Here is a 72089-nt window from a genome sequence, read left to right on the forward strand (position 1 = left end):
ATGCTTGCGCTTGCAGAACAAACCTGAACCCATCAGTCCCCCATTTTGGTGGTGAGCCAACCCTTACATCACATCCACACAACAGATCAGAAAACGGACACTACTGATCTTAAACACATTACCTAATTTGGTGAACGTTCTTACATTTTTCACCTCCCTAATCAACCTCTGAATGATGTGATGCACTATAGTGACCATTGCAAAATGATTATATTCAATCCCACAGAAAGCTCTCGTGTGTATTGTCAGGATCCGTTTCTCAGTGGACATGGCTGGGCATGATGATGTGGTGACATCAGGAGCTAATAAGACGATAGAAACAAATGCCAGAATGCAGTGTGAAATGTTAAGCATCATGCAAAGTTTCTGTGAAGCATGTAAAGCACTCGCCCACCCCAAGTGGTGGAGTTTGCTCGCACTGCTGTAGCCCAATTTACTTTTGATAATACTTTTACATCACATCGTATCAAATATCTTAATTACACTTAATAAACTCTTATTAATAAAGAGCTTACTTGTGAGCAGATTAAAGTGGTAATTGTAGTTTTAATGTTCGGCTAAGCAAAACTGATACAAAACTAAATGTTAAATGGTATAATGTTGTATCCCGGGTTCATCAGGCAATCTCATATAAGAAACTTCTATAAAAGTACCTGTACATATGAATGCGTTTTTCCACAATTTTCTTTTTTACAGTCACTTTACATAATTCTGAAAGTACATCAAGTATGTCATTCTCAATAATAATGCACAGCTTACTGAAAAACAAAGATTCAAGGCTTCACCATAATCTAGTCTTATTTGCTTTCCAGTTCTTTAGTCCTTTTAAAGTATCAATATAGTATCCAATTTCTATTTTGAATTGTACAAACTTTGGTTTCTCTAACCATTTACTGAACATTTATGAATATGGAATTTTCCGTAGTTGATAAATAAATCCACAAAATACCAAATGTTATGTTCCATTTTTTCATAAAAAAAATATTTCTCTTTCACATGAATTTCTACATCTATAGTCCTTTTTTTAAGTCACGCAGAAATACTTTATGTATTCATAAAAACAAAATGTGTAATGTGGCTGATTGTTGTAATCTTGTTTATTCCAAATTAAATGTGAGTGAAAATGTTTTGTATGATTAACTGGGGTAGCGCTTCCATCCATCCATCATCACCCGCTTATCCGGAGTCGGGTCGCGGGGGCAGTAGGCAAAGCCGGGTATTCCAGGCGTCCCTCTCCCCAGCAACGCATTCTAGCTCCTCCTGGGGGATCCCGAGGCATTCCTTGGCCAGGAGAGATATATAATCTCTCCAGCGGGCTCTGGGTCTCCCTCGGGGTCTCCGCCCAGTTGGACGAGCCCGGAAAACCTCCAAAGGGAGGCGCCCGGGAGGCATCCTGATCAGATGCCCGAACCACCTCAATTGGCTCCTTTCGACGCGAAGGAGCAGCGGCTCTACTCCGAGCTCCCTCCGGATGTCCGAGCTCCTCACCCTATCTCTAAGGCTGAGCCCGGCCACCCTACGGAGGAAGCTCATTTCGGCCGCTTGTATACGCGATCTCGTTCTTTCGGTCACTACCCAAAGCTTGTGACCATAGGTGAGGGTTGGGACGTAGATCGACCAGTAAATCGAGAGCTTCGCCTTCCGGCTCAGCTCCCTCTTCACCACAACGGTCCGGTGCAACGCCCGCATTACTGCTGACGCTGCACCGATCCGCCTGTCGATCTCACGCTCCCTTCTACCCTCACTCGTGAACAAGACCCCGAGATACTTGAACTCCTTCACTTGGGGCAAAGACTCGTTCCCAACCCGGTGGGAGCAATCCACCGTTTTCCGGCAGAGAACCATGGCCTCAGACTTGGAGGTGCTGACTCTCATCCCGGCCGCTTCACACTCGGCTGCAAACCGCTCCAGTGCGTGCTGAAGGTCACGGTCCGATGAAGCCAGCAGAACCACATCATCCGCAAAAAGCAGAGATGCGATTCTGAGGTCACCAAACCGGACACTCTCCTCACCTCGGCTGCGCCTTGAGATCCTGTCCATGAATACCACAAACAGGACCGGTGACAAGGGGCAACCTTGGCGGAGTCCAACACCCACCGGAAACGTGCTTGACTTTGTGCCGAGAATGCGGACACAGCTCTCACTTTGGTTATACAGGGACCTGATGGCTCGTAACAACGGCCCCGGTATCCCATACTCCCGCAGTACACCCCACAGGGTTCCCCGGGGGACACGGTCGAAAGCCTTCTCCAAGTCCACAAAGCACATGTGGACTGGATGGGCAAACTCCCATGACCCCGCCAACAAACCCTGCCAAGGTAAAGAGCTGGTCCACTGTTCCACGGCCAGGACGGAAGCCACACTGCTCCTCCTGAATCCGAGGTTCGACCGTCGGTCGGAGCCTCCTTTCCAGTACCCTAGAGTAAGCTTTCCCAGGGAGGCTGAGGAGTGTGATACCCCGGTAATTGGAGCACACCCTCCGGTCCCCCTTCTTGAAAATGGGAACCACCACCCCGGTCTGCCACTCTACAGGTACTGTCCCCGACCTCCACGCAACACTGAAAAGGCGTGTCAGCCAAGACAGCCCGACAATGTCCAGAGCCTTCAGCATCTCAGGGCGAATCTCATCTACACCCAGCGACTTGCCACTGAGGAGCTTTTTGACTACCTCAGCAACTTCCGCCAGGGATATAGGTGCAGATTCCCCCGAGTCTTCAGGCTCTGCCTCTTCCACAGAGGACGTGTTGTTCGGGTTCAGGAGCTCCTCGAAGTGCTCTTTCCACCGCCCGACAATATCCCCAGTCCGGGTCAGCAGTTCTCCTCCCCTGCTGAAAACAGCCTGAGACAAGCCCTGCTTTCCCTTTCTGAGTCGTCGGATGGTTTGCCAGAACTTCCTCGAGGCCAACCGAAAGTCCTTCTCCATAGCCTCCCCGAACTCCTCCCATACCCGGGTTTTTGCTTCAGCGACTGCCGAAGCCGCAGCCCTTCTGGCGACCTGGTACCTGTCTGCTGCTTCAGGGGACCCCCGGGCCAGCCAAGCCCGAAAGGCCTCCTTCTTCAGCTTGACGGCCTCTCTCACCGCTGGTGTCCACCAGCGGGTTCTTGGGTTGCCGCCCCGACAGGCACCGATGACCTTCTGGCCACAGCTCCTGCTTGCCGCCTCTGCAATGGAGGCTTTGAACATGTCCCACTCGGACTCCATGTCCCCGGCTTCCCCCGGGATCCGTGAGAAGTTCTTCCGGAGGTGGGAGATGTTCCCAGTTCACCCTCACTACACGTTTGGGTTTACCAGGTCTGTCCGGCAGCCTCCCCGGCCACTTGATCCAACTCACCACCAGGTGGTGATCAGTTGACAGCTCTGCTCCTCTCTTCACCCGAGTGTCCAAGACATACGGCCGCAGGTCTGATGATACGACCACAAAGTCGATCATCGATCTTTGGCCTAAGGTGCTCTGGTACCAAGTACACTTATGAGCTACCCTATGCTCGAACATGGTGTTTATCGACAATCCATGACCAGCACAGAAGTCCAATAACAAAACACCGGTTCAAAACTTGGGTTCAGATCAGGCAGACTGTTTCTCCCAATCACCCCCCTCCAGGTTTCTCCGTCATTGCCCACGTGAGCGTTGAAGTCGCCCAGCAGAACTATGGAGTCTCCGGGTGGCACCCTTTCCAGGATGCCGCCCAGTGACTCCAAGAAGGCCGGATACTCTGAACTGCTATTTGGTGCATAAGCACAAATGACAGTCAGAGCCTTCCCCCCAGCGACACGTAGTCGCAGAGAGGTGACCCTCTCGTTCCCCAGGTGGAACTCCAACACAGTGGCGCTCAGCCGGTGGCTTGTGAGTATCCCCACACCCGCCTAGCGCCTCTCACCTTGAGCAACTCCAGAAAAGAACAGAGTCCAGCCCCTCTCCAGGAGTTTGGTTCCGGAACCAGTACTGTGCGTGGAGGTGAGCCCAACTATATCTAGTTGGTACCACTCCGCCTCCCGCACTAGCTCCGGTTCCTTCCCCACCAGAGAGGTGACGTTCCACGTCCCCAGAACCAGTTTGCGACGCCGAGGATCAGCACGCCCGGATCCCCGCCTTTGCCTACTGCCCGTTGGACAAAGCACCCGACTCCGATGCCGACCCCTGCAGGTGGTGAGCCCACAGGGCGGCGACCCCACGTGACCAGTTCGGGCTTGTGAAAAAAGTTGTGAAAAAAAAAAATAATAATTTTGCTTGCTCTTCCATTTCATTACATGTCATTTGGCTGACGCTTTTATCCAAAGCAACTTAATGCAGGGTTAAGGGCCTTGCGGAAGGGCCCAACGGCTGTGCGGATCTTACTGTGGCTACACCGGGGAACGAACCACTGTCCTTGCGGATCCCAGTAATGTACCTTAACCACTACGCTACAATGTTTTCCTGTACTGCTGCCTTTATCTCTCCCTCTGTAGTTGCTCATTTTGCCCATTCATCCACCCTCATATTCCCTTCTGAGTGAGGGTTCTGTTTCTTTGGTGCATGCCTTTTTTTAAGTGTATTTTTTTTAAAGCCTACCTCATAGGGGGTGGCTTATACCAGTCATCGGGTTGCTTTCTACATTGATTTCGCACAGTAAATATATGCGTCATCAGACCCACTAGTCCAAAACTATTTATATATTTTTTTCCCCCCTCTGGTCGGTTAATTTTGTGGCGGCAGAATCTCAGAAACCGCCACGAAACATCGATTTGTTTTGTGACCACTTTTCCAAGATGGCCGCCCTACCGGACAAAAATATGTTTTTGCTGATAACTCGAAAACTATATCAGATTAGGACAAAATATCAACTTGAAGCTTGACTCAAATGACAAATGACAACTATATAGGTTAGAAGTCAAAGTTAAGGTCATATAGCTAATTTAAAAATAGGTCTGACAAAAATTGGCACTCAAATTTTGTGGAGGCAGAATCTCAGAAATTCAAAGACCCTGGAACTAGTCCTTGTACATTAGAGATGCAGGGACGTGTACACCTTCGTGCTGTCGTTGCCCAGGCAACAGTCCATTTGCCATCATTTTGCCTCGCTGCCCCTCTGAAGGATTTTGATTGCTGGGATTTGCCAGTAGTAGCACTAGTGCATCATTGCTGTTAACCCAAATTAAATCGGCATATTATTTTACTTAAAGCTATTAGTTATGTGCACACATGACCAGCGGTACATGCGTGCGTTTCATCATAGTTGTTGACAAGAGTGATATATTAGTGACATAGTTGCTGATTGGCCGGGAGGGACTTTGTGGCTTACGTGCATTACATAACTTTCTTAGTTCAGTGTATCGGCAGTAACGTAAACTCACCAAGTTCCAAACAGTGAACTTTCATGACGAATAACTCAAAAATGACTTCCAGATCAGCTTTGGTTTTTGTGTGTGTGTGAAGTAGAATTCCTTCCATTTTCATAAAACCTGGGTACGAGTCACATTCGAGAGCCATTTCAGCATACAGTGACATGGTAATAGTGCTCCACTGTGACATTGTGGTGGGGAAGCTGTTACTAACGAAATCCGGGGCACTTTTTCTGAATGTGGCTATCCTTCCTGCCGAGACCCTCGGTGTGCAACTGCATCGAACTGGTGCCCACATCAAGGTCCGATGCCTTAACCTTGCGCCTTCACAGTGTGTTAATTGATAAATTCTGTGTGGATTTTCCAGCAGGACAATCTACCTACAACCAAGTCTCAGCTTCCTAGCAGAGGCAACCACATTTTCTTGGTACTTTGTTGAATTCATTGTGCTTAGATCTTAGATCGCTGGACCACTGGCAGCAAAACTTTTCCAAAACATCAATGACCCAACGCCAAAATAACTACATACTTATCTTTTTTTTTTTTTTCTCCCACTATTTATTTCACTTCTTTCTTCAAATATAATGATTTATTCCCAATGTTCAGCCTCCCTAACTGCAGTCCCCTCCAAAAGTATTGGTACAGTGAGGCGAATTCCTTTGTTTTTGCAATACACTGAATATATTTGAGCTTGAGATAAAAAGATGAACACGAGGACACGAGTTGAGAATTTCTGCTTTTATTTCTTGGTATTTACACCTAGATGTGTTAAACTACTTATTGCACCCCTTTGGTATCAGACCTCTCAATCTTTAGGTGAGCTAAAGTATTGGAACATAGAATATTTGGTAATACTAAATATTTGGTAGCATATCCCTTGCTTGTGATAACTGCATCAAGCCTGAAACCCACTGAAAAACTGTAGGAAATGTTTAGTAAGTTATGTATGTATATTGATTGTGATTTGTTTATGTGATTACAGATATATGTTATATAGTAAGCCATGTGAACGGTTTCGGTTGGGCTAAATGAGGACAAGGAATGGTTAATAATTGTATCACTTACCTGTGTTCAGGAGAGACACCTGCGGGATTGGTATAACTTAGATTGTCTGGGTTTGGGGTTGATTGAAGGCCTATTTAAAGAGTTGCTGTTTAGCTGCTGGGAAGGTGGGTTGTCAGTATGTAGCTGGGTACACGTGACGTTAAGTTCTGTTATTATGATTTGAAGTTTGTTCAGTTAAGCCAAGTTACTTGTTAATTTCTTTTTTTTGTTTTATATATATATTTTTGGTTGCACATGTAGCGGTGTCACTTGTTTTTGTAAATAAAACACCTTTTGTGATGCCGGGACAAGTCTCTGTCGTCTGCCTCCTACCAAACTTCTTGCCACTCTGGTCAGGCTTCCTAACAGTCTGATACAAAAGGTGATATGTTCTAAGTTGTTTAACAAATCTAGATAAAAATACCAGGAAATAAAAGCTGAAATTCGGATGTCATCTTATGTTCATCTTTTGACCTCAAACTCAATTGCCTTCAGTGTGTAGCAAAACCTTGACCTTGCTGTTCCAATACTTTTGCAGGGGACTCTTGGGACACTCAACTGTACTATAATACTTGACAAAGTTCTAGAATCTCTCAATTCTTAGAGCCTCTACAGATGTCAACCTGAAAATAAGTACCTTTGCCAGATATGTAATTGTTACATATTGTCTGAGTTTATTTTGTTACATCACCTAGTAACACTTTAAACAAGTCTTGAACCTTGAAATAAGGCTACAATAGGACAGTACCAAAATAAATTGTCTTCAGACTCCATGTCTCCCTGGCAGAATCAGCATAAGGAGGATGACTCTATTCTCCAGATATTTGCCATCTTTCTAGTTGCTAGAAACATATCTAAATGTTGTATGGTGTAGCAACCAAGTTCTTTATTCTTAACTTAAGTAAAATTTACACATATCTTTATTGATCTTTGTTCCCTTTAACCAATTTACCATTTTCATATGCGGCCTAACTGCCATCCAGTTCCTTTTTTAATTTTTGATTTCCAAGTATGTGGTAAACTATGTGAGTTTGCTTTCCTCATTGACTATGCCCTTTATAAAAATGATACCTTTGACAAACATGAATTTCCAAAAAAGAATCGTTCTATTGGAGTTTAAGCATATTATTTGTCGGACTTGTTCTGCATTTTCCGGTGTATGAAACTGGACTTGTAACCAACTTTGTAGAGCTTCTCCAAAAATGTAGGGTTAACTTGCAGAAATGGAAAAAGCCTTCATCAAACATAGGATGAACACAAGTAATTTACTAGGAAACCAGTTTAAATTGAAATAAATTGCAATTCTTAAACTGCGATCCTTGGGTTAGTTATGGCCTCCCTCATTTCTGACCCAGAAATCGATCAAGGTCCACCATCTTTAAAGACATTTCAACCTGTTAAAAGTCCCTTCTAGGAGCTAGAAGTAGAAACATTTACTTTGAGCAGAAAGCCTGACATATAAATGATCATTCTGTTGGTCCACCTCTCCCTATCTGCCATGAATCTGCCATGTCTGAAATTGGTGTAGCTTTGAATTGAGTAAGGACATTCCATTAGAGAAATCAAGAAAATGTGAATTAGGCTATCTCCATACTTCTTATACTAGTGGTGATAATCCTGTATGAAAAACCATCAACAAATATGCAGGTTACAATTTGGGATTTTATTCTCATTTTGTTACAGGGGCTTTTTATCGAGTGTTCTTCCAGATCTTTCATATTGTTCTCATAAAACTTTTTTTATAACACTCGTATAGAAATGATTAGTTAAAGTGGCAATCTACGATGTCCTCGGTTTTGGTGGATATACAGTGGATAGAAAATGAATACACCCCCTGAACATTTTTTCAGATTTACTTGACATATAGCCTGTAATTAAAGTGCAATTAATCTATGTGTTTTTTCTACAAATCTACATGCAGTACTTAACCTTTTCAAAGTGATAAACCAATTAAAGAATTGTTTTAACATTAATTAAAAATGAACAATTGCAATAAATTGGTTTGATAAGTATCCACCCCCTTTACTGAATCATCCCATAAACTATCTCTGGAAATGGCAAAATAAAACAGCTGTTACGGTAATTTTACAACAATGGATACAAGTAAAAGTAGTAAAATTACTGCAAACAAAGACAACTGTGCTCAAACACTTCCACCTCTTCACTTCCACTCAAACTCTCCCGCTTTTCTACTGCAAGTACTTGTCATGCAAACTATGCATATCTGCACACGCAACACTCTTTTCTTCCATATGCTTCTGTGTACATGTCCAAACTGTCCCTCCACAAACTTAAAAAACAATCAAGTAAAGTGAAAAGTAATAAATGAGTAGCACAGAGCAAGTGTCCTAATGCCCAATGAGGTCCTGTTCCTTCCTCTCTGGATCCCGGCAGTCTCTAGCCTTATCAAAGCACTCTTCACTGTTCTGGGCAGAGGCAGCCTGGGTTGCTGGCTCACCGTGCAGTGGCAGACTCTTGGTCAAACAGTCAAAGACCAGATCGGCAGTCCAGCTCAGACTGTGCTGTGGAGAGAGGGAAGACCACATTATATGGTCTGAATTAACAGCACCAGTATGTCTGACACGAAGACAAGCTCATGTTAATGAAATGTATTATCATATGGGAACATAGATGTGTCTGATTCTAAGCTAATGCTGAAATGTCAGACCATGAGACAAGACATTTGCCAGTATGTTTTAACCCCTATTGACCATTTCTTTTTTTGCTGTTTCAAAGTCAAATGAGCATACATTTAAATGGAATGTCTGACTGAGAGTAGTTAGTGCTACCTATAATCTCTACTAAAGTATTTACTTAAACTAAAGACTATTGAAAATAGAAATTAGAAAATGCCTTAATTGATAATCCACCCATGTTCAATATAAACTGCAATATAAACTGTGGACCCCGTGGAGTTACAAGTGGTTAGGAAGTGAATGTAGGATTCACTAACTTTTGACTTGTATTAAAACAAAGCATTTTTACAGTCCGTTTTCTGACATTTCGGACGCTGTTTAAACATGCCCCAGAGCTGTTTAAACTGCTGTTTAAACAGTTTCACTCTGCTACTTTCAACTGAACTGTAAATGGCAGGAATACTGATGTACTGATGATGGCATATGGTCATAGCATATGCATCTTCTTTCTGGATTAAAAATATTTGTTCTAATTTGTGTATATTACATTACATTAATGGCATTTGGCAGACGCTCTTATCCAGAGCGACGTACAACAAAGTGCATACCCATAACCAGGGATAAGTGCGCTGAAAGACCCTAGAGGGAAGTACAGTTTTATTATTTTTTTAAACAAACAAATAAACAAACAAACAACAAAGCAAAAGTGACCAAACTTAACTAGCCAAACACTGCTTACCTAGCCAACTAAAAATACCGAAACACAAAAAAGTAAATCACAGAAAGACAACAATTAAGGTTCACAGGGAGGTAGGGAGGGACGGGGAGAGGTGCTGCATGAAGAGGTGCGTCTTCAGTTTGCGCTTGAAGGTGGGGAGAGATTCTACAGTTCTGACCTCAACGGGGAGTTCATTCCACCACCGTGGAGCCAGAACAGACAGTAGTCGTGAGCGTGAGGTGGAAGTTCGGAGAGGGGGAGGTGCCAAGCGGCCTGTGGAGGCTGAACGAAGAGGTCTGGCAGGGGTGTAGGGTCTGATGAAAATATATATATATTTTTTAATTAAGTGAAAACCTAAAAGTGTTAGGTTGTTCCCCGGTCTTCCCTACTGTACAAAACCAATTTATGAAATGGCAAAGTTATCAAAGCGGAGAACCAACAATTTTTCACTTCTTACTCAATTACTGCAAAGTATGCAATTAAAAGCTGTGAAATGTCACTTCAGAGAGCATACATTTGTGTGCAGTAAGTCACATTATTTTTGAGATGATCACAAATGGTTTGTGTACAATTTAGCTGAACAAACATTGTTGTTACATTATTATTAGTATTTAATTTTTTTGCAGCACTCTCTGTAAACTAGAGACTGTTGCGTGTGACAATCCCAGTAGATCAGCTGTTTCTGACATACTCAAACCACACTCTGGCACCAACTATCATTCCATGGTCAATGTCACTCCCCCCCCCCCCCATTTCTTCCCCAGGTTTATGTTTAGCCTAAACAATGACCATGTCTACATGCATTGAGTTGCTGCCACATGATTGGCTGATTAGATATTTGCATTAACGAGCTGGTGTGCAGGTTTACCTAATAAAGTGGTCACTGAGTGTATACCCTATATATAATGTTTCTGCAGTGGAAGTGGTCAGTGATCTGGCTATAGTTATGGCGGGTGTTTTACCTGTAGTATATGCAGCCCCTTGAGTGTGAGAATTGCCAGCTCTCGTAGTCCATCTCCAGTGAGGTCCAGGTAGGTGATTGACAGCAGAGGACTCTTGAAGCTCCGTCTCCACAGAAGCTGGAAGTGTCCCTCTGACCATAAGCCCTGCCCTCTGTCTGACTGCTGGAATTTATAGCACAGCAACTCCTAAAAAGTACAAAACAACATAATTCAGAGCTTCATATTCATGACAGTATAACAAAGCTTCATAATCATTACAACATAATACAAAGCTCAATGGTTATTTCAACATAAGAGGGCTCCCTAGTAATTAAAACTAATAACACGTTTGTATGAACCCCTTTATACAACACATTTGTTCAACTCAGGCATTCAGTGCTCCTGCAACCATACTATGAGAGGAAGCAAAACACCATTTTTCCAGTTTCATTACGAAGTGAAAACATGAAATGTACAGTTGGAAGCTATTAAACTAGCAAAATAGCACTCAAGATCAACAAAAATGACATTAATGTATTATGTCTCATTTTCAAATTACAATACAGAAGAACATATGTTCAGTTAATTCATTTAGTTTTCAACTTAGAAGAGACGATGGTTGTTGAACCAAACGCGTAACAGAAAAAACAAATACACTTGAAAATACCACTAAGCACACACAACCAGGACAAAAAGTTTCAGAATTCAGTTGCATATTTGCCAGGAAGTGGTTGCATATATGCATACAGACTCCACGCACTGCCTCTTAATTTAAAGGATAGCTAACACCGGTCACTAGAACATTAACTAGAACATGGTATTTTCTTAGGGTACAATGACGTTTGAGAAAATTAGCCGAGGACGAGGCAGCCAAAGCCAACACATGCCTACCGAGACGGAGAGCCTTTGCAGCCGTGAATAAGATCAAGAGCAATGGCTGTTGGTAGAAACCGTACACGGAGTTTGCATCAATGCCAATACAAACTTTGAACCCTTGTTACATCTTGCAGTACTTACCAACATCTTCTGCAGCAATAGGAGGATTGAATGCACAGTGTCCACAACCAAGATTTTGATACAGCTTGTTAGCTAGATATTTACTTACTTGTTGCTTAGTTGCCCTCCTGGACCCCTTGGTTGTGGATACTTTTTCCAATTAATCCTCTTATTGCTGCAGAATAAGTAGGTAATTACTGCAGGATTTAGCAAGGTTCAAAGTTATTATTGGCAGTGATGCAACTCTGTCTCGGTAGGCATCCGTTAGCTGTGGCTGCCTCATCCAATGCTGTCTGTCTCTCGGGCTCACACAATTCTTTCTCTGTAAATTCAAAACTGTAAGGTTGTATTTCTTTGTCAAATTCGAAAAGCTTGTCCTCTAACTCGGCAAAGTGAGAGCTGCCCGTCAGGTTAGCCAAGTTAGGTTACGTGATATTTCTATGCTAACGTTAGCGTATTTTCATGGGATCACATACATGTGATCGCCTGGATGGGTGGCTGCTGAGCTAACTGCCATCTTGAAAGCGGTCAGAAATAGCCTGTCATGACAACGGGTGCGTCCCATTAGCCGCAAAGGGCATACTCCTTAACTCCACTACCACCCTCCTCCACTCCGTGCCCCAGAAACCAATCTTTGTAGACTTACTCCCTCAACTGTCCCATTTTCGGAGTGTACAAACAAGACGGCAACAACTCCACCATCATAGTGTACAAAAATGTATGTTTCAGTCTTTTCACATTTCTGACTTCATCATGCTCAAACCCACATACAATGACAAGCCTTTTTGTGTCGTTATTATCAAGCATATCATCCTACCCAGAATACAAAATGGCAGTTTGTTTTTGTGGCTCATATCCGACAAACAAATTCAACACTTTAAGACAGGGAAGCAGGTTCATGCATTTGTTTGTACATAAAACCAGCATGACTGTTAATAAGCATGGCAGCAACAATTATTTTAGTAGCCTACGTAAACATGCATGGATGAATTTATTCAACCATTTCCAAATGGCATATTTATTACCAATGAATTTATTACAGATGTTACAGTGGGAAATAATTGTTTTTCAATGTGAACATTCAGCATAACTCATATGAAGCGCCATATAGGCTAGGCTATGTTTCACTAATCTACAGAAATGTTTCTGAATTAGTGAGATGCAACTGACAATAGCCAAGAACATAAACTGTTACAGTAAACGGTATTACCATAAGCCATTTTTAATTCCCCATTAAACCTGCAGCTCACTGGTTTAAACATGCTATTCTAAAACAAGGAAATACTGAACACAGTATCTTAGTTTTACAAAACAAAATAAAACCAGAGAAAATCACAGGCTACCAAGCCATTTGCAGCAGTGAATGATTCGGTATTTAACTGCTGCTCAAACAAGATACAATGTTTTAATGTACGATTAAATCATGAATTGATGATCAAATGAATGATACAGCTTACTAAACTATACCTATGGATGTAGCCTGCCCTCCAGAGAAAAAATCATAACAAATCTTGTTGTTTATCGGTCTCTTTGGATTTGAAGTTTCAGGCCTGGTATTTTTCTTTTTTGGCCCATCTGTTACATTTTACTGTGTAAGTGTCTCTGTGACGGTTTTCTGTAAAAAGTGCTAAAATTACAAATGAATTCAACTGAAAAACACAGTTTTTCATATTTAGTTATCTATTCACTAATTTCACAGGGAATTTTAGTTAAAGGTTATCTCTCAAACTGGCAAAAATAGTGCTGAGACAGTGTGCATTCTGCTATGATCTCTCCTGCTTACCTGTCCGTAGGTGCCCAACAGAATCTCTCTGTGTCCATCAAAGTCCAGGTCAGTGACGAGCGCACACAGCACAGAATCATACTGATCACTTTCATGGAAGCAGACTGGCTGGCTCATCCCACATGCCAACACATCCCTGTGAACAAACCCTTATCATCACACATATCTGCACATCCCTGTGAATACACCTGAATCATCCCACACTACTGCACATCCCTGTCAATATGAAACAGCCTTGAAACTTGAAACAGCCAACCAGGTACATGCTCAATAAGGAAAGTAAAACCAAGACAAATACGCAAAAAGCAGTATGCTGCAATGTGGCAATGGTATTCTGCATTGTCTTTACAGTATTGCTTGCAAGCTAGCTACATTAGCAGTGTCTATCATGCATTTTAGTTGATTTTAGCCAATCCTGTTTAGTTAAATATAGGGGAGTGAAGGGCAAGACCAATTACGAAAACACAAAAACAATATAACCACTTTTATTTTTCTTTAAACAGTGTCCTACTGAGACCAGGGGTTTATTTTGCAGAGAATCCCTGCAGACTGCAAAATTTCAGATCAATCTTGTACAAAGGCCGTATACATATGGCTGAACAGGGTAATAGTTTATTTTTATCAATTAACAAACTGCAAAGTGAGTGAACAGAAGAAAAATCTAAATCAAATCAATATTTGGTGTGACCACCCTTTGCCTTCAAACCAGCATCAATTCTTCTAGGTACACTCGCACAAAGTCAGGGATTTTGTAGGCATATAGTCAGGTGTGTGATTAACCAATTATACAAAACAGGAGCCAATGATCATCAATGTAATATGTAGGTTGAAACACAATCATTAACTGAAACAGAAACAGCAGTGTAGGAGGGTTAAAACTGGGTGAGGAACAGCCAAACTCTGCTTCCAAGGTGAGGTTGCTGAAGACAGGTTAATGTCAGAAGTCATACACCATGGCAAGACTGAGCACAGCAACAACACACAAGGTAGTTATACTGCATCAGCAAGGTCTCTTCCAGGCAGAAATTTCAAGGTAGACAGGGGTTTCCAGATGTGCTGTCTAAGCTCGGTTGAAGAAGCACAAAGAAACGTGTAACGTTGAGGACCACAGACGCAGTGGTCGACCATGGAAACTTAGTGCAGCAGATGAAAGACACATCATGCTTACTTCCCTTCACAATCAGAAGATGTCCAGCAGTGGCATCAGCTCAGAATTGGCAGACACCTGTGGGCCCCAGGTACACCCATCTACTGTGTGGTGAAGTCTGGTCAGAAGTGGTCTTCATGGAAGAATTGCGGCCAAAAAGCCATACCTCCGACGTGGAAACAAGGCCAAGCGACTCAACTATGCACAAAAACACAGGAACTGAGGTGCAGAAAAATGGCAGCAGGTTGTCTGGACTGATGAGTCAAAATTTGAAATATTCAGATGCAGAAGGCTGTTTGTTCCCCGAAGGGCTGCATTTCTGCAAATGGAGTTGGGGATTTGGTCAGAGTTAATGGTCTCCTCAATGCTGAGAAGTACAGGCAGATACTTATCCATCATGCAATACCATCAGGGAGGCATCCAAATGTATTCTGTAGCAGGACAACAACCGCAAACATACAAACAATGTCATTAAGAACAATCTTCAGCGTAAAGAAGAACAAGGAGTCCTGGAAGTGATGGTATGGCCCCCACAGAGCCCTGATCTCAACATCATCGAGTCTGTCAGGGATTACATGAAGAGACAGAAGCATTTGAGGCTGCCTAAATCCACAGAAGAACTGAGGCTAGTTCTCCAAGATGTTTGGAACAACCTACCTGTCGAGTTCCTTCAAAAACTGTGAGCAAGTATACCTAGAAGAATTGATGCTGTTTTGATGGCAAAAGGTGGTCACACCAAATATCGATTTGATTTAGATTTCTTCTGTTCGTTCACTTCTTCCGTTCATGCACTTTGTTAATTGTTAAAAATAAACTATTAACATTTCTATTTTTCAAAGCATTCTTATTTTTTTCACACCTGCCTAAAACTTTTGCACAGTACTGTACATAAGATAATTATATATAGCAATAGCATACATTTAAAACATAAAAGTTTATACACATTAACAAACAAAAATACAAGTACACACAATACAATATAGTTGTCATAATTATAATTATTATGTGAAAAAAAAGTGAAACATGGATATGTCTATTGCTGACTCAGAATTTGTCTTGAGGAATTGTAGTCCGTTTTACCGTTCTATACGTCGTTTGAGGCAGCAGGGGCGCAGTCGGTGAAGAACTAACTAGGCCATTAGCTTATTAGCTATCACTGATGGCTATGACTGCCCTTGTCTTTGTTACTGTTCGAATGATTAACCGTTGAGTCTCTATTGTAATAATTACCTAGCATATTGTGCACATGGCAGGCAATTTTTATTTGTTTAATTTTTGTTTATTGCCTGCTTTTAGGATTAGGATGTCTGCCCGAACACCTTTGGAGACACCCGAGTGTCTTGGTTCTTCTGCTCACGGACGACTTTAATGTTTCTTTTCTGTCAGCATGTGGGGATAAGCGGTAATATTCATGTCTCCTCAGCCACTGGCAATTACTTTTATTTTAATTTGTTTGTTCAACTTACATTACATTGCATTATTGGCATTTGGCAGTTTTTTTTTAAACAAACAAATAAACAAACAAACAACAAAGCAAAAGTGACCAAACTTAACTATCCAAATACTGCTTACCTAGCCAACTAAAAATACCGAAACACAAAGTAAATCACAAAGACAACAATTAAGGTTCACAGGGAGGGATGGGGAGAGGTGCTGCTTGAAGAGGTGCGTCTTCAGTTTGCGCTTGAAGGTGGGGAGAGATTCTACAGTTCTGAGCCAGAACAGACAGTAACTTATGTACATAGTTTGGTTTTATCGTAGTGTTAGAATACTGGGAATAATTGTGGAATCGCTATTTTCGAAATTTCCACTAGGTGGATTTAGCTCATACACGCACATAACTTGCACTTCTTACATAGTCCTATTATTTGCAAAGGTAACAGGGAGAGGAAGGAGGACTATGGACGAATTTGATCCTCCATAATTTAAGTGTTGATGTCATGGAATTTGCAGGGCCTTAACATTCCGTCAAAGATAATTAAATGCACAGATCATCTTTAAGGTGTGGACATAGCCTTGTTACAAGAGACGCATTGCAGAGCCTCTGATGTAAACCAAATTCAGAACAAACATTATAGTGTAATTAGGTACTCCTGTGCGCCAAATAAATGCAAAGGTGTCTTGATTCTAGCTAGAAGAAATGTATCTATAGATGCTCACAAAAAGGGGTCTGATGAGGATGGGCGTTTAACATGGAGTTTATGTGAGATTGATAATATCAAATTATGTATTGTTTCGATTTACAGCCGTAATGTTTATGACCGAAGATTTCTAAGTAATGTTATAGCTAAACTGCTGGAATGCACAGGTTATACACAGGGGGACTTTAACGCTGTGGTGAATGGTGAGATCGATAACCCCAGCTCTGTTGCCCTTAGTTTTTGGAGAATATGAATATAATGGACGTTTGGCGAGTTAGAAATCCAAGGGTGAAAAGACTATACTTTTATTCTAATAGACATAAAGTTTCTACGCGAATTGACTATGTGTTCCTGTCCCTGGATATTTTGTATTCTGTGACTAAAACCGACATTCTCCCCATTGCCATTTCAGATCATTCACCTGTAATATGCTCTTTTATTCTTCAACCCATAATGATGAGGGCAAAAAGGTGGCGTTTTAGTTCTTATCTTCTTCAGAATGAAGATTTCATTCAGCAATTAAATTCAAGCACAGCAAATAACCCACAGGTTCTCTGGGAAGTTAATAAATGTTTATTGAGGGGTAATAGTATGCCATTTGCTTCACATAGTAATTCCACTTATAATAAGCAAATATTGGAATTAGAGACTGAGATTTCTAGTATTAAAAAGGAGCAGAAGAAGATCTAACCGGATAAGAGGGCAAAGCAACTACCGATTGTCAAAGCCAAATTTAATGAATGGCATAGGGGCTTGATACATAAAAGAAAACATTCATATTATGAACACTCTGAGCATCCCAGTAGGCTTCTGGCCTTGAGACTAAAACGAAATGAATGTATGGCATCCATTAATGCTATTAAAAGTAATAAAGGCCACGTCAGCACTGATGCAAATCAAATTAACAAGATCTTTAAAGATTTTTATGTCAAACTGAAGAATTTCTAAACACATTAAATCATCCTAAATTATCCACTGCACAGATGGATATTTTAGAGACCCCAATTTCTCTAGATGAAATGCACTCTGCTGCTAAATCTATGCATAAAAGGAAAGCTCCTGGCCTAGATAGGCTACCTCAAGAACTGATGCTGCCGATTTGGGATGTAGTGGGCCCTCTGATATTAGACTCTACAATTGCGCCATTATAACGGGTTCTTTCCACAGAGATCAAAGTGTTTCACTTATTTCATTATTATTAAAAAAGACAAAAGATTCCTCTGAATGCTCAAGCTATCGGCTTATCAGCTTAGTAAATTCCGATCTTAAGCTTTATGCAAAGGTTTTGGTCTCAAGGCTAGAGACATATGTTGGGTCACTTATTAATCATGACCAAACAGGCTTTATGAAGACTTGCATCAGACAATATGCTTAGAATTTTTAGTTTTAGATAATGAAAAAAACATTATGTGCTATCTTAGCATCTATAGTTGCAGAAAAAGCCTTCAATCGTGTTGATTGGAACTTTATCTGGATGGTACTAAAGAAACTTGGGTTCGGTCCATTATTCATTAAAATTATTTGATTTCCCTTGATTTGTAAGCAAGGTAACATCGGTACCACCTTACACATGTTCAGGGAATGCCCAGTAATCTCAAAATTCTGGTCAAAAATTATAGAAAAGGTGTCCTAAATCATGAGGACTCCAGTTCCCATGTCACATTCACTCTGTCTTTTAAATTATGATAAAAGTATGCCCTTTACTGCCAGTAACTGTAGACTATTGTTGGCAGCATTCAGTGCGGCTAAGAAGACTATTCTTCGGGCATGGTTTTCTCCACATACTTGTAATATAAACACGTGGGCGTCATATCTCCAAACCATCGCTACATTTGAAAGATCCTCTGCAAGATGAAATGGTGCTTCTGTGAAGACAGTCAAGTCATGGACCACAATTATCGGATCCATTCCGCAGCAGTCTATTTATGTTTTGTGTGTGTGCAGACTACGATTTTGATCACATTTTGCCTATGTATAGTATGTATGTACGTATGAATAGATGTATCCTGAGCTGTATTCCCAGTCCTGATGTCATTTTAATTTTTGTACTGTGTTTTATGTTTGTCAATAAAACATTGTTCACAAAAAAATAATAATAATTAAATAGTTGCAGTTACAGTAATTGTCCAGAAGCATTGCGATGGCTGATTGTGAAACCTAGCTGTTGGAAATTTAGCTAGCTAATTAGAACAATAACTACTAGCAAAGATTTTAGCTAAGCTTATACGTTAGCTCTGGTTAGCTGGTCTATGAGCTGGTCAATAGCTAGCCACCAAATTAGTCCTACCTTGTTGCATAACTAGCTAACATTTCATTAGCAAGCTAGCTGGCTAGCTGCCTTGCCATGTCCACAAACTATACACACACACACACACACACACACACACACACACACACACACACACACACACACACATAGTAGTGCAGGGTTTTTACTCTCTATGAAAACGGGGCACCAAGTATGTGGGTGATATGCTCCTACACGGTATGTGTAGAGTTGCGAGAATTGATAATTAAGACGTTTCCGTTTTAATAATCCTCATGTATGGCGCCAATTATGTGAGTGGTTATACCATCCTTCTACAAATATTTTATAATAACTATAAATTGCCTATTTCAATTAATAATTAAATGAATAATTAAAATTACGCATTTATAGTTAGTTAATCTTAACTAAATCAAATACTACCCATTCAGTTGATACCAAATTAATATAAATGATTCAGCTAAGAAGGTGAAGGCATTTTGGAGTTCTTTGAATTAGCAGAGGCTGACTTCATTCAACACAGGAGTAATATCAATACGAACAACCTTGGAATATATAACAGTTTATATATTCTTATATAAACTTGCATATGTTTTTTTATCCACAAAGTAACGGACAGGGCAAAGCACAATTCACTACAGTGTACAACAAACTATGTATGTGTGGAAGAGTGTGTGTGTGTGTGTGTTTCTGGGTGACTTCATCCATGTATCCAATCTTTTGGAATGTGCAGTGTCATTGTTCCGTTCACGAAGCCTATGGTTAAAAGAAAGGACAACGCTTAAACTAAAATAAAAGATTTATTTAGGAAAACTGCATTATTATAAGCCGTTTCCACCCGTTTTTTAAAATAAAAAATAGAACCCGAATAATTTAAAGCAGTTGGCACACACAAGTCGGTAGAGATATTTTTGGAAAGATCACAGTGGATACGAGAAAATGCCCAAAATTCCCAGCTGATAAGCTGGCACAATAACTCATGTCCCATGAGCTCCAAAGATAATGTGCATGTATGGAGTCCTCTAAGAGACAAGACAAGCAGCCTGTAGCATAGCAGTTAAGGTACATGACTAGGACCTGCAAGGTTGGTGGTTTGATCCCCTTGAGCAAGGCCCTTACATTGCTCCAGAGCAATTGTCTCCTGCTTAGTCTAATGAACTGTCAGCTAAATAACATGTAAAAGAGACAGTACTTAGCAAACTCACCAGCACAGCACGGCCACCTGAACAGTCACCTATATACCATAACCACCTCCACACTACTCACCTGTATACCACAGCCACCTCAAGAGTGCTGGTCACCAGCAGATTGTAGCTCTCACTCTCTGTAAATGAGACAGACGAAATACAATTATCAGACATATCTGAGGCACCACATGAGCCTTTTAAAAATAATTAATTAATTTAAAATATTGACACACAACATGGGGCTGTACATGTCAGCTTCCCACCCAAATGTCCATTTGCAACAGCAGCCACGTTCAGTGGTCTCTACTGCCAAATCGAGACACATATGGAGTAACCAGCTTGCTTGTTTTCACACCACAGATCACAGCTAAGTGTGCATGATAGAATGGAGTAGGAGGAAGACCCATCATATGTGGCTTTGGCACGTAGTCCACGGGCACCTGATCGACCAGCAGGGGTCACTAGAAAGCAAAGAAACTAAGACCCTAACCAATTGAGCTCTCATACATACTCTCATACATTAAGGGATGCAGCCCCACTGGCTAACAAAAAAGATGCTGCAGCCCCCTTTAATAACTAGTTTGGCCCAGTAAAGGAGAACAACTACAAAATTACAAGAGAAGTCGGATACAATGCCAACCATACAGCAGTGGTCACATAGCATAACTACTATCGATCTGTCCATTCTACCACCAAAGTAGAGTCCAGCATTGTCATTATTCAATCAAAAATAGCCTAAGCAATCTTCCCATTTCCCAGAATGAAGAATAGCCACATTTTTAAATAACGATACAATGTGCATGATTTTGCGATACAGATACAAAATATTTTATTTTTTAGCCTAATTGAACAGAATATTATTCTATTCATTTGATAATAATTAGGATATTATAAATAGGCTAGTTTACAGTGGCTTTCGAAAGTATTCAGACCCCTTCACCTTTTGCACACTTTATTGTGCTACAGATTACATTTCATTTTAAATTCCAATTTTGCCCATCAATCTGCACTTAATAACCCATAATGACAAAGTGAAAACATATTTAGAAAATATATAAAAAAATAAATAATCTCTCATTCAAGTATGGCAGCTGGGCTCGGTTTGCGTGAAGAAATCAGGGCAATCTGAGGACCACACCTACTGGTTAAGTAGACACACACCTGAACGGCATTTTGAATCAGTCCATGAATTAGTTGTGCTTCTTTCCACAGTCAGTGGCTGAGACCGGGAGCACACAGGAGAGAGAGAGACGAGGTGCAGGAAAGCCAAAAAGCTGAAAGGCTACTCGAGACTCAAGCCAGCTGAATATTTATGCGAGTCTGGCTATTTTCTTTACACAACGGTGAAAACCAACATTTTTCGTATCTCCCTGTGTCCAGCTCTTCTGTCCTCCCAGGGGTGTGTCACGGTGGGTGACATTTTGGTGTCAAAACCCAGGACAGAAGATTCCTCTGAAGATGTAAACAACTCCACTGCAGATGGTGAAGCAAGCTCTGCACAGCCTGCAGGAAAGCTAACATCAGGTAATGCAGGCTATGTCAGCATCACTGGCTGTGGATTTTGCTGTCCTGAAGGAGCTGCTGAAGGAGCGAGCATTGGGGTCTATTCAATTCTGTGTGGAAACGCAGTCTCGATATTTGATGCCTATCCTATGCCTTGGGTGGACAAGCTGCTGGATTGGTTGGGCACTGCTAGTTTGTTTTGACACTGAATTTAACCTAGGGCTACTGGCAGATTCTCTTGTCTCCAAGTAAACATAGCCTTTCTCGACTCTGTTTGGTTTACACCAATTCCTACAATTACGAGACTTCAATATGTTGTACATCTATGCCTCTTCTCTCAATCATGGCATTCCCGGGCAGTTTAGTGTGCAATTGTATGAACTATATTAATTGATATCACATTCTACGATAACAAGAATGGGCTAATTTCCCTATGGGCTAATTTCACATCCGCGATTTGTCTCCACAACTATTTCATCTTAATTTTTTCACTTCATTGGCTTATAGTCAAGTCCTACAATGTTTTTTTTACAAAAACGACTCCCCTGATAGCTCGACACACACACCACCGTGAGGAAATGCAGTTTGCTCTCCTCTCTGAATTTGGATGTGGAGGTTCAGGTCCAGATCGGACAGGACTATTGGCCTGTACTCGCTGGAGCCTATAGTTCTTTCTCTCCATAGGGAGCTAGACACGCTACAGGCCAAATGCAGAGATCTGGAATGCCGTTTGCGCATAAGTAATCTTCGGCTTGTGGGAATAGAGGAGGGTTTGGAAGGCCCACGTCCAATGCAATTTGTTGCAGAAACACTGGCAGAAATATTTGACCTCCCTGAGCCTCCACTACTATCTTGAGCCCAAAAATCTTTAATCAAGAAACTGGCAGAGGGAGAATGTCCTCAAGCTTTTGTCATCTGCTTCCATCGGTATGAAATGCATAGCCTATTACGAGGAGAAATAAATCCTGAGGTCAGTGCCTGATCAAGTCAAGAATTATTAACCTTTAATGCATGTGTGCTCTTTTGCAGCAACACCCTGTTACACCCCCCCAAGTGGCCTAACTACATATCTTTGTATGATGGGAGGAAACCGGAGTACCCGGAGGAACCCGGGGAGAACACAAACAGCTGCGGGGTGAACCCTGCCCACTTACGGGTCATGTCACACATACTTATGAGTATGGATATAGCTACAGATATACAGTCCCCTCAAAAAGTATTGGAACAGAAGGTATTATATGAGGTAATATAATGAAAGTAAATAACACTTAATATTAGGTAGCATATCCCTTGCTTGCAATAACTGCATCAAGCCAGCAGCCGATTGACATTGACCAAACTGTTGCATTCTTCTTTTATGATGCTTTTCCAGGTTTTTACTGCAGCCTCTTTCAGTTGTTTGTTTCAGGGGTTTTTTCCCTTCAGTCTCCTCTTCAGGACATGCATGCTCAACTGGGTTAAGGTCCAGCCAGTCTAAAACCTTCCACTCAAAAATCTTTACCGACCTTAATCAAGCCTTGATTTCATTGCTCCTTAAAAAGGACAAGAATCCACTGGATTGCAAATCCTTCAAGGCAGTTCAGGGTATAACCCAAAGTGGCCTTAAGCAGAAACAGTCTTTAAATGCCAACGATCTACTTCTCTTTTTACCAAAAACCCTGGTCTCTCTTCCTCAAGTCCTGTCTATATTGGACTCCTTCAGAACTTTTTCAGGGTAAAAGCTTAACCTTAAAAGTGAATTGTTCCCTGTGAATTTGGCGACTTTAAACTTCCAATATTCTAAGGTGGTCCGTACCCAATTCAAATATTTAGGTGCTAATGAAAAGGAAGGTTTGTTTGACAGTGGTGCCAAGAGCATGGCGTTAAAGAGTGATCAGCTTTGGGATTTAATGATCCTTGAAGAATTTAAGAACCGTGTCCCTTATCATCACATAGCTCAATGAAAAAAAAAAAGTGGTCATAGTACCACAGGCTGGTGTGGCCGTTTTAATTAAGTATGTTAAGTATGTTTAACGCACAAGAAAGCGTTTTCTGAGAAACCCACTGTGCGTAATAAGGACATGGTTTATAAAGAAACGACTAAAAAGGATGTGTGTCCAAAGTCTATTACAGGTATTGTTGCAGGTACTGGTGATTTGGAAGGAAACACACCTGTGTTTTTATTGCAAAAAACAGGTAATTGTTAGGCTAGCTAAGCTTTCCTTAAATGATGCCCCTGTGCAGTAACATGCCTAATTAATGTGCTTATATTGAATATAATTATTTTGGCTGTAGTCCAACCTATTGGAGCATATACTCGTAGCTATTATGGGGCAGCATATCGCCTAGTGACTAGGACATGGAAGGTTGGTGGTTCAAGCCCCAGTATAGCAACAATATGATCCGTGCAGTAGTTGGGCCCATTGCTCCAGGGGAATTGGCCCCTGCTTAGTCTAATCAACTGTAAGTCACGTTGGATAAATAACTGTACTGTACTATGTAACAAATGTGAAGACATAACCCATCACAACGAAAAAGAAATTTTGTTTTGTATATTTTTCACATTCGCGAATTTACACAATGTGTCAAGCGTATAGATTTAATCTATAATTTAAACACTTCAATTAACATGAACACATTAGGCTACATTGCAGAATAATCAAGAGCAGACCAAGGAACTATTAAAGTTACAAAAAATATTACAGCACATACTGTATTTATTTTACCTCATCTACAGCCAGCTATTAGCCGTGATTAAATCTCATGTACGTGTTTGCAAAACCTGCTGCATGAAATGAGGGGTTATAGGCAGTGTGTGTGTAAAGAGAGAATTTTGCCCCAAATGTAACATGGGGCAAAATGTGACAGAGTTTTAGGAGGTGACATCGAAGCTTGAGCGACTTAGCTATTTCAGGTTAAACACACGCAAGAGCTGCTTTGTTCAGGCAGGAACGTTTCCCTTTACATCAATCGCTGAGTTTTATTTTATTGTAACAAGGTGGTCGGCTTTTACAGTCTGTACCTTACCCTCATATTTGTTACATCATTTCAAATTCAATGTGCTGGAGTACAGGGAATTTTTGCTTTCAATGACTAATGTATAAATAATAATAATGTATAAATAACCTAATGATAATGTATTGCTTTATTTGTTTTTATGTAGATACCGCATAGTGGAAAGCTATGTTCTGTTTGCCGGTAGTTTGAATTTGCGTGTCAACAAATAAACACAGATGAAAAATGTTTGCATTCCTAACCCCCTGAAATGGCCACAGATTGATTGCTAGTTTAGAATCTAAACAGTGTATTGCAATAATATAGCTGGTGGTGAATGTGCATTTATTTTAAACTGAGCTTACCTTTACAGCTTCAGAAAAAATGGATCGGTTAGCAATTTTTTGTAAATGTTTACAACTCAGTTTGGTTAACCGTATAAACATTTAAACGAGGACAAATTTGCTATTGGGAATCAATTCCTTTAATGTCCATATTATCTTTCTTATTTATCTCACTAAATTTCTCAGCTTTGCCCTCTGACAGGAAATTTCTATGCTTATCAATCTTAATTAAGGGGGTTTCTTTAAACATGTATAAGTAATTGTGGGCGTGTTCTAACCAGTGTGTTGGGCTTGTGCACATACAGACAATTGCAAGATGATTTGGGATTTATAAAAGGAAATTGAGCACTTGCAGGTGTACGCTAGGTTTTATAAATCAGAATATTTTTTAGCGTACATACATTTCCTCATTTGTATGTAAGCATTCCACAGAGTTTTATAAATGAGGCCCCTGGTCATGAAGCCATGACTGTGTCAACAGTAGCAGTAACAGCAGCTCTGACAGTTTTCTGATGAACATTGAAGTTTATTTTGTAATCCGTACTTTATTATTTTTGTTTGGACGACACCTAAGTGAATGTCGCCTTGAATTGTTTCTTGCTGTTGCCAGGTCATTTCAGTACCAAGCTAATGTAAAACACGTTAAGCATCTTGTATTGGGTTTCCTAGCATTTCCAATTCAGGTGCTGGACAGTTTAGGAATATCGCTGCATTTACAAAGCAGAATGACTATGCAGACATGTAAACATCCAATGAGCGATTGCATTGCAAGCAAATCTTTTTCCGACAAATCTGTGCAAAATACAATAACTTTCATCACAGGGATAGGCTATGTCACTGTAAAACTGTTAGTTTAACTGTTTAACTTATGCTGGTGGTATTTATCTGGCTGTTGTGCATACATGACTGTAAAATACGTCAATATCAGATTTAGTATGCGTGTGAGTTTGAAGTTTAGTGGTACAGCAGACATCATATTGCTTTCGGCCTGTGTATATTCCGATATTGTACCTTTGTAAATAGTTTAATGTTCATCTGCCTCCTAAAATCCAATCCCTTGTCCATGTCATGTGAGGTGGTAAACAGACAATTACAGAAGTACACAAGCCCTGGTCCATATCATTGTTTTCTTGTTGCTTGTAACGTTACATTCCTGTCCAGCATCGCAAGTGAATAGCAACCCCTGCTGAAAAAAAACAGCTGGTTGACCAGTTAGACCAGCTCCATAGGTTAATCCAAGAATCCGGGTCCAATCTGAACACCGTGTAACAGTTTTATGTTCTTGGCTATTGTCGGTTGCATGTAACATATGATAATTCAGAAACATTTCTGTAGATTAGTGAAACATAGCCTATGCTATATGGTGCTTCATATGTCAGTTATCGCGAGTGTTCGCATTGAAAATTATTTCCCAAATGTATTGGTAATAAATATGCCATTTGGAAACGGCTGGTTCAATAAACTCATCCATACATGTTATGTATGCTACTGAAATAACTGTAGCTGACCTGATTTTTAACAGTCACGCTGGTTTTATGTAGGCTACAATCAGTGGCATAGCACAATACTGCTGGGCTTCCCCGCAATGTTAACACAAGGCCCTTACGATCTTGACTTACAATTAAACACATTTATCCCGTATAATGATAACATGCTGCAATAACGGCCATAGCTTTAGATGGAATATTGGGAAAATAGAATATTGCTGGAGAATGGCTGGCGTCTAGGGGGGTGGGGGGGCATGCTCCCCGGAAGGTCATTTTTAAAAGAATGTACATTTCTGGTTAATTTTAAGGGGAAAATGACAGATTACGGAGTTACTGATCATTATTGCTGGGTGTTATATATAGCAGATATATAGCAAATACTCGTTGAAGTGGCAGAGCAGTCACGCCAATAAAAAAATATAATAAAAGGATCAGATCTCATGCGCGTAATTAACAATAACACAACTGTAGCAACAGTAGGCTAACAAGTGCTAGAATTTTCAAATTGACCCGTTTTCAGTTCCCCTTGCAAAAGACATTTCGACCTCAATTGGGTATTCCTGGTTAAATAAAGGTAGATTTTTTTTTTTTTATTGCCTAAATACAGAAAACCAAGGGGAAGTCATCTATAGGAACAGCTTTTGAGTGAATTACATTGAGGCTTTCTAATCGTTTAATTCTACATTACAGAATGAAAAAACATGCTTGTTTGCTATCAATTTAAGAGAAAATTGCTAGAGCTAAAATGGCAAATTCCATTATTAAAATAAAACACAATTATTGTGTATACCGTTTTTATTTCAAAGTTTGTTTTTGTAGGCATACACTATGTTGTAGCCTATGTTTACGACGTTTATGAGCAACTGACCGTAACAGGGGAAGGTGCACTGGTTATCAGCATACTGTTGACACAGGACGTCAAAAACCATCTCCAGAACTGACAAGGATGAGAAATTTGATCCCAGCGTGTTCCAAAATCTCTATTATTGCATGTATACATTGTCTCCTAACATTTGCCAATTGGATATTGATAAAATGCGTAGGCCTATATTCAGCAATCACATAGCCTAAACCATGTAGCTGCTTAATAGTAGCCTAATGAGCAACAATGAACCAAAATGTGGTATCACATCATTTGAATCCAGATTGCATGCACGTTGGCTTACTACAGGGATAAGCAATGCTAAAAGCAGTTTAGTGCTGCAGCAACGTTGGGGACACTAGGTGAGATGGACTGGTGATTGACGAACGGAGATTTGATAGGCAGCGTTTAATTAGCTGAATTGCAGGTCTTTCTGTGCAACACTATTTGGTAACTCAGCTGATAAGTCGTCTTCGTACTGAACTGGCAATGCATAGGCTACGGAGTGGGACTGATCCGTTACATTACATTAATGGCATTTGGCAGATGCTCTTATCCAGAGCCACATACAGTTGATTAGTCTAAGCAGGAGACAATCCTCCCCTGGAGCAATGCAGGGTTAAGGGCCTTGCTCAAGGGCCCCACGACTGTGCGGATCTCATTGTGGCTACACCGGGGATTGAACCACCGACCACCTGGGTCCCAGTCATGTACCTTAGCCACTACATTACAGGCTACCTCTGATAATAGCACTTCTTTAATAGCATGAAACTTGCATGTGATTTTGAAAATGGCAGTGAATGTTCGCGGAAAATATATTGCCTCTAAAATTATCCTCGTCATTTTATATTTGCTGCTGAGGACCTATTAGCTGTTAGACAGGATGCATATAAAGCACATATTTTGTAACAGGTGAGCGAGGGGCCCCCTGCTATATGCAGGGCTATGCCAGTGGATTCAACCAAATACATAAACCCACTTCCCTGTTTTAAATTGCCGAATTTGTTTGTCGGCTATGACCCAGAAAAACAAACAGACATTTCGCAATCTGGCTGGGATGATATGCATGATAATAACGGCACAGAAATTTGGCTAAATATTTTTGCATGACCTAATTGGGGGAATTCAAGTTCCCTGCCATCCCCCCTTTCTGGATCTGGACAGTGCCTGATTTCGTGGTTTGGGTTTTCATAGTCACGTGATGAAGCGTGATGTGAGCGTGATGAAGTCACACAGGAATGTGAAAATACTTCCACTGAACTATACATCATTGTACACTACGCTGGGGGAGTGGAGGAGAACAGAGTTTTAGCCGTTTTTGTTCCAATATTTCGAGAAATGGGACAGTGGAGGGAGGGAGTCCACAAAGATCGATGTTTCCCTCCTCAGGTGGTAGTGGATTTAAGGAGTATGCACTTTCTGGCTAATGGGACACACCCGTTGTCATGACAGGTTATTTCTTACCTCTTTCAAGATCGCAGTTAGCTCAGCTAACATTAGCTATTGATACTTAAGTTACTTCTAGTAAGTAGTAGCTACTAGTAGCTAGCGATACAACAGTTACAAGGCTATAATCAAGCTATTCAACCTAAATAAATATATGTGTTACCCAACTAATGTATTACTTACCTAGCTAGCTATCTTCAGGCTTTAGTCCATACTAAGGCCAAAATAACTCTGTAATATTATGCGTTTACATACTAGCCATCGAATATGCCTATTGGCGTGTCTTGTTGGGAGAGCTAGCTAGCTCTATGCTTAGCTAGGTAGTCTATATCGGTTTGGTGGTAAAGGAATGATAACATTACTAGCTAATTGCATTAGCTAGCTAGCTATGTAATGTTAAATAGAACAATTTAGCTACGATGGCAACTTCTAGCTAGCTAGCTAGCTATGTTATTAAGTCATGTAAAGCATATACATTACTCCAACAACAACAGTTGCCTTAATGTAACATTACCTACGGACTTGCAGCCATCATCAGCTAGCTCATCCTGGCATGAGGCTTATGACATCTTCTCTGTTCACTCTCACTGCCCACCGCTACATTAATTACATTGAGTTATCATAGCTACCAAGATGGGCAGAGCTAGCTAGTAACTGGCTTTGATCATGCTGTAACGTTAGCTAGTTTGAACAATATAGTTAGCTAAACTTCGTCTCCTATGGTTGGGTGGTTACATAGCTAGCTAGCAAACATATATCTAGCTAACCTGTGCAGTCAGCAGCTATTGAAATGATCTTGTGATGGAGCTGTCATGTTGTTGTGCTCTGGGGTGATGTTGCCCCATTGGATCTAGGATCAGATTTCCCTCCCCAAATCCTTAACTTAACCATAAGTAAATGAAAAAAAAAAAAAAAAACAGACCCCCAATCACAATTACGTTCTTGTTATTATCCTTGTTTTTGTTTTGTTTTTCAACTTCGGGCAATGTTGCTACGGCAAGCTGGAAAGGAAAAATTTAATATGCTCACACAACCATACAGAAGTTTCACCACATGCAGTGCCATGTAATTCCAATGGAGGGAAGAATGGATGCATTTTTAAACATGGCGGATGGTCTTTATTATTATTATTCTTTAATTCTACATGTCCTGGAGCACCTGTTAAGACATGATCATGAACACCAGTACATACCAAGATATGTAAATAACACAGGCCCAATGAGCTTACAAGATTTCTATTTTCATTTAAAAATTTAATTTTGAATGCAATTCACTTCTGATTATCTGCTTATAAGTACACATATCATATAATGAAATATTAAGTGTTTATAGACAAGTTTATACAGTCTAAAGCATTTTTAGTTTAGTTTTGTTGTGGCTGATTAGTGTGTATATAACACATTAAATTTACTGATTACAGACATCTTTATATCCATGGCCACACTAATGCAGTATTCTGTATTATATATGCAGGGGGGAAAATGCAGATTAAAATTTATCTTGCATTCCAAACAAGCAGATATTTTGAGGTTAACTTTGTCATATTAAAAGGTGCTGATTTGAGAAGCTGCACCAACTGCGACTGGCCCTGTGGAAATAATTGCTGCTACAGACACTCACACTCACACTCACACTCATTATGTATTTGATAGGTAACAGTCTTAAAATACTTATTTTAGAGAGCAAAGTTCTCCTGGCTGATTCCAGGTCTCATAAAGTAACAGGAAGTTGAGCTTTTTATCCAGAATTAATTTAAACGGTAAAGGAGATTTATTATTGAGAGATCAAGTATGTATTGTGAGGAATTTGCCCTTTGTCACCAGAAGAAGAGAGCACAAGCAATTTTAATAATCATCATAAGGCCACTTCAGTTCTAAAATACTGTACGGCAGTGACAAGGAGTATAGTCTTAAAGTAGCAGCTGCATGGTTTATTTGAATTGGATATTAGTTTTTGTGGACCTTCCTGCACGTTCCTGCATCTTCACAACATGCATGCTTCCTGCAGGGGCTTTAAACATACACACAAACACTGACCCATGATTTGCTTGGCAAATTATATGTGTACTGTACTCAAGAGCACAGCTGTGGCGGTTTATACATGAAGGACTCATTTCAAAATGCTGCTCACTCACTTTGCTGATCCTGGTGCTAAACACAGTTTTGTGTGGGTACAGGGGTAAACGGGTGCAAGAGAGCAGGGGTAATGCGGTATGGGCAGACTGGATGACAGGGGTATGGGTATATTGGGGACAGAGGAGCAGGGAGAGATGGGGATAACATACAGGTGTATGGGGGGTATAGGGTCAGACTCACTCCTGTTTCTATCTGCGCTGGGGTGTGGTTCTGGTTCCAGTCGAATGTCAAGTGGAAAGAGGAGCACAGTGGAGATTGGACTGTCCTGCTGCAGTCGCCAAGTCTGCAAAATCTCTGATTCACCCACGTATACATGCATGCATACACAATTACACACACATACAAAGGCAGACACATAGACACAAATCAATAATGGTCACTCAATGAAAATATGAACAGTACAATTATTCTTTTTCTTTGTTTTTTATTCTTTTTTTCCCCGGATGAACCACCTCTAAGGTAGGCTACAATAGTCACAATTTCCATTTCACTACAGAAATGGTAATGGAGTCTAGGGATGTTGATACCAATACCAGTGAATCACCCGATTCCATAACAAACTTAACTGAGAGCACAGACTTGAGGCAAGCGCAGAACTGAAAAGCAAATTCTAGTGCAGTTCTATTTCAAATTGGTCAACATGCCACCATAAGGGACTAGCCTAGTCAATGTTGAGCTGTTTGGAGACAGAATAACAAATTAACCACTCCCCCCCACCTGCGTAAAATCATAGTCCAAGTCCACAAGTCCACAGGCTCATTCTCTTTTAGCCTCCTGATGTGGCTTGTGAGACAGAAAATGAGTACTGAGCAACAGACATCAAACAGGTTGACCAAAAAAGCAACAGCAGTTGATGACATTGAGAGAGCTGTGAAGAACCCCAAAACATCAGACAGAAGAATCCGAATGCGAGATTACAAATTATTTGCAAAGTAATACAGATATGAGCCACAAAATGTTCTGGAACAAAGGGTCATGGCTTGGGCTTGCATGGCTGCTTCTGGAGTGGGCTCACTAATCTTTATTGATGATGTAACTCTTGATGGTATCAGCAGGATGAATTCAGAAATCAACAACTTCTATGGAGGAAGTTTGTGTGGCAGTTGTTAGCGCTTAATGCTACATTCAGGCTCTATTGCCTATAGCCCAGTCTGTGGCAACTTCTGTTTTCCAAGTAGCAGAGCCCTCTTGATTAGTCCCAGTCGCAACTTTTTTTGTGTGTGTCAGGGTGTTCTTGCCCAGTGGTATGTCAATTTGTGACATTTTTCCCTCAGTTCAGGGTATGACTTGTTGGTTTCCCTGAGAAATGGTACACCAGGACTTCCATGGGTTCCCCCCCACTGCTACATTCCCCTCAAGACTAATTTGGGACTTCAGTTGACCCATATAGTAGCGTGTTGACTGATATTAAATAGAACAGAGGGTTATGTAGGTCAGTGTTTCTTAACTCCGGACTCAGGAACCACTTGCAGAAGGATTTTGTTGTCACCAGGAAGTTGAGTTGAGAAACACTCATATAGGTAACCCAGCTTCTATGACTGGAGGTCAGCATGTCATGCAGTGCAGTCACATGGGGAACTGCAGTGTAGTTACACAGGGAACAGGTGAAGTGGAAAATTGTATAGCCATTTATATAAGACATGGAATGTTAAATATAGAGTTTATTGAGGTTTAGTAAACCAACTAACCCAATTATTAATGGAAGTAATAATTAACAAATTCATTCTTAAATTTGAATACATATTATACATGTTTTGATCTGTTGTTATTTTACAAGGTTTCGTTTAAGAAGTATGTATGTAATCCTGTGATTTCTGAGACGTAGTGGTGATCGACGCCGCATAGCTGAAGGCCTCTGGTTGGCTGTGGTAACTCAGTGATTTGAGACCTTGAGCCATCACTGCCCTCCCTTCATACCAGCCCATATGAGATAATGTGTTGCTTACTACATAGAAAAGGGAGTGTGGCCCTTTGCGCCACAGAGACAACTTATAGAACATAACTAGCACTGCACTTCTCATGAGAATACAACCTTTATTAGAGCTTTAATGAAACTTATTGAAACTTAATTTACATTTTAGTCATTTGGCAGATGCTTTTAATCCAAAGCGATTTACAAGTGCATAGGTTCTTCCACAAGCATCACATCCATAACTAGTAAAATACACATGAAGGGATGTTCTAAACAAAAATACAGTCATTGTAAGTGCAATTTTTATTTTATTTTATTTTTTGGGTTAGACAAAACCCAAGGGTTTACTAAGGTAGTTTGAAAAGGTGTGTTTTTAGTCTGCATCAAAATAGGGGGAGGGGCTGAACTGAAAACAGGCGTGAACTTGCAGAAAACAGGCGTGAACATGCAAACGATGTAGCACTCATTATACTCTATGAAATACCCATTTTGATCATGAAGTGATTCTTCATGTAATCTTGTTTAATGAGAGCATTTAATGAGAAACTCTACCACTAGTCACTACACAAGTATTTCTGGCTTACTACTGGATTAGTTTGCACCAGAACTGCAGTTGGCAAAATAGAATGAGCCAGCGAACTCGCACCTGTATTTGTAAGGTTAGGTTCTATGCTGGTGGAGGGGGTGGATAATTTGGTATTCTGTCAAACAGCTCAACCTCAGCAAGACTTGACGTATATATGGTGGCATGTTGACCTTTATTCATAGAACCTGGCTTACCTACGTAGCCCTCTGTTCTTGTCTCCGTTCTACTTTCTTTGGTGCTTTGGTAGAAAATGATGGACTCTCCACAGAAAATTGGCAGTGGGTATTAGGCATGGACATGGCAGCTGTTGCAATAGTTTATTTGACCTTCCAAATTCAGGTGAGAATTGGACATGTTCAGCCCCTGTGACATCTCTCTTGCTCAGCTAGCCTGCTTTTGTAGGGTGCTCTTGAGTTCCTGAAAAGAAGACTGGGAAGAGCAATCACCTGTGTTGTGACCTATTTAAATTTATCTCCCATTCTTCTTTTTTTTGCCTTCCCTCACTCATGGTATGTTTTATAACATTTTCCAAAATCATTTTCACTCATCCCTGTCCGTGTGTGCGCACAACTTATATCTAACAGACTTCTCATGTTATTTTTGTACATGTTTTGTTGAATTAAATAAGTATTTGCCCTGTAATTTCCTTGTGTGGTCTCCCATTTTGTCATGGCCTTATGAGCCCGGCGACACCCCAGTTTTGGTGCTAATATTTATTTTAAAAATGTAAAACCATAAGAAACCAAACCATAAAAAGGACATATCTTTAAATGTATAATAACTTTAAGCCTGTTGCGTGTATGTGTGTGTGTAGCAGGTCTTACCTGGTCCAGTTTGCTCCACCAGTGCAAGGCCCACACAGCCATTCTGACAGCCAAACGCAGAGAACCGCCGGCCCCCAGGTAAACCCAATACATCCAGCCACAGCACACTGCAAAAAAAAGAAATGAAATAAACTGCATTATATTTTAGAAAGTTGTTTGTCTTAATATTATGCATTGATTAAATCGGCCCAAATCTAAGGAATCCAAATGCCTTCACTTTGTTGAATCATTAGTGTTATTAATTTGTAACAGAATGTAGAATGTTATGATTTGATCACAGTTAACTATTAATCTTGTAATTTCAGTTATAATTGTTCCTTTAGTCAGTTGCTTATTTCTGTCCTATCATTTTGATTTGAAATAGCGGTATTTACAGCCGGGTTGGTCCCCTGTATCACAGAAACATTTTTATATTTTTAATGGTGGAAACATAGTTTCATGGTCCCTACAGTTACTTTGTTAATCTTTAAACATTCAATTATGAAAACAATCAAAATAATAACTTTGAATACTTGGGTCATTTGGTTCAATGCATGGCGATTTTTGAAATTCCATAAAAAGGTATACATGCCTTTGATTCAGTGTTTTTACTGTGAATATTTGGAAAAGAATGCTATAAATCAGCATTCAATTCAATACATGGCACTATTTAAAGGTACAAAAGGTTTTTGTCTTAAAACATTATTACAAGACGATTGTAAATCCCTTCCTATCATGAAAAAGGCTCACTCACCCTCTCACTCTGAGCGAAAACATCATATAGCTGCACAATAATTCAAGCTCATTTGTTGAAAATTGGTTCTAATTGCCACAGCCAATGGCATTTCAATATCAGCGTGTTAACAGAGAAGGGGTGGGATAAAAAGTGTTGTGGTTTGAGCGTTTTGTTGCTGCAATTGTACCTTTAAAAATCCCTATAGGGATTCAATTTATTTTTCTTTTCACAGAAGACTGTCACAAAGACACAATACAGAGTAACACAGGAGAGAATTAAACACATCAATCCTAAGCCCCCAGTAGCATATGAAGTAAATGACTCCCTGAGGGGAGAAAACCCCTCAGTGGCAAGAAAAAAAACACCCCGATAGGAAGAAATCTTGGGAGAAACCCGGCCATACATATTACCTCCATTTTAGGGTAATTGAACCGCTGGCCTCTCCACTGCTTCGGATTAGTCTGGTGTATTCAATTGCTGCCAAGTGCAAAGTTGCTATAAGAAAGCTTTCAGTATCTAGTCCTGATTCTAGGCTTTTGATTGTCTTTGGAGTCTGTTATTGACAATTGAGTTGCACCAATGACAAATCAAGGAAGCTATTATGAGAAAGATCAATAAGAAAAAGAAACAGTCAGAAATACAGTATATGCCGAACAATATACTTACCAAAATTAACTCATAGTATGTAATGAATGTGTATGGAATGAATATGTGTGTGTGGAACAAGTCAGACAGAAAATGACGAAAATACCTTTTTATATATATCAAATCTACCAAGGTTCGTATAAATGTATATTTTTTTATTTAGTGGTTAACCATGACAATCTAAGACCTGAAAGACATATACTACAAAGTGACTTAGACTGGCTGATAGGGTAAAAGTCATATTTTTGTATTTGCTCTGAACTCCACAATTTTAGAATTGTAATCGGGCATATTCTCAGAAAGGGTATTTTCCACCATTTTGGTTTCACCTTAGAGAATTTCACCAATTCTTGGGAAAGATATTTTATTTCTGTACTACACAATTTTATATTTGTAACCAAACAATTCCATAAGATCAATTTCTGGTGTAGCCTACTGTATTCCCACATTGGACTGAAATAATGTGTTGTTCTTTAATAGTATTCTTTACGTGTAAAGCCCTGGATATTAAAAAAGTTGCTCTGGAAATAAACTCCGGTATGTTGATGAAACAAACTATCGGGGCAAATCATATTCACATGATTTGTTGTCTTTCCAGTTTCCCTAATAGAAATATCCTAAAGACTTATTTCAGTCCAAATGTAGCCTTCTTTTACATTCGATTCATTTTGTTTTATTTATCGCTCAATTTCATAACGAAACACTAGGGGGCAGATGTAAAAACAAGTTCAGTGAGCTCTTTCAAAAGGTCATTAAAAGGTAGTTGACTGAAAATACCTATTTTTGTGACAATGCATACTGCAGTCTAATCATAATAACATGCCCTGCCATTAATACAATGGCCCTTTACTTTACTTGTGCAGTAATTATGAAATTATAAACATTTGGGCAATTGATCAGATAAAGCAAATGTCTATCAGATAGCACTGCACACACACACAAGAAAAAAAAGCACATGCTTTCAGTAGCACACAGACACACAAGAATGCACTGACTTGCTGGGCAGTTCCTGCAGCTCTGGGAAAAGTCTCTCCACAGGATGCTCCTCAAATTGGTGCAGTGAAGCATTCTCGATAGATTAGATAAGAGTTTACATTAGAAAGTGTTGCCATTAAGCAAAAGCTAAATTATAAAGTGCTAGAACATGAGAAAGTTTTCCCTCTCTAATTTCTCCTGCTGTAGGCATATAGTCAGGTGTGTGATTAACCAATTATACCAAACAGGAGCTAATGATCATCAATTTAATATGTAGGTTGAAACACAATCATTAACTGAAACAGAAACAGCTGTGTAGGAGGGTTATAACTGGGTGAGGAACAGCCAAACTCTAAGGTGAGGTTGAAGACAGTTTAATGTCAGAAGTCATACACCATGGCAAGACTGAGCACAGCAACAAGACACAAGGTAGTTATACTGTATCAGCAAGGTCTCTCCCAGACAGACCTTTCAAGGCAGACGTTGAGGACTGTAGACGCAGTGGCCGGCCAAGTTAACTTAGTGCATCAGATGAGACATCATGCTTACTTCCCTTCGCAATCGGAAGATTTGAAGGCAAAAGATGGTCACACCAAATACTGATTTGATTTAGATTTTTCTTCTGTTCATTCACTTCTTCTGTTCATGCATTTTGTTAATTGATAAAAATAAATTATTAACATTTCTATTTTTTGAAAGCATTCTTATTTTACAGGATTTTTTCACACCTGCCTAAAACTTTTCCACAGTACTTATACACACACACACACACACACACACATACATACATACATACACACTCGCCAAGCACTTTATTAGGTATTTATTAGTACTAAGGATGTGACAATTCATCAGTTTTAGTAATCGGTTACCATGCCATTTTTTAACCGGTTAACCGACACTGCTTAGGGGTTGTATCTTTCTTTCTTTTTTTACTGGATTACTGAGGAATTTAATTGTATTTTCAAACTTAATTTTTGGCCATCTCAATAGTTAAATGTCAACATTGTAAGTCAGATAATAGTAAGTCAGCCTAATTGCCCAATGAAATATTTACATTTACATTGACATTGTGCAGTGTAACCTCACAGTTGCAGAAATCTGTAGTAAATCCCCGTAGTAGGCAAAGATGGTCGATCGTGTGTCATTGTTTAAAAATGCATCTTGATTGGCATGAAACCTGTGAATATGCTGATGTTAACAACTTTGTTACAGATGGGGGTTTTTACTCAAAATTCCGTGGTAACGCAATATTTGCCTGATATATTATAACACAGGGTCTGTTTTACCATAGGTCTAATGATTTTACTTTCTCATGTCAATGCAGGTTGCTGTACAATTTGATATATTCTTATGTAACGGTAAACTTGCATTTTATATGCCAATGTATTTTATATGGCGTGGGACAATCGTGGTGGTGAGATTAACATGTCCATTTTTCCTGAAAGCAGGGAATTTTTGCTTTCAATATCCGATGGATAAATAGCCTAATGATAATGTTTCGCTTTATTTATTTTTATGTAGACAGTGCATAGTGGAAGTTCGGTTTGCCGGTAGTGTCAACTCACGTCAACAAATAAACACGGATGAAGAAACGCCATAGATTAAGCCATAAGTGAACTAACAGCTACAGATTTAAAAACACACAGAAATTATTTGACAATAGTACTGTAGCATTAAATTCCATGCGGTCTTTGCATTCTTAACCCTCTGAAATGGCCGCATTATACGACTGTAGCTTGTGGATTGAATGTAAACAGTGTATTGTAATATTTTGTACAACATTTGTGCAATGATGTATTGCTTTGTTTATTTTTATGTAGATACAGCATTGTGGAAAGCTACGTTTAGTTTGCTGGTAGTTTGAATTTGTGTGTCAACAAATAAACATGGATCTTCTGTAAACCTTAAGAAACGACACAACGTTACAATAAGCCACAAGTCAACCAACAGCTACAGAAATTATTTGATAACTCTAATACTGTAGCATTCAATTCCCTATGGTGTTTGCATTTTAAACCCCTTGATTGCTTGCTCGAACTACTGAAGCTAGTTGATTGATAGTTTAGAACCGCAATAATACGTGTGGTGAAGAACATGCATTTATTTTAAACTGAGCTAACAATTTCACCTTCATAAAAAAATATATATATTACATTACATTGCATTATTGGCATTTGGCAGACGCTCTTATCCAAAGCGACTTAAAGTTGATTAGACTAAGCAGGAGACAATCCTCCCCAGGAGCAATGCAGGGTTAAGGGCCTTGCTCAAGGGCCCAATGGCTGTGCGGATCTAATTGTGGCTACACCGGGATTAGAACCACCTACCTTGCGGGTCCCAGTCATGCACTTTAACCACTACACTACAGGCCGCCCTGTTATTCAACACTCTGTGGAGTTCTGCGCAGCTGATCTCACCTCTTTGTATAGGTGTATGCGCTGGTCATGGCCGCTGAGCAGAAACACAGTCTCAATGTAGCCATCAGCACACTGTACCCTGCGCAGAAGAAAATACACTCTCATTCCAGGGTACCCTGTGTTGGCACCACCCACTCCTAATCAGAAACAGGCCTCTATATGCACTCACTCAGTGTGGTAGAGCTGGAAGGGGGTAAACTGTAGCTCCAGGTTCAAACAGCTTTCTGCAAGAAATAGGGAAAAATACCAGGAAAATACAGTAATTACTCATTTGAAATTGCTGTGTACTATGGGGGTGCATTCTTTGTGAGGGAGTCTTCAAGGGGTTACCGCCATTGTTGGTACCAGAACCATTCTGTCTGCAGGACAGACATGGCATTGGCATCACAGAACAAGCCACACACCCTAATGGATCCATCTGTAGGCTATGTATCCATGGTTACCAGTTTTACTTGCTGGTCTGGTCTGTCACTATTGCTCACATTAACAGTGAACTTTGGGTGCACTTACGTCTCTTCCTGCTGTAAGGAAAATTATCTTCTAAATGTGTGTGTATGTGTGTATGTGTGTGTGTGTGTGTGTGTGTGTGTGTGTGTGTGTGTGTGTGCGTTTCACAGCTCACGTGCAATGGACTCCAGGTTGAACTCTGACCCCGGTTCATAGTCACAGTAGATGTTGAGGAATGGGCTAGCCTTATCACCAGAGTCCTGCAAAAAAAAAACAGCAAAAATGGTTCACATTAGTGTTGGATCAATTCCAAAACTTTGATTATGGTCCCGATACCAACTTTGGTACCTCAGTATCGATAACAAATAGAAACTTCAGGGGAGAAACTTAATCCAGAATGACTCATAAAATGAATGGGTAATTGACAATCTATTAATAAAATAGCATAAAGAAAATTACATGCCAAATACGGATATAGTAATTATTGTGAAATATGCATTCATTAATTAAACCACTAATGTAATATTTACACTCAGGGGGGGTTCAAAGTTCAAATATTAACCCACTAGTGGAATATGCATTGATGAATGAAACACTTTATGCGGTGTACAAATTAAAAGAACACTGAAAAAAGGGATTAAAAGCAAATAATACATTTTGCCCCACACATGAGATTAAATGCTACGATTAGTGGGATTAAATAAAATGCCAACTGTTTTCAAACCACTTTTTACCACAGGCTAATAATATATACAAAAAAAACCTAGGAGTGATTCCTAATTAATTTACTAATGTTGAGAACACTACCTAGAGCGTGACACCTCGTTTTCAACACTGCATTCAAATTCAAATTCAAATTCAAATTCAAATTTATTAATGGATAACCCCTAGAGATGAGCCATCTCATTTTCGAGGGGGTCCAACACAGAACATACAATACAATACAATACAATAGTACAGTACAACAAACACAGTCACGTACACCATACATACACAGAGGCTCTCATTTACCGATCCAGCCCGCACATCGTTCCCATAAACCCGCAGTACCACACAAGATAAGTAGGAGGTAGGTACAGCAGAATTTGTCGATAACAATGATAGTAGTAGTAATAATAATAATGGTAATAATGATGATAATAAGAATAGTAACAAAATAACCAACAAGCAAATACAGTGATGCAATGGTAAAGGAGCAGGAAGACAGTAGCATTAAAAGCAGCAACATGACGTTTTAAGAAAGGGTAATAGTGAGTTCTTAAATATACTTAGTGAGATAATTGTTCTGATGTTGACGGGTAGATTGTTCCAGTCGGAGGGAGCTTTGAATTTGAAGGCGCGTCTGCCAATTTCTTTCTTGGTTTTGGGAACAGAGAAGAAAGGTTGCTGTATATGTCTAAGAGAGTATGAGGATATGTGTGGTACTAGATAATGCTTTAGGTAAGAGGGATAGTTAAAGTGGATGCATTTGAAAATGCATTGAAGCCAATGGTAATGTCTTCGAGCATTGAGGGGTAACCAGTTCAGAGTTTCATACATAGAGCAATGATGAGTTTGATAGGGACACCTTCGAATAAATCGACAGAGACTATTTTAAATAACATTGAGGGATTGAAGATGTAAACACGTTGTTTGTAAATTTTAGAGCTGTTGTTGTTGAGAAGTTAGGCCTGAAACCAGACTGGCATGGGGACAAGATGTTCAGATCAGTAACATAGCGTGATAATTGATTGAAGATTAGTTTCTCAAAGATTTTGGCTATGGAGTTTATGATAGAAATAAGACGGTAGTTATTAATGTCATGGGGGTCACCTCCCTTATGAAGTGGAGTAACTATGGCACATTTCCAGGTGGAAGGGAGGGCACAGGTTGATAATGAGAGGTTAAATAAGTCACAGAGTGGATACATCAAGATATGAGCCGCTAACTTGATGAATTTAGTCTCAATGCCATCTGGTCCAGTTCCACAGTCATCTTTTAGTGCATTGATTGCACATTGGACTTCGACAGGTAGAATCTTTCGAAAGGAAAATGAACTTGTACAGGTAGAGCTACTAGAAGAATCACATGCCATGGGTGGGTCAAATACACAAGAGCTACCTATAGAGGAAAAATGCTGATTAAAAACATTTGAGATAGTGGAGGGATCGTGGATAATGTTGTTGTTGAATCGAATCTGGGTGCTGGTATTTTTGTTTGATTTATTGAGAATATTGTTCATAGTTTTCCAGAACCGTTTAGGATTATGCATATCATCAGATAGTTGTTTTTTATAGAAGTCTGATTTAGCATTGTGTGTTTTTGTTGTACATATCTATATTAGAGATCTATATTTGTCCCAGTCAGCAGGATCCTTGGTTTCTCTGGAGATCCTCCAAGCTTTATCCCGTTGTTTAAAGAGACTAATCAGGTCAGAGCTGATCCAGGGTAAGTGTTTACCCTTGACCCTGATTTCCCTCCAGGGGGCATGTTTATCAATGACTCTAGCGAGTTCAGAATGTAAATAATTCCAGGCATCTTCAACATAAGGTATAAGTGAAAACCTGTCCCAGTTTATTGAAATCAAATCATGTGTGAAATTATCAAAGTGAATGTTCTTGCATTGCCTAACTCTAATGCATTTTGGAGGAAGACTGAGAGATTTAATCTTCCATACACAGAAGATAGCTGAGTGATCACTAAAGCAGTCAGATAAAACACCAGAGTTTTTAATTCTGTCAGGATGCGTAACAAGGATCCAGTCTAGTAAAGACTTAGATCTGGTGTGGACTCTGGTAGGCTCATTGATCAACTGGGTCAGGTTTACACTTTTAAAAAGGGTTTTATCATTTGATGAAGAGCGGTCAAGCCAGTTGCTGTTGAAGTCGCCCATGATAATCGTTTCACCTGGATGTTCGAGTGAAGTGAGGGTAGATAATATACATTTAGTTGAGTCGGGATGGACAGGTGGAGGTCTATAGATGCTACCAATGGTGAGATGTTTATTTTCATGCAGTTTTAACTAAACAAAAAGACATTCAAAAAATGACGGGATTACTTTAGGAATGGTAAGTTCAGATACAAAGTGCAGGGAAACATATATAGCCACATCTCCTCCTCTTGTACCCCTGTCTGTTCTGAATAGCATATAATTGTCAAGTTTGATCTCATTGTCACATATCTTGCTGTGCAACCATGTTTCTGAAAAAGTAAGTACACCAGGTTTGTGCTGAGCAACCCAGACTCGAATTAAGTCAATTTTTGGGAGAAGGCTCCTTATATTCAAGTGCATAATTTTTAGACCTTTAGCTGTATCAATTATCGATCAAGGGGGTTGAGTGATAGTGGATGGGGAAAGGGAAGGGTCTGAGAGAGGAAGGCAGGAGAGCGATAGCACGCACCACGCACACACACGCACACACACGCACACACACGCACACACACGCACGCACACACACAACAAAAAAGGATAGAACAAAAAAGGATAGAACAAATCAAGTGGCAACATAAAAACAAACAAACAGCTCAGTCTGCATAGCTCATGAACAAGAAAATAAATGAAGGGCCCAAGACCTTTGAGAGATAATATAGGCCAAAGGAAATAGATAAATTATGAATTAAATAAGATAATAATGATGATAATAATAATAATAATAATAATAATAATAATAAAATAATAATAAAAATAATAATAAAAATAATAATAATAGAACATGGCCTGTGCATCCATCATCCAGAACATTCCAGGATAAACTTCGGATGCCTTCTTATTTTTATATTATTCTGACAAGTTTTAATATGAGTCTTCATAACTAAGATAAATTAACAGCTACTCATTATTTTTCTTCACTTCCCCATTTGTTTTTACTTCAGTCCTTTTACATTAGGCCTACGTTTTGCGGCAGCTGCAACTGCTTTACGGCAAACAAACAGGCTCGGTATAGCTACTATGGCAGCGAAAGTTAACCGGCCTGTGATCAAGTTGTTTGTAGTTGTAGTTGTAGTTCATTCAAATTAAGTCTGGATCATCAAACTGTTATCTTTTCTTAAATATCTTTTTGCTCTTTTTCTGAGTAAAAAAGCAGAATTTTTACTCATAACATTTTGTAATGTTACAGCCTTATTCCATAATGAAATAAATTCTTTTTTTTTCCTCAAAATTCTACACACAACACCCCATAAAAACAACATGAAAGAAGTTTTTTTTTTAAATTTATTAACAATAAAAAATTAAGAAGTCACATGTATATAAGTATTTACAGCCTTTGCCATGAAGCTCAAAATTGAGCTCAGGTGCATCCTGTTTCCACTGATCAACCTTGAGATGTTTCTACAGCTTAATTGGAGTCCACCTGTGGTAAATTCAGTTGATTGGACATGATTTGGAAAGGCACACACCTGTCTATATAAGGTCCCACAGTTGACAGTGCATGTCAGAGCACAAGCCAAGCATGAAGTCAAAGGAATTGTCTGTAGACCTCCAAGACAGGATTGTCTCGAGGCACAAATCTGGGGAAGGGTACAGAAAAATTTCTGCTGCTTTGAAGGTCCCAATGAGCACAGTGGCCTCCATCATCCGTAAATGGAAGAAGTTTGGAACCACCAGGACTCTTCCTAGAGCTGGCTGCCTGTCTAAACTGAACAATCGGGGGAGAAGGGTCTTAGTCAGGGAGGTGACCAAGAACCCGATGGTCACTGTCAGAGCTCCAGCGTTCCTCTGTGGAGAGAGGAGAACCTTCCAGAAGGACAACCATCTCTGCAGCAATCCACCAATCAGGCCTGTATGGTAGAGTGGCCAGACGGAAGCCACTCCTTAGTAAAAGGTACATGGCAGCCCGCCTGGAGTTTGCCAAAAGGCACCTGAAGGACTCTCAGACCATGAGAAACAAAATTCTCTGGTCTGATGAGACAAAGTTGAACTCTTTGGCGTGAATGCCAGGCGTCATGTTTGGAGGAGCACCAGGCACCGCTCATCACCTGGCCAATACCATCCCTACAGTGAAGCATGGTAGTGGCAGTATCATGCTGTGGGGATGTTTTTCAGTGGCAGGAACTGGGAGACTAGTCAGGATTGAGGGAAAGATGAATGCAGCAATGTAGAGACATCCTGGATGAAAACCTGCTCCACAGCGCTCTTGACCTCAGACTGGGGCGACGGTTCATCTTTCAGCAGGACAACGACCCTAAGCACACAGCCAAGATATCAAAGGAGTGGCTTCAGGACAACTCTGTGAATGTCCTTAAGTGGCCCAGCCAGAGCCCGATTGAACAGAGAGAGAGATCTGATAATGGCTGTGCACCGACACTCCCCATCCAACCTGATGGAGCTTGAGAGGTGCTGCAAAGAGGAATGGCGAAACTGCCCAAAGATAGGTGTGCCAAGCTTTTGCCATCATATTCAAATAGACTTGAGGCTGTAATTGCTGCCAAAGGTGCATCAACAAAGTATTGAGCAAAGGCTGTGAATACTTATGTACATGTGATTTCTTAGTTTTTTATTTTTAATAAATTTGCAAAAATTTCAAAAAACTTCTTTCATGTTGTCATTATGGGGTGTTGTGTGTAGAATTTTGAGGAAAAAATGAATTTATTCCATTTTGGAATAAGGCTAACATCACAAAATGTGGGAAAAGTGAAGCCCTGTGAATACTTTCCCGATGCACTGTATATGTCATAACCACCTTTTTCTCCCAGCCAGACAAAATTCAGCCTTTTCTCTTTGGTAGCACTTAAAAAGCACTTAAAGTATCTGTGCAACCTCAGTTCAAGCCGGTTTCGTTATTTTCAAGTTCGGCAATTCATCCAAAGCCATTGCTCAACTTTTCGTGCCGCGCTACCAAGATCATAATTGAATTGTATGTATAATATGAACAAAACTTAATGGCAGATGTCACAGCCTTCTTTTGAGCACTTGACCTCCTGTTTCTGTTGGCCCTGTAATCCCTCCTGACCAGCATTGCATAAAATAAATTGCCAAATTGATAAATTGTAAGCACGGACCGATTTAGCCTCGAGGCTGGACCTCTTCTCTGCTGTTAAGGTGAACAGTGGTTAAAGAATTTCTAGTGGCAGGGAAGACATTTATTTTTGAACTGATGCTGAGGGTTACATGTTTCAATCAGAATATACAGATAAGGAGCTTGTAGAGATTGAGAGGGCATGGACAGAAAGAGAGCAAGCGAAACTTGCTGAAGCTGTATCAGCTGAGAGAGAAACAAGGGAAAGGGTAAATAAAACTGGTGCACCAGATGCCACAGGTAACCCTGAAAAGTTGTATGGCAGTAAGTGCATTGAGCGAGAGAAGCTGAGCAGTCTTTTAAGTTGGTAAGGCAAGTGGTCCAAAATGAATTACAAATAGCTTTTTGGCTATAGTGGCACATTTTTATTACAGGATACGTATTCATGCTAATAAAACATGTTTATTTGAGTTTATTTTGATAGTTTAATGATAGTGCCTTTTTTTAAAGAGCTGGCAGGAGGTGTTTTTTAGCCCCCTTTAAATCTATGTTGATTAGCTAGTTTTTGGCTAACAAAGAGTGATCTACATAATCTCAATGTAGGAGTGCTTTGGGCCTGATAGTCCCCAATTAGTTACATAATTCATGATGAGAAACTCAGTGGCCATGGGTCTGAAAAATGCAAACTATTAAGCTAAAGTTAGCTGACTAAAAGTATGTGGAAGTATGCGTTATGAAAAGAAACCATTGAGGTCACATTTTTTATGGATCCCAGGAGTCACCAAGCAAAACACTCCAAACGCAGATGGCTTAATATTTATGCTAAATATATTCTTCCTTAACTCCATATTGCTCCAGGGGGGATTGGCCCCTGCTTTGTATAAAAGCGTCAGTTAAATAACATGTAATGCAATAATGTAAAAAAATGTGCGCGATATAGAGTTGCTGCTTCAAGGATAAGAAGTTCAAGTCTCTGTGATGCTCACGTCTGTACTTACAAAGCAGTACAATTTTATTTTATTTTTTTGTCCAGCTGAAGTGAAAATGAGTGGAGGAAGAGACAAACCTTGATAAATGTGATCCCAACAACCAGGCCTCTATTGGGTGGAGACTTGTTGAATGAGTCAATAGACACAATCTCTGCATCAACTGTGTGGTACAATGGCAGAGATATGGCAATTAGAAATGCTGCTATGGACCTGTAGCTACCTACTAACGTTTCAAAATAAACAAGACTGGACAAAATCGTTTTTAAAAATCCAAAATAATATTACATATTGGCTCCCGTTTCATGCAAGGCAATACTATATCCAATTGAAATTGGGTTAAATCAAGCGATTTCAGCAAGGATTAGCTAATTTACGTGCTTAGATCTCGAATTGTGCTAATATTTTCACACAATCCTTTCATCCAAATGAAAAAAAAAAAAACATTTGATCATGATATCATAAGGGGATCAATAGGCTAAAAATGAATACCATCATGGGTGGTTGAAGCCTTTAGGTGAGTGTACTTCAGGCAATAAAATAACTAAAAATCTGATTTATTTATTTTTTGTAATTACACAGAACTCAATTACACAGAGCACAAAATCAAAGTATTAATGCAACAGTGGATATGGAGCTTATAAAAATATTAAAGTAATTTGGTTTGTAGGATAAAAAGGATAAAAAGTCACATGTGGGCATATTAGCAGAATCTTCAAACATTCACATATGAAGCATTGTGACTGGCAGTTGACGCGTACAAAAATCTATCACCCCAATGAAATTCTTTCATAGAGAAAATAATGGACCAATCATAATCATGATACACTATACATATTTGACACTAGGTGGTAATGGGCGTAATAGGTCTTTTCAAATACACAATGGCCAAATAACGCAATTGCAATTAACTATATATTATATATTTTTTTTTTAAATGGCAGCAAGATATATATCTGAATGCGACATTGAATTGCAATTAAGGGAGGTGCATGCAACAGCACAGCTATTGCTTGTACCCATCAATAGTATTGTATCATCCTCATGTGCAAGGAAATCTGTCTGGTCCCTATCTCTCCTTTCGATAAGTCTTCCAACAGTGCTGAATATAAATAACTCACAGGTTTTTATAGTTATGTCTATAATTAATACATTTTTTTATATTTCACAACTGTAAAGCAAGTTACATATTATTTATTCTAGTTCAGAGGTGTCCCATCTTATCCTAAAAGGGCAGGTGTGGAAGCAGGTTTTTGTTTTAGCCCAGCAGTAACACACCTGATTATACTAATGAACTAATCGTGGCATTTACTCAATGAGTAGAATCAGCGGTCTTAGTCCTGTGCCAAAACAACAACCTGCACACACACCGGCCCTTTCTGGATAAGATTGGACACCCCTGTTCTAGTTGCAAGTGCCACCACGTAGCTGTTATATTCGATATTCTATGCACCTATAATGAGTGTTAACAAACGAGTGTTAACAAACCCCCCACCCCCTCTACCTATGGTTACGTCTAGGGTTGGTTGTAAAGTTGAAGTTTTTGAGCAAACCTGGGATATAGGTGAACTGCACTTCTTTGGCCACCGGTCGTATTTTCTGTCGGAAGTCTTGGTATTTGAAACATACAACTTTGCCTTTAAGTGTTGCGGCGAGCAGCTCCTGGTCACCTGCTTGGCACAACCCGTATATGTTACTCTGTGACGAGAAGCGGCTGAAACTATCTTCCACAAAGGGACACGTCGCCTTTGTGTCCCGTTCCATATTTCTACTTATTTTTAACTGCTAACACATCGCAAAATTGAAAGCCTCCCACATAAAAATACAGCCATCGACCTGCTCCAGGCCGTGCCTCTTCCAAGTTCCGGTGATGTCACCTGACGGTCTTTATCCAATCAGACAGTACGAAAGTAACAACGGGGAGTTTCTCGCGTCCTTGCGTAGCAAAACGTGTTTTGTCATGCGACAAGAAACAGCTATATACTGTTCAACGAACAAATTTAGAAGTAATCCTTTGCGCATCAAGGTTACTCACTCCAACCAGATTAGTTTAGGCTGCTAGCTTGTGGAGAGGCTATTTAACCTCAGATAGGGTAAACGCGCGTGTATGATATTGATATGCAAACCAAAAACTTGCGCAGGCTGTGTCCCGAGTCTGCGGTCTGTAACAGGCCAATTAAGCGAACGAGAAGCCATGGGATATGCACGATACACCACAGGTTCGAGTTCCATAACGCGTTTATACCACCGGTTTTATACCATCTTTCAAAATTTCACGAAAGAAAGACAAGACAAATTTTTACCAAATGTATTTTTAATGGAACGGTTTTATGGTAAATAAATTATTCCGCTGAACAGACAGTAGTTTATTGGTTGCTAACAACAGTAAGCAACAGTATTGGAAATGTATCCGAGGATGCCTTATTGTATTTTTTCATTCCTGCTATCTAGCAATCGTTAGTGCAGTGGGGAGACATTATTGCAATAGCGTTACTTTGCTAACGTTAGTGCAGTGTGGATATATTAGACTATTGCTACAAGCTAACATTAATACCGTTGCTTAGCTCCTGCAGTGGGGATACATTATTGCTAATGCTAGCTAACGTCACTGGCGGGTGGGGGACGGGCGGGGGGTGCAGATACAGTAGGGGGCCCTCCCTCACCTGTTATAAAAATAGGTACTTTATGTGCTCTCTGTCTATCACCTGCAATTAAGCAAATTGAACGCTGCTCGATAAAATCTTACACAAACCCTGTTCATCAATCACCAGTCCATTATTCCAAGTGTCCGCGGCGTTGCTGCAGCACTAAAATAGTTTTTAACATTGCTTGTTCCCGTAGTAATGTGAGCCAACGTGCGCACAATCTAGATTTAAATTATGTGATAGGCTACCACATATTGTTTCATTGTTGATAATTAGGCGACTAATAAGCAGCTGCATAGTTTCGCCAATGTGGATTGCAGAATATGGGCCTGCCCATTCTATCAATATGCTAGCCAATTGGCAAATGCTGGGAACGATGTATTCGTGCGACAATACAGATTTTGGAACGAGCTGGGATCGACTTTCTCGTCCTTGTGAACTGTGCATATGTTTTTGACGGGCACTGTCAACAGTAGATTGATACCCAGCGCACCTTCCCCTGTTACGGTAACATCAATGTCATGACTACATAGGCTACAACATACTGTACGCCTACCAAAACAAAGTTCAAAATATAACGGAGACAGAATAACCGTGTTTTATTTTAGTAATGCAAATTACAATTTGAGCTCTAGCAATGTTCTGTTAAATTAAAAGCAGACGAGCATATTTTTTCTTTCTGTGATGCACGGAATTAAGCGATTATAATGTATCAATGTAATTCACTCTCAGGCTGTTCCTTTAGCATCTCCTATGGGAACCCATGGTTTTATTTATTTGGATCCTTTCTTTGGTTCCTAATTGGAATCACCACTGCTTTTTTCCAAGCTTTTGGCAATTTCCCTCCTCCCATACACTATTATAAAAACCTACCATCTTCCTCAATGCCCCTTCTCACAGATGTTTTATCATACAATAACAGATCTTTACCTTGGGATGTTCATTTTGTTCTACTCACCACTCTAACCTTCTCTTCTACAGTGAATGGAGCCTCTGTCCCTTCACTCCTATCTAACACATGTGGGAGTCCCCTCTTTGTCCTTTCCATTCTCCTTTTCTCTTTCTCTGATAGGTGATCTGAACTGTGTACTTTGATGTCTTGGGCATAACCTGTTTCCAATCATGCTTGTATTTAATCAAGTGCTGCATATATATCCTTATTCCTGTTCCTTTTTGCCTCGTGGCACTCCTCTGTCCACCGTGGTATCAATTTCCTTTTACTCCTAGAAACAGCTTTGTCCCCTGTCTTGAAATTATGAAACTGTTAGCAAGATCTATGTCTCCATCTGTATTAATAAGATCCATGCTTCCCTGAGCTTATAACCTTGAGTTTCCCTATTTCTTTCATGTTCAGTGTTTTCTGAAGTTGAGCCTCATCCTCACATCGTATCATTAAATTGCCATTATTACTTTTGCATATAAAATCTCTCCGCTTTTGTTAGCCAAGGCTGTTGTCAGTATTTATGGATTCATTTTCAATGCATTTTCCTGCATCTTTATCTGTTCTGCACATTTCTTCCTCACCCTCTGATTCCTCCACTACTATTATCCTTTGGTATTCTTTTAGAACCTTGTCTACCTTTCTCCTCATTCATATGTTCTCTTAGTTCTTATCTCCTTCTTCGCTAAACTCCTCAACCATTTCTGCCCAACTACCTCTGATCCATTCACAGAGAATTCAAGCTGAATTGCCTTCTCTTTACTATTCTAACTTTCCTACTTTTCCCTGATTTAGTTTTTCCACGTCATACTGAAGTCTCCACCATTTTCACCCTCCTTACTACCGAGACCTAGGCCTAGTTCCAGGACTGTGAGGCCTGAAGCAAGCAGACTAATCAGAGGCTACATGAATTTAGCTTCCTGTTTAAAAATAAAAAAACATTGAGTAGCAATTTCACAATAAAAGCTTACAATAAAAAGTGCCACATAATGACTATCAGTGTCTAAACATAATCTCCCAAAAATATTAGACACATTCTTTTTTATTATATGGGTTTTTTTAATTAAATTGTGATTAGTATTGCTTAAAATTTGACAAATTGAACACTGCTGATAAAAACCCGAAGTCATGCTAGAATATAACTTTTTTGGTGTGTGATGAAAAGCTGTACGCCTTTAGGTTGAACATATGATAGAAATAGACAGCATTTATATATCTTAATTCTGAATCAAAGGAAATAATCAATGATTGATTCTGACAAGTCTGTAGAAGACATACTCACTGATCCAGCTAATACAGCTCTTTGGGTTTGAGCCAGAGGTAGCTACATCAGAGGAATTGTTCTTAAAGCCAACATCCAGAGCCCAAATTAAAGGACTACTCTGTTACCCAATCAATCACTCAATCTTTATGATGGATAAACGGTTATTTGATAGATCTTTAGTTTCTCCTGCTCTTCATATGGAGCTAACTAAAGGTGTTTTCCCAACGTGTCTCAATGTGCGACCGATAACAAGATCTATCTTTGTGCCTTTTTCTCTCATTGTCTATCGCCGGCTGAGAGGAATTACATCATCGGGTATCAGGCGTATGAGGAGTGGCGTCACTGGCTGGAGGGAATGGCAATTCCATTTATTGTTTGGACAGATCAGGGCAATCTCAAGTACCTTGGTTCCGCCTGTCGACTCAACCCTTGCCAGGCTTGGTGGTCCCTTTTCTTTCATCGGTTCCACTTCACATTACAAACTGCCTTATCCCTGCTGTATCTGTTTGCCGGCAGGTTTCCAGGGGGAAATCTGGAAATCAGCAGACCCAGGGATTCCTTCGGCCACTTCTGGTTGCCGTCGGCCATGGTCCCACATGGCACTTGACTTCATAACCAGTCTGCCTATTTCCAAGGGGATGACCGTTGTCAAGACAGTGGTGGGCCGTTTTGACACTTTATTGCCTTAAACTATACTTCCGTCTTACAAGGAGATGGCCAAACTGTTGGTCCTCCATGTTCTTCTGGAGGTCACCTCGGACCAAGGCCCTCAGTTTGCCAGCCAGTTTGGGAGAGCTTTCTGCTCACTCATCGGTGCCAAACCCCAACTCTCCTCCAACTTCCACCCACAGACCAATGGGCAGATCAAGAACTAGAAAAGACGCTCCCGTGCCTGGTGGAGAAATCTCCATCCTCCTGGGTGGACAGCCTCCTGTGGATTGAATATGTATACAATTCCTTAACCGTCTACTCCACTGGAGTATCCCCATTTGCTTGTTGCCTGGCCTACAAACCTCCCATGTTTCCTGAGGAAGAGAAGGAAGTGGAGGTGCCGGCGGCTCAGCTCCTCATTCTGCGTTGCCCGACTTACATGGAAAAGGGCCCGCATGGCGTTCCTTAGGAGCGTCACGGAAATGAGGAGGTTCGCCAACCGCTGTCGGCGCCCTGCTCCACACTACACGGTCGGCCAGAAGGTCTGGCTGTCATCTAAGGACATTCCCCTCCACAAGCTTACCCTTCGGTTTATTGGTCCCTTCATCATCACCCGTGTCCTTACCCCCTCTGCAGTCAGACTTTGCCTCCCACCTCCCCTACGCTGCATCCATCCGGTGTTTCACGTTTCACAGGTGAAGCCCCAGTAGTCACTTCCCCACTTAGCCCCCTGCCAGACCCCCTCCACCCCCCTATCTCATCGAAGGGGGTCCCGCCTACACCATCTATCGTATCCCGAAGGTTCGCCCCCGAGGCCGGGCCAGAAGAAAACTCCTGGGTACCCGAACGCCACATCCTCGACCCCTCCTTGATCAGAGAGTTTTTTAGAGAACACCCTGAAATGGACACTAGAGGTGCCAGGTGTCACCCGTGGGGGTTGGGGGGAGTTCTATGAGGTTTTGTGTTTTCAATGTATTGCATTCTGTCTATGTTATCATTTCCGTGTTTTGTTACCTCTGTGCACGCCGTAGCCACCCTGTCAGTTTGTTTCACTTCATTCGTTTCACCTGATTCACTTCCTGATTGTTTCCCCACCTGATTCCCATTCCCTCTCATTACCCGTGTTATTTAAACCCCTTGGTTTGTTCAGTTCCCTGCCAGATTGTTGATGTGTTTATGCCATACCTTCCAGCGTTTTCTGATTGATATCTGTTAAGACCTGTTTCGTCCCCGACCTCCGAGTTTAGCTTATTTTGCCTGTCTGATTCTGACCTATAGTTTTTCGACCCATTTCTGTTTTTCGACTTTTGTTTCTGGATTGTGTTTTTGTCTGATTAGCCGGTTTTCGACCCATCGTCTGTGACCACTTTGCTCTTTGGATTAATATTGATAGATTGGTTTGCTGGAAATCAGACCTATTGTCTGGACTATCTATTACGAACTGCCATATCCCTGCTGTATCTGTTTGCCAGCTTCTGACCTTCGCTTGTTCAACCCGCATTGAGAAAATAAAGACTTTGTTAACTAAAGAACTTATGTTGTGGTCTCTTCTTGCCTCATAGTATTGGCGACTAGCAAATCACACAACAATTATGTAGCTGTTTTTACTCTGCATGACAGCATAGTGTTTGGTTCCAATAAAGTACATAATTTATTTTGTTTTAACTGTTTAATTGCTATTTAATTCAATAATGCTTTTTTCCCTGCTGCATGTTATATTTAATGTGGAGTCATCAAACTTCTCCTGTGAGCTCAAAGGGGAATATGGGCCTGGACAAACATGATCACATTGCCACATTGTATAGAGAATCTCCATTCAAAATTGAATTTAGTCCAGGCTGAAATTACTAAAAGTAAACAGGACATCTGGTGATATCAGGTGTACGCATCTTTTAGCAACAGTAAAGTGCAATTCCTATTTTTCCTTAGGCTATTGCTACGAAACACATTCATTACACATCTCTCTCGATCTCACACATACATACACAGTGAGCTAGAGAGAGATACTTATTTCATGTAAGAAATGTTAATGATACGATAACATCACATTTAGACCACACATTAATTTGGTGTCCCTGTTTGGTTTCTCACATTCCACCTCCTTGTATTTTTTAGTTGCCCTCTCGTGTGGCTTCATATTCCAGGGTTTATCCAGCCCTAAAAGTTCTAAAAGATGCATTTCCTTTCGGCAAACTTATTTTCTCACTGATGGAAGAGTATGTTGTATATGGCTTGCAAAATAATTTCACATTCCTCTCAAAGATATACTTTGCCTAGTTCAGAGTAACCTTACAGAGGCAACAAAATAACATTTTGACATTTTATTAAAATTGGATATTATAGTTTTGTATATTATAATACAGAATATTGTATAAACATTGCAAACATTTTGTCAAATTCAGCATTACTGGAGTCAATTCAATAACAATTTAATAACAAAAGATGCCAGATGACACAGCCTGTATCAGAAACCATATTTAAAATTACATGAATATTTTTTAGATTTATGGTGCATTGTATGTTGAGAGATGCTCTGCATACCACTGTTGTAATGTGTGGTTATGTGTCACCTTCCTGTCAGCTTTGACCAGTGTGGCCATTCTCTTCTGATGTCTCACATTAACAAGGCGTTTCTCAAACCACCCTGTCTGCCACCAACAATCATTCCACGGTCAAAATCACTTAAATCACATTTTGTCCCCATTCTGATGGTTGAACATTAACTGAAGCTCCTCACCCATATCTATATTGAACATAATTGTATGCATTGCACTGCTGCCAAACAATTGACTGATTAGATTATTACACCTACTTATTCATGCAATTAAGTAAAAATGTCCCTAATAAAGTGACCGGTGAGTGTATAGTACCCATAATGAATAAGCCATGAAAACAAATTCCATTGTTGTCTAAAATATATAAATACATATTGCATACAGTGCCGACCGTATTTGGACAATGGTACAATTTCTGTTCTTTTGACGCTGTACTCCACACATTAGATTTGAAATGAAGCAATGAATATGGTGTTCAAGTGAAGACTGCCACCTTTAATTTGCCCTAGACAGGGAGCTGTGAGGGGGCCCCCAAACAATTATCACCTTAGGAAGCAGGACAAGCAAGCAGGACAAGCAGGATAAGCAAATTCAAATTAAATGACAGTCCAACTTGTTAACTTAGGCTACTTAACTAAGCTAGCTAGCTAGCCAGCTAGTCACTACCTGGCAAGAGAGCTAGCTATTTTACACAAAACCACTGAGGTAAGAATTTTTCCAGCCTGGAAAAAATGATTGCGAGGTTCCAACAGTAGGGGCAGTCGGGATGCATTTTGGCCTGTAACAGGCCATTTGTAGCAAGATTTCCCATAATTCAGAGTGATTTGGATTTGCTTTTCACACAACCACCACCAGATGTGAATGTATAGGGCAGGCCTATTCAATTGGCGGCCCGGGGGCTAGGTCCGGCCTGCAAGGTCATTTCTACTGGCCCTTTAAGTGGTTCCAGGCAACTAATTAACATAAACAGTGTACATTAGTGTTCTGCAGTGGGTTGGTAGTGGGTTGGTAGCATTTTCTCCTGGATTCGTGAAGTATCATTTGTTTGTTTGCTGTTTCTAATTCAGTTTAGTTGTCATTATAGTGTTCTGCTGTTTGTTTGTTTATTAGTTAATACAAGTGGTGTTTATTTAGATTACAGTGAAACTGGGTTAGGTGTTTGTTTCTCTCAGGTGAGCTAGGTTATTGACTTAGGCTATTGTTTTTACTGGCTGGCAGGCCACAGCTTTTGTTGTAGGAGGAGCCAATAGTTTGCACCCTGCTTAGGGTATAATTAACATTTTTTACATTATTGGCATTTGGCAGACGCTCTTATCCAGAGCGACGTACAACAAAGTGCATACCCATAACCAGGGATAAGTTCGCTGAAAGACCCTAGAGGGAAGTACAATTTCAACTGCTACCTGTACAACAAAGATAAGGACAAGGGCCATTTTTTTTATTTTTTATTTTTTTTTGAACAAACAAATAAACAGAGCAAAACTATCCAAACACTGCTTACCTAGCCAACTAAAAATACCGATACACAAAGCAAGTCACAGAGACAACAATTAAGGTTCACAGGGAGGTAGGGAGGGATGGGGAGAGGTGCTGCTTGAAGAGGTGTGTCTTCAGCTTGCGCTTGAAGGTGGGGAGAGATTCTATAGTTCTGACCTCAACGGGGAGTTCGTTCCACCACCGTGGAGCCAGAACAGATAGTAGTCGTGAGCGTGAGGTGGAGGTTCTGAGAGGGGGAGGTGCCAAGCGGCCTGTGGAGGCTGAACGAAGAGGTCTGGCAGGGGTGTAGGGTCTGATGATTTTTTGCAGATAAGCTGGGGAAGACCCTTTAACTGCTTGGAAGGCTAGCACCAATGTTTTGAATTTGATGCGAGCCATGACAGGCAGCCAGTGGAGGGAAGTAAGCAGGGGGGTGACGTGTGAGTATTTGGGAAGGTTGAAGACCAGACGAGCTGCTGCATTCTGGATGAGTTGGAGGGGTCTGATGGCGGACGCTGGGAGGCCAGCCAAGAGGGAATTGCAGTAGTCCAGGCGGGACAGAACCATCGCTTGGACCAGGAGCTGGGTCGAGTAGGGGGTGAGAAAGGGGAGGATTCTCCGTATGTTGTATAGGAAGAACCTGCAAGACCGGGTCACCGCCGCAATGTTCTCGGAAAGGGACAGTCTGCTGTCCATCACCACGCCGAGGTTCCTTGCACTGGGTGACGGCGTGAGTGTGGTATCCCCGAGGGAAATGGAGAGATCCAGATGGGGAGAGGTATTAGCAGGGATGAATATCATTTCAGTTTTACCTGGGTTGAGCTTTAGATGGTGGTTGTCCATCCAGCTCTGGATGTCCCTCAGGCAAGCAGAGATACGGGCTGAAACCTGCGTATCAGACGGCGGGAACGAGACGAAGAGTTGGGTATAGTCCGCGTAGCAGTGGTAGGATAGCCCATGTGCAGTGATCACAGGGCCAAGGGAGCGAGTGTAAAGAGAAAAAAGAAGTGGGGCAAGGACTGAGCCCTGGGGAACTCCTGTGGCGAGGGGCCGAGGTGTCGATACCGAACCAGCCCAGGCAACCTGGAAGGAGCGACCAGAGAGGTAGGACTCAATCCAGTCCAGGGCTGTGCCACAGATGCCCGTTGCTGAGAGGGCAGACAGGAGGATGGAGTGATCCACAGTGTTGAAGGCAGCAGAGAGATCTAGAAGAATGAGGACAGAGGAGAGGGAGGCTGCTCGTGCGGCATGGAGTGACTCACTGACGGAGAGGAGCGCAGTCTCTGTCGAGTGGCCCGATCTGAAGCCAGACTGATGGGGGTCTAGCAGGTTGTTGTTAGAAAAGAAGGAAGAAAGTTGAGTAGAAGCGGCTCGTTCTATAGTTTTAGAAAGGAAAGGAAGAAGAGACACTGGGCGGTAGTTCTGGATGATGGAGGGATCCAGGGTAGCCTTTTTTAGCAGCGGAGTGATGTGGGTCCTCTTGGAGGATGCCGGAAAACAGCTGGAAGACAGGGAGGAGTTCACAAGGGAGGTGACAAATGGGAGAATGTCAGGTGTGATAGTTTGGAGAAGAGAAGAGGGGATAGGGTCAAGGGCACAGGTTGTACGGCGGTGGCAGAGCAGGAGTTGAGAAACATCAGAGTCTGTAAGGGGGGAGAAAGTGGAAAAGGAAGGGATGGGCCTAGAGGGGGGGAAGGGCACAGTGAGGGGGGCGGTGGTTGTAAAGGATCTGCGGATGACTGTGACCTTCTCATCGAAGAAATCAGCAAAGTCATCAGCAGCGAAGGAGGACTGAGGAGGAGGAGGCGGTGCGTTGAGGAGAGAGGAGAAAATGGAGAAAAGTTTCCGGGGGTTAGAAGCGGAGTTCTGAATTTGTGTTTGATAGTATTTTGCTTTGGCGGCAGTGACATCGGAAGAGAATGCCGCCAGGAGAGACTGGTAAGTCATGAGGTCTGAAGCGTCTCTGGATTTCCCCCACTTCCTCTCCGCTGCGCGGAGGCTGGCCCTGGAGGTACGGAGGGTGTCAGATATCCAAGGACTGGGAGGGGATGTGCGAGGTGGCTTTGAGACAGGGGGACAGAGAGAGTCAAAGGCGGAGGAGAGAGATGAAAGGAGGGTGGCAGACGCAGAGTCAGCGGGGAGTTTGGAGAAGGATTCGAGAGGGGGGAGTGAGGCGGTGACGGTGCTGGCAAAGGAAGAGGGTGAGAGGGAGCGGAGGTTACGGCGGGCTGAGGAAGTGTGGGTGGGAGGAGGGGGAGGAGGATGGGGAGGAAGAGGGAGGGAGAATGAGATGAAGTGGTGATCAGATGTATGCAGAGGGGTAACCGTGAAATCAGAGCATGAGCAGTTCCTCACAAAGACAAGGTCTAGGACATTGCCCGCCTTGTGGGTTGGAGGAGAGTGTTGCAGGGAGAGGCCGAAGGAGTGGATTAGCGGTAGGAAGGCAGCAGACTGGGAGGCTTCTAGGTGGATGTTGAAGTCTCCAAGGAGAATCAGTGGGGTGCCATCCTCAGGGAAGGAGCTGAGAAGGGTGTCTAGCTCATCAAGGAAGTTTCCCAGAGGCCCTGGAGGACGGTAGATAACTGCAATGAAAAGGTTAGTAGGGTAGGATACTGCAACAGAATGGAATTCAAAAGTGGATATGGACAGGTCAGAGAGGGGGAGAACAGAGAATTTCCATGAGGGGGAAATTAGAAGACCAGTACCACCGCCACGGCCGGAAGGCCGGGGAGTGTGCGAGAAGGAGAAGGAGGATGAGAGGGCAGCGGGAGTAGCGGTGTTGTCAGGTGTGATCCAGATCTCCGTGAGGGCAAGGAATTGTAGGGACTGGAGGCAGGCATACGCAGGGATGAAGTCAGCCTTCCGAGTGGCAGACTGGCAGTTCCATAGTCCCCCTGTGACAGCAAAGTCCTCACAGGGGGTCAGCGGGGGATAGCTGAGGTTTGAGGGGTTCCGACGCCGTGGAGGCCCACGTCGCAGGGGGGGTCTTCGAGGGAGAGAGCAGACTGGGATGGGGAGAAACATAACATCACAAACTGGGACGCTAGCGTCGCTCTGATACGCCTATTTAAATGGCCTACAATTGCTCACAAGCAATACCAAATCAAAGCTAATCTACTGATAAATTCCACAGCTATTCAAGTTATTTAAGACAAATGTTCAATCACTCTACAGGTATGCAACCAGTAGAAGTGATTAACAGGTAATAGACAAACAACCTGGCTCAAGCCCTAACCCTTGCTGTTCAAATGAGCAATTTAAAAAAATCAACGTTACCGCGTCATAATTACTGGCACACCTGAACTCACTTCAGTGTGCATTAGTGTTCTGCAGTGGGTTGGTAGCATTTTCTGTATTCAGCGTCAGTGTTATTTTGTCGTGTCTAGGAAACGACAGAGTCCAAATCTTCAATTTGTCGAAAAACATCTTCGCGAGGGAAAAGACGACACCAGGCAGCAAGATCTTCAGGAAAATCAGACTTTATTAGCACACGTGCATAAAGCCGGATCAGCTCTCCAGAACTGAACCCCGACTGGCATTTGTACACCCATTTTATACACAGTTACTCCACCTACAACTCCTCCTCAAACCTCATTCTGGCAAATCACCCACACTTTTCTTATCGTAACTCCTCCCAACGCTCCTCCCACAACGTCATTGTGGCAAATTACCAACGGTCCTTATGCTCTGCCAACTCTGTACAAAGTTCAGGGCATTCTGCCAACTACGTGTCCTCACTTCACCCCGCACCTGCTCTTGGCAAACTACCAGACCTCAGAAAGTTCTGGATGCCCTCCCTCTAACACGTCATCCATACACGTCACTCTGTATCTTTCGCTTTTATAAGACGAACTAAGCAGCAGTAATCATTGAAAATATACAGACAAACTAAACATTTGATTAATTATTCTCTTCTAAGGGAATAAATGTACGTAGCATTCTTTGCTCTCATTTCAACAGTTTTCACTGTGGTTTCTTGCGTTTTCATAAGCTCAGCTATAATTAATGTTCTAGGTCAAATAGATACACTCCTGGCATAAAACATTTAGAGTCCTGGAGAAATCAGCTGTACAGTCAGATCCGTGTCCTTGACAGTTTGGTCTACACAGTTCAAGACGGGGCCCCCCCCTGCCAGCTGGCTGGGCTCACCGTGTAATCCGAGCACAATTTAGCAGTTAATCAGTTTGAAACAGGGTACAGGGTACAGGGTACATGGGTACATATCATACTTTAATACAGATATATTGATAAACTTTTAGCACACATCGTCGAGAGTTTTGGAGGAACCAGCCTGCTCACTAAGGCGGAGTCTGATTTTGACTTGTGATTGGTTATCATGCTTTTAGGAGGGAGATCTTTCGTTCTGTGAATTTTCCCCTACAATTTAAGCAGTTGTGTAGCGCACCGGTGGCAGTTGGGTGCGGCAGCCTCGGCTACTTGCCTCGGCGTACAAAGTCGCAGGCATACAAAGTCAAGGGTGTCTATCTATGGGTGTCCATCGAGGCTGTCTGAGAGCCTGATGTTTGATTTTGTTTTTGCTGCCTGCCCTCATTTCACTACGTAGTATTCCTCTTGTCCTCCCTAGTTCCCTCCATGTGTTTCCTTCCCATCCCTGTCCTCGCTCCTCTCCCCAGGTCCCAGTCAGGTAGGAGGTTCGCTTCCCGCCAACATGGGCAGAATATCTCAAACCTCATCTTCCCTCCCAGATCCGCTTGTATTGATCTCTGTGTGGCTGGTGGCCTCTGGAACTGCCAGTCCGCCGTCCAGAAAGCAGACTTCATATCAGCCTATGCCTCCCACCTCAACCTTGACTTTCTTGATTTAACCGAAACGTTAAACGTTAACTCTCTTGACTCTGCCCTGAACAACTACCGGCCCGTCTCTCTTCTTCCCTTTCTCGCTAAAACTCTGGAACGGGCGGTCTGCTCCCAACTGTCCACTTATCTTCTCCAGAACAATCTCCATGACCCCAACCAGTCTGGCTTCAAGAGTGGCCACTCCACTGAGACCGCCCTGCTCGCAGTCACTGAGGCACTCCACTCTGCTAAAGCCAAATCCCTCTCCTCTGTCCTCATCTTCCTCGACCTGTCGGCCGCCTTCGATATAGTCAACCATGAGATTCTGCTCTCATCGCTGTCTGGGATGGGTGTCACAGGGTCTGCACTCGCCTAGTTTTCCTCCTACCTCTCTGGTCGCTCATACCAGGTGACTTGGAGAGGCTCAGTCTCTTACCCTCACCTACAAACTGGAGTCCTGCAGGGCTCAGTTCTTGGGCCTCTCCTCTTCTCGCTATACACCATGTCTCTTGGTTCTGTTATCTCTTCCCATGGCTTTTCTTATCACTCTTACGCTGATGACACCCAACTCTTTATTTCCTTCCCCTCCGACACCCAAGTCACCACACAGATCTCTGCCTGCTTGGCTGATATCTCTGCGTGGATGACTTCCCACCACCTGAAGCTCAACCTGAGCCAAAACTGAGCTTTTCTACATCCCTGCTAAGTCCTCTCCGTCAATCGACCTCTCACTGACTGTTGAGGACTTTGTAGTTTCCTCCTCCCGTACGGCAAAGAATCTTGGGGTGACTCTTGATAACTGCCTCACCCTGGCTCCACAAGTATCCTCCACTGCCAGAACCTGCAGGTTCTTTCTGTATAATATACGCCGTATCCGTCATCTCCTGACGGAGAAAGCCACCCAGCTCCTAGTCCAGACGCTCCTCATTTCCCGCCTGGATTACTGCAACTCCCTCCTAGCCGGTCTCCCAGCGTGTGCCATCAAGCCCCTCAAGCTGGTCCAGAATGCTGCAGCTCGCCTGATCACCAGTCAGCCCAGGTCGGCTCATGTCACCCCGCTTCTCATTGGCCTCCACTGGCTTCCTATTGCCGCACGCATCTGATTCAAGGCCCTAGTGTTGGCATTTCAGGCTGCTAAGGGGACTGCCCCACCTTACAATCCTTGATCACTCCCTACTCCCCAGCTAGACCTCTCCGGTCTGCCAGCTCTGGTCGCCTTATGGTTCCCTCTCTATGTGCATCCTGCACTTCCACGTCTCGAGGCTCTTCTCTGAAAATTTCAAACATCCCTCTGGAGCATGCACTTGTCGATAGCTAGAATGTCTCTTTCTACTTGAAAAAAGCGAAAAGTTGACACAGAAAACTGACAATTTAACCCTGAATGGGCAGAGAAGTATGTGTTTATATCAGTTGGTACGAGGCCTGTGTGTTTACTGTGCAATGAGAGCATATCGGTGACAAAAAAATGTAACTTGTGGAAGAATTTCAAGACAACACATGCTAACTTTTAGACAACTTTCCTACTTGGCTCTGATTTTCGTCGTCAGAAGATTTGGGGTTTAACTTCACGTTATCAGCAAAGATGTAGCACCCTGCTTTGGGCTTTTACCGAGCCAGAGAGAGCTCAATCAGCTTCTATTCGAGGGGCATGGATATTAACCAAAAAGAAAAGGCCGTTTATGGACATAGAGACTGTCAAGGAGTGTATGCTTGAATCAATCGAGGAGGTGGTTACTGATGAGAAACCCGAAAGAGCGTGATTGAGTCAATCAAAAAAAATTCCATTATCAGACACATCAGCCATAAGGAGAATGGTCGTCCTTGCATCGGATGCCTTGAGACTCTTATGTACAGACTGAAAAAGGCAGAGGTAATGTCTCTTGCTGTGGATGAATCAACCGACAACAACGATGTAGCACAGTTGTGCCTCTATGTTAGATTTTTTGATCACAAATGTTTTTGGGAGGATCTACTGGGACTAATTCCTTTGGAGGGAAACACAACTGGTGAAATCATTTTTTATAAAATTGTCTCATTCTTTGAGGAGAACAAGTTGGATTAATATGGTGCTTACGGATGGTGCACCTGCAATGGCGGGAAGATTGCAGGGACTGCCGGCTAGGTTGACTGCAGTGACCCCACAGCTGAGATTGCTGCATTGTCTTATCCACCAAATCCTCTCGTGTGCCAAACTCAGCGGTGAGTTAAAATAGACCATGGACAATGTTATGGCAATTATCAACTTTATTCGTTCTACCTCTAGCTTACAACATCGCCTTTTCTACCAGTGATTGTCTGACATGTCAGCTCAGTATGATGATTTGCTTATACATAATAATGACCTTAGATGGGTTAGCAAAGGAAATGCATTGAAGAGATTTTGTGGACTAAGCATGGAGATTCTGACCTTTCTACATAATTCCAAGTAGAAAAAAGTCCACACTTTAATGCAGAATGATGAGTTTACTGCTGCTGTTTGCTATTTGAGTGACGTTTTCCATCACTTGAATCAACTCAACATGGAGCTACAGGGCAGAAATAAAACTCACCCAACTTGTGGAGAGACTTTATGCATTTCATACAAAGCTCACAATTTCTTCTGCTGACTTATGTCCAGGCAAAATGATCCACTTCACCACGTTGCGCAATCTGACTCGCACCTTACAGGTACGGGGATTTTAAGATGCATTGAAAATGAACTTTAAAAAACTGTTAATCACAAAAAAAGAAAATGAACAGTCAGTTCAATCATTTCAGCTTCCCAACTGAAGTGATGAGATTTGTGAAGGACCCTTTTAGTATGGATGTTGGGGGAGAGTTTGCGTTGAAAGTGACGGAGCTGGTAACGTAATTGGATGAGGCCTCTTTACAACTTCAACTCATTGACATTCAATCATCAGATGACCTGCAGCAGTCATTCCAGCTGGCAGGATCCGAAAGGTTCTGGACTCATGAAATCAGCCAGGAGAAATTCCCTCAATCAAGACGGCTTGCGTTGTTTATCCTGACAATGTTAGGCTCAACTTACACATGCAAGTCGTCATTCTCACTTATGAATGCCATTAAAACAAGTAATCGTGGGGACCAGTAAAGGCCAACAACACACTAGTACTTTTATCACCACTCCTGTGAAGTGAGAAAGTGGACATTCTAGTGTCCACATTCTAAAGCTCCATTTTGCCCTCCCTAGATAAAGTTAACAAACTTTACATATTTATTATATTTCTTGCAATGTTACATCCCTGTCCGGCGTTAGAAGATAATATCAACGTTGACTAACTTGTTTAACAAACATTTGTTTACTTAATGTTAAGTGTTTGTACTGATGAGCTAATGTTAACAACATCCACATTTCTACTACATGGTATAACAACTATTATTTCCGATTACATTGTATGATGGACGTTAAAGGTACAATAGGTAAGATTGTTACAACATTGTTACAGAACCATTGTAAATCCTTTCCTAACATTGAAAATGGCTCACTGACATGTTGACTTACCCTCTGCCTGTGTTTGAATTCGGGTTTCATAAGCAACATCAGAACAAAACTGCCCTATACCTTGCTATCAAGTGCTGTCACCCACACTACAGTACAGTCAGCCTAAAGCAGTGGGCTAGGCACCACCTAAGGTTACAATAAACAGGCCTATTTGAATTCAGCTACAGTTGTGTTCAAATAAATTGCAGTGCGTTAAAAAAAAGTGAATAAAGTGCAAATATCTTTGAATAGCTTTTAGTTCAATATTTCTAATGTAGTGGAAACATTACACATTCAATTCCAAATTTCAAAGCATTAGCAAATTTTATCAAGTCAGTGTCGACATTTTTCTCTTCAAACTCTCTTCAAACTCTATAAACTGAAGAAACGTTTCAAGATTTAACTTCACTTTAAATTACTGAACTAATATTTAGTGGCATAACCATTGTTTTTGATAACTGCTGCGCATCTGCGTTTGCATCAAGTCTTCTTCTGGCACCTAGAAACAGGTATTTCAGCCCAGGAGGAACAAACTACATTCCACAGTTCCTGTGAATTTTTGGGTTTTGATTCAGGTTGAGGTCGAGGGATTGAGCTAGCCACTCCATTACCTCATACCTTGGTCTGGAACTCGTGTGTTTGCAGTCGTTGTCTTGTTGAAACACCCATTTCAGGCATTTCCTCTTTGGCATACGGCAACATAATCTCTTCAAATATTTTCATGTATTCAAACTGACTCATGATCCCTGGTATACGAACCCAACATCGTAGTATGAAAAGCATCCCCATACCATGATTTTTGTGCCACCATGCTTCACTGTCTTCACAGTTTACTGTGGCTTGAATTCAGTACCCGGGGTTCGTCTGACGTACTGTCCACTATGACCACTAGACTAGACCTGAAAAGAACAATTTACTCTTTGGACCAATCGATGTGTTCCATGGCAAATTTTAACTGATTCTGCACATGCCCTTTTTTCAACAATGGTGCTTTACAGGGGCTTCTTGCTGATAGCTAGCTTCGATCAAACGTCTTCTGACTGTAACAGCACTTACAGGTAATTGTAGATCATCTTTGATCTTTCTGAAGCTGATGAATGGCTGAATCGTTGCCATTCTGACTATTCTTCGATCCATCTTAACAGTAGTTGTTCATTTTCTTCTGCTTGTTTCGGGTTTTTGTTGCTATTTTAAAGCATTTGAGATTTTAGCTGAGCATCCTATAATTTGCTGCACTTATTTATACGTTTTGCCCTCTCCAATCAACTTTCTAATCAAATGACGTTGTTCATCCGAACAATGTTTGGAACAGCCCATTTTACTTAGCAATTCAGAAGGAATCCATGTAACTGCAATAAATAACTTTTTTATTCATTTGAGGGCATTTTCATCTGATTAAATTACCTCTCATCCCGATTATTTTAAATGATCTGAAATACTGTCGGAGGAGTGCAAAACCAGTCTAGACAACTGGAATGTTGATGCCATCAACCATGCCACCCATGCTTTTATCCAGGGCTTCAGCATTAAAGGCAATTCAGAAGGAAATATATTTTATACCAACGTGTGAAACATTTGTTCTCTTCTTCGTTAATAAAGGACAATTAATGACACCTGTTTTTTCACAGAATTAATGAATTCTCTAATTAAATTCCACACTGCTATTATTTTGAACAATCAATGAATGTGTCAATTACTCAGAACAAGCAGCGTGCATGTCATGACAGTTGGGTCTGTTGTTTTTCTATTACACTACTAGTAAAGTATTTGCCATGCAGAAATATCACTACTACTAATAACAGGTTTATCAGGTTACTGATGTTGTACTGCTATTTTCTTTATTTAACTGTACTTCACCATTTCAGGAGCAAAAAATGTATTCATTGAATGACTGTTGGAACTATTTCAAATTAACATTGCATTTACTCCACCACCAATGCATTTTGAATACAAATAGATGCGATCTAACAATGGCAGCTAGCTAATTTGTTGCTCATCTGTGATTTCTTTTTTAAGGTAAGAACAAATATTTAATTGATTGAAATAACAGCCAAATAATGATCAACTTTTGTTTTCTCCGTGTCTACCCCATTGGCCATTTCTGTTTGCGGCACAATATCTGTTCATGTTTGTGATCTTGAATGCACCTGGGGCGACATTGGCTCAGGCATTAAGAGCAGTCTTCTGGCATTCGGAGGGTTGCTGGTTTGATTCCCGCCCTGGGTGTGTCGAAGTGTCCCTGAACAAGACTCCTAACTCCCAAATGCTTCTGACAAGCTGGTTGGTACCTTGCATGACAGCCAATCACCTTTGGTGTGTGAGTGGGTGAATGAGAAGCATCAAGTGTACAGTGTTTTGGATAAAGGTGATATATAAATGCCAACCATTTACCTGTGGTCACACTATTACAAAATACTAGTATGTATCCTTAATCTACAATCGGAATCGGAACAAGTTCACACAACACTCTCTTGACATGCACAAGAGATAAGTGAGGAAAATGGCAGCAGGCAGTCATTTTTACTAATTTAAGGGGGAAGAACAAGGGAGGAACTGGCCTATCACAAAACAGTGCTAACTTATACATTTGTCTCTGATGTACAGCTAATGCAGCCAATGCAAAAAATAAATAAATAAAGCAGGCCAATTCTCCGATCACGGATAATGCTCCAATTACTCAAACAACACTCGTGCTTGGGAAAAAAAAGGAAATAATCATTATGGGTACTCATCTAAAACGAGTATTCCGCTCACCCGCTCACAACAAGATACAAAGAGGTCCAGGTAAGCACAGTGAAACATGAGGCAATACATATCAGGGGGGCGTGGTCAGGAACAGGGCAAACTCAAAACATGAAATAGAGCATGGAACTCAGAAAATACATAGAAATGGGAAACTAGGAAATAACTAGGACATGGAGGCACAAGACGTGACACAGTGGAGTCCAGAAGTCTGGGACCATAAGTGAAAATGCATCTATTATGCATTCTGCTCATTTTGGACTCCTAATGGCCAAGAGAGGAACTGCAACAACAAAAAACTTCAGCGCGCAACACTGTTTAAGCTTCCCTGCTTAATGTCTATGTATATAACACGTAATATAAAGTATTATACAGTTCAGTGCTCTCATGCACTGTTTTGGAAAGTCAACAGTGGCAAACGCAACACAGCCTGCCGTCTTTTTGTCGTGTTCTTGTAAGAAAATGTTCCTCAAAAAGGTGACTTTATGAGATTTTGACACTATTTCTATCTTTTGTCTTTTTGAAGTTTTCACTTTAGCTAAACAACTATATTGTGAGCAAGAAAGTTATTTGGCTATGTAACTAGCTGGCTTTATAATTAAGATATGATAGGCCACCACAAACGATGCAACTGTAACTTACAGTTGAGGGAAATAAAGGTTTCACTAAACACGGATGATTTAACACGTAAATAGATAAAAGGAACATGTATCTGCCCAAATTGACAAGCGATCACTGAAACTCTGTATACGATTGCTTATCTAGTTCGAAAACAATATCAGTTCGCTATCAGTAACAAGCTTAGATATTAGATATTAGATATTAACTAGTTAGCTTCCCAAATGTACAAATATCCACCTGAAGCACAACGCTTGTGCAATCGCTACTATGTTCGTATTGCCTAAATTTTATCGTAAGTGGATTTTGTAAATCAAATATCCACATCAAGCTAACTACAGCTAATTTGCTTGTTGCTACCGATAACAAGCTGGTATGGTTTTATAATGAGATATGTAGTCTTCGCTTGGATAATAAGCAATAGTATACAGAGTTTCAGTGCTAGCTTGTCTGGAGTGCAATTTGGGCAGCTATACGCGAACAATCAGAATAAGCCCCCACGCCATTGGCTGGGGCAATTAGAACCATTTTTCAACAAATGTGCTTGAATTATTGTACAGCCGTGCAATGTTTTGTGTGTCAATGGCCCGTCAACTGTCTATTTTGAAACCAGAATTTAAGGACTATAAACACAGGCAGAGGGTGAGTCAACATGACAGTGAACCTTTTTCAATGATAGGAGGGGATTTACCATGGTCTTATAACAATGTTTTCACTCAAAAATCTTACCTATTGTCCGTTTAAAATAAACTATTGCAGGTCATTGCTGGCAACGACAACACCCACAGAAAAATGTGGGATTAACCCACAGAAATCTGTGGGACCTTGAGCTCATTTTAATTGACTGCATCTGTATTCAGACAAAACATTTCATCTGCCTAGCTGGCAATGAATGATGCAGCTCTTTTGCCAGTATTTCGGTTCATTAATCAGCATGCAGTTCCCACACATCTGACATAACCATGACCTTTAAGAATGTTATGTAACACACAGCCCGTCACAAAGAATATCAAGGTCATCTGAGGGCTATATTGTAATGCCCAATCTGATTTATGCAAAAATCACACATAAGTATAATAAAACAAGCACATTTGCTGTATCCTTCTAAAAACTCATATTTGGCTACAATACATGTTTTCATGAGTTTTCCATTGAATGATTATTCAAGCTCTATTTTTGTGTCATCGTATTTAATGGACAGTCATTATCCCAAAATAGCCTATGACCATCCATTATGACATGTTGTATTTTAAATATTTTTGATAAAAATACACAAAAATAATATTTAATGTTGTAATCTTGAGATTTTGTGTCCCTGTGTGTGTAACAGACTGGAGGGTGTACCGTTATGCAGTAGCCTATAGGCGCATTAGTAGCCTATATTTAAGGCTCATCATTTTCAGTGTTTATTTACATTTTTTAAAATCCGGGAATTAAAAAGAAAACGACTGAAAATCGGATGAAATTATGATATTGATAATGATATGATCCCAGATTATGATAATCCCAGATTAAGACCAGGTTTGGGCCCACATTATCTGCCGTTCAAAATGGATTTGGACGCCTTAAATGCAGACTCATTCAACAAATCCTATACCATGTAACTGCAATAAATAACTTTTTTATTCATTTGAGGGCATTTTCATCTGATTAAATTACCTCTCATCCCGATTATTTTAAATGATCTGAAATACTGTCGGAGGAGTGCAAAACCAGTCTAGACAACTGGAATGTTGATGCCATCAACCATGCCACCCATGCTTTTATCCAGGGCTTCAGCATTAAAGGGATGCATTTCCGAGAACATTACGGCGGGTCATGCAGGTTCTTCCTATACAACATATGGAGAATCCGCCCCTTTCTCACCCCCTACTCGACCCAGCTCCTGGTCCAAGCGATGGTTCTGTCCCGCCTGGACTACTGAAATTCCCTCTTGGCTGGCCTCCCAGCATCCGCCATCAGACCCCTCCAACTTATCCAGAATGCAGCAGCTCGTCTGGTCTTCAACCTTCCCAAATACTCACACGTCACCCCCCTGCTTACTTCCCTCCACTGGCTGCCTGTCATGGCTCGCATCAAATTCAAAACATTGGTGCTAGCCTTCCAAGCAGTTAAGGGGTCTTCCCCAGCTTACCTATAAAAAAATCATCAGACCCTACATGCAGGTTCTTCCTATACAACATATGGAGAATCCGCCCCTTTCTCACCCCCTACTCGACCCAGCTCCTGGTCCAAGCGATGGTTCTGTCCCGCCTGGACTACTGAAATTCCCTCTTGGCTGGCCTCCCAGCATCCGCCATCAGACCCCTCCAACTTATCCAGAATGCAGCAGCTCGTCTGGTCTTCAACCTTCCCAAATACTCACACGTCACCCCCCTGCTTACTTCCCTCCACTGGCTGCCTGTCATGGCTCGCATCAAATTCAAAACATTGGTGCTAGCCTTCCAAGCAGTTAAGGGGTCTTCCCCAGCTTACCTATAAAAAAATCATCAGACCCTACACCCCTGCCAGACCTCTTCGTTCAGCCTCCACAGGCCACTTGGCACCTCCCCCTCTCCAAACCTCCACCTCACGCTCACGACTACTGTCTGTTCTGGCTCCACGGTGGTGGAACGAACTCCCCGTAGAGGTCAGAACTGAAGTGCAAACTGAAGACGCACCTCTTCAAGCAGCACCTCTCCCCATCCCTCCCTACCTCCCTGTGAACCTTAATTGTTGTCTTTGTGATTTACTTTGTGTGTCGGTATTTTTAGTTGGCTAGGTAAGCAGTATTTGGATAGTTAAGTTTGGTCACTTTTGCTTTGTTGTTTGTTTGTTTATTTGTTTGTTAAAAAAAAAAGATAGGCCCTGGTCCTTATCTTTGTTGTACGGGTAGCAATTGAAATTGTACTTCCCTCTAGGGTCTTTCAGCGCACTTATCCCTGGTTATGGGTATGCACTTTGTTGTACGTCCCTCTGGATAAGAGCGTCTGCCAAATGCCAATAATGTAATGTAATGGATGAACTGGGCCAGTGAAACCTTTTTACTAATATGTTTGCTGCATGCTTTGGACCTTTAAGCCATTGATTTGGCTTTAAGAATGAAGCTCTCTGTTCTAATGAATCAATTACAGGATTACATTTACATTTACATTACTTTTGTACTCCTGCACTGCGGCTCTGCCTACTGCTGGAGGCTGATAAATAATGCTGCCACGTGCTCTAGTGCTCACGCAGGTTGGATACCTGCCAGGCTGTATCTGTCTTGGAAAGTTGCCCAGTAATGGAGTGTTGCCTGGTAACAGGGAATTTTATATCTGCCAGAGACCCTAAAATGCATTAAATCATGATGGTAAAGAATCCTGCTGGCTGCAGTGAAACCTCTTTACTGCAACACATACTGTAGTACATTCCTCTTTTTTGCACATGTGCACACATACTCTCATACTCACATTTACTTAGAGTATGGTTCACATGTGAGGATGTGAGGCTTTTCCCATAGAAATGGGATTCATGTTGCTTTTTTAGTAGCCTACAAAGCAAGCTAGTCTAGCTAAGACAAGCAACACAACTTACAAATATTAAATGTTTGAAGCGTGTAGCTAAATTTAGTGATGCTGTAAGTGTCCCCTTTTTGTTTGTAATGCCACGGCCACTAGTTAAGCCGGTCGTTCCAAATGTGGTAGTGGTGTAACAAGACCACGCCCTTCTTGGGATTTCCAGTAGCGTGCACACGTTCTTTGTCAGTTGGCAATGGCAGGCAAAGACAGGAGTCCATGGAGAGTAAAGAAGTTCTGTTTATTATACAATGGATTCCGCATCACTGTTCAACCGGTGTTTCTATAGAGATACTGAAGATACAACTTGAGAAAGACAAATAACCCGCAAGAGCACCTCGCTAGCACCAATTACTAGGTGAAATACACACAGTTGCTTGCCGGACTGATAATTATTCAGCTCCAACATGCACTTCATCAACCGAGTACACGAACAACCGGCACCTCGCTTTTCGCGGGCCAGGGTTTTATACCCAAATGTACCACTTAATGCAGTTCTCACTTAGGTCCACTCTGGACTGCCTAAACTAGTTGTGTTTTCTCACCCTCATTTTTACACATAAAATCAGGAATAAAATTTAAGATACAATGCAGATCCATAAACAACTTGGTTCATTATAAAGTACATGAAAACCCTTAACAGTATATGCTATTCTGAACACTTAGCATAATGTTATTGAAATGTAAAACACATTTAATTCTGCAAAAATGTAGAATGTAAAAATTTCCAGGGTGATGACGTTGAACTTGTGACAGTCTGTTCGCTAGCACCCCCATGTGCATCTCGCCCTACACAACAGAATGCACTGCGAACACAAATCTGTCACAGTGGAACAAAATTAGCCATGTACCACTACCACCCATTTGGAATAACCGTCTAAATGAACTGACTGGTCATTGAGCATAAAAGGGGAAATAAGATTCGGTATTACCGGTGTTGTGCAAATACACTTAACTTCAAGGCAAAAGTCTCTGGGAATTTGGTCTCGCTAGTTTATCTTCCATATGTG

At 41.2% G+C, this 72089-nt stretch overlaps 1 protein-coding gene across 3 annotated transcripts; it reads right to left on the reverse strand.

Moving 5' to 3' along the window:
• Positions 1-8008: 8008 nt before the first annotated feature.
• Positions 8009-48280, reverse strand: kptn (kaptin (actin binding protein)). Of its 3 annotated transcripts, none has more exons than XM_061248153.1 (12): positions 47929-48268; positions 46456-46538; positions 39629-39713; positions 39176-39230; positions 39007-39085; positions 36607-36680; positions 34252-34358; positions 31110-31223; positions 20259-20316; positions 13439-13574; positions 10681-10866; positions 8009-8886 (listed from the first exon to the last, which is right to left on the reverse strand). In XM_061248153.1, exons 1-12 carry the CDS (start codon positions 48137-48139, stop codon positions 8713-8715), a joined length of 1362 nt encoding a protein of 453 aa, XP_061104137.1. In that variant the 5' UTR covers positions 48140-48268; the 3' UTR covers positions 8009-8712. The 3 variants fall into 3 exon arrangements, with proteins under 3 accessions (XP_061104137.1, XP_061104140.1, XP_061104139.1); XM_061248156.1 differs by having other exon boundaries at positions 8719-8881; positions 47929-48275; XM_061248155.1 differs by lacking the exon at positions 8009-8886 and adding an exon at positions 9897-10032 and having other exon boundaries at positions 47929-48280.
• Between the last annotated feature and the right edge of the window lie 23809 nt (positions 48281-72089).

The sequence above is a fragment of the Conger conger genome, chromosome 7 (genome assembly GCF_963514075.1).
Source record: "Conger conger chromosome 7, fConCon1.1, whole genome shotgun sequence".
Taxonomy (NCBI): Eukaryota; Metazoa; Chordata; class Actinopteri; order Anguilliformes; family Congridae; genus Conger; species Conger conger.

Coding starts and splice junctions, on each gene's coding strand:
- kptn (XM_061248153.1), bottom strand. CDS start 48,139: ATGGAACGGGACACAAAGGCGACGTGTCCCTTTGTGGAAGATAGTTTC. Junction 39,086..39,175: donor TTCCAGCTCTACCACACTGA/GTGAGTGCATAT, acceptor TCTTCTGCGCAG/GGTACAGTGTGCTGATGGCT. Junction 31,224..34,251: donor GGTGGAGCAAACTGGACCAG/GTAAGACCTGCT, acceptor TGGGTGAATCAG/AGATTTTGCAGACTTGGCGA.